This window comes from Lithobates pipiens, unplaced genomic scaffold (genome assembly GCF_037356315.1).
Source record: "Lithobates pipiens isolate NorthernLeopardFrog02 unplaced genomic scaffold, aLitPip1_a1.2 Scaffold_18, whole genome shotgun sequence".
Lineage (NCBI taxonomy): Eukaryota > Metazoa > Chordata > Amphibia > Anura > Ranidae > Lithobates > Lithobates pipiens.
Genome location: NW_027507758.1, coordinates 656,962,016 through 657,034,104, shown reverse-complemented (window position 1 = coordinate 657,034,104; position 72,089 = coordinate 656,962,016). Strand labels below are relative to the sequence as shown.

At 50.2% G+C, this 72,089-nt stretch overlaps 1 protein-coding gene across 1 annotated transcript; it reads right to left on the bottom strand.

Annotated features, from left to right (window-relative positions):
• Positions 1-22,619: 22,619 nt before the first annotated feature.
• Positions 22,620-59,810, bottom strand: LOC143989351 (photoreceptor cilium actin regulator-like). Its single transcript, XM_077489449.1, has 2 exons — positions 55,742-59,810; positions 22,620-26,921 (listed from the first exon to the last, which is right to left on the bottom strand). The coding sequence occupies exons 1-2, from the start codon at positions 59,614-59,616 to the stop codon at positions 26,798-26,800; spliced, it is 3,999 nt and encodes a 1,332-aa protein (XP_077345575.1). The 5' UTR covers positions 59,617-59,810; the 3' UTR covers positions 22,620-26,797.
• Positions 59,811-72,089: the final 12,279 nt, after the last annotated feature.

Below are 72,089 nucleotides of genomic sequence, written 5' to 3'. Positions count from 1 at the left end.
GCGGTGGCCCCCGAAGTCGGAAGAAGAGGGCGGCGGTGAGGAAGAAAGCAGGACTCCTCCGCTAGTAAAAGAGCTAGAAGAAGATAGCGGAGGAGTCTGTCGAGAAGACCCCCGAAGACAGAAGACCCCCGGAGCTGTGCAATAAAGTATTTTATCTCGTGTGTTGTGTTTTTTTGTACTTTTATTTTACAGGTGAATGGGTAGGGGTACATTGTACCCCATACTAATTCACATAGGGTGGGGGGCCAGTATCCGGGGCCCCCTTATTAAAGGGGGCTCCCAGATTCCGATAAGCCCCCCCGCCCGCAGACCCCGACAACCAACGGCCAGGGTTGTCAGGAAGAGGCCCTTGTCCTCATCAACATGGGGACAAGGTGCTTTGGGGTGGGGGGGCCGAGCGGCCCCCTCTTCCCCAAGGCACCCCCCATGTTGAGGGCATGCGGCCTGGGGCGGCTCAGGAGGGGGGGGCGCTCGCTCGTCCCCCCCTTTCCTGGCCGGCCGGGTAGCGTGCTCGGACAAGGGTCTGATGTGGACCTGGGGGGACCCCCACGCCGATTTTTTTCGACGTTGGGGTTCCCCTTTAAGTTCATACCAGGCGGCGGGGCCAGCGACGTCTCCTTCGCGGGCCCCGCCTACCTGGAGACGCGCTCGAAATGAGCGGACTTTCCTCCGCGTGTGTGGGCGAGTCCGTTCATTTCAAAAGTAGGGCGGATAGTACGGCGGACTTAGTACACCGTATTAGTCCGCTGAAAAAGTGCCGTGTGTGGGCAAGTAGCCCGTTCGAAAAGTCCGGCGGACAGTCTGGTGGGAAGTCCGCCAGACTAAGTACGTTGGACAGACGGCTACGTGTGTACACAGCTTTAGACTCTTCACCACACACAGCCACAAAGGCAAAAGAATTATTGTTGGGTCGTGTATTGGCGCTCGGACAAACACACTTTTTATCAATGGTTCAAAGAATGTCAGGCAGAACGGTCGGCCCTCACATGTTCACTTAGTCAAATCTGGCCCTCTTAGAAAAAAAGTTTGGACACCCCTGTAGTAGTAGACCTACACAGGGCTACAAGACCATCGCCAAGCAGCTTGGTGAGAGGTGACAACAGTTGGTGGGATTATTATTCACAAATGGAAGAGACACAAAATAACGATGGATCTCCTCGGTCTGGGGCTCCATGGAAGATCTCACCTCGTGGAGGATCAATGATCAGGAGAACGCTGAGGAATCCGCCCAGAACTACACCGGAGAATCTTCTCCATGATCTCAGCTGGGACCATAGTCACCAAGAGAACAATTGGTGACACACTACACCGTGAGGGACTGAAATCCTGCAGCCCCCACAAGGTCCCCCCGCTCAGGAAATCACATGTACAGGTCCCCCCGCTCAGGAAATCACATGTACAGGTCCCCCCGCTCAGGAAATCACATGTACAGGTCCCCCCGCTCGGGAAATCACATGTACCGGTCCGTCTGAAGATCACTAATGAACATCGAATGATTCCGAGGAGAACCGGGGGAAGGGTTGTGGTCCGAACACCATCCCCCACCATCATACATGGAGGACATATGACCCCAAGAACACCATCCCCCACGGTCATACATGGAGGACCTATGACCCCAAGAACACCATCCCCCACCGTCATACATGGAGGACATATGACCCCAAGAACACCATCCCCCACCGTCATACATGGAGGACCTATGACCCCAAAGAACACCATCCCTCACCGTCATACATGGAGGTCCTATGACCCCAAGAACACCATCCCCCACCGTCATACATGGAGGACCTATGACCCCAAGAACACCATCACCCACCGTCATACATGGAGGACCTATGACCCCAAGAACACCATCCCCCCACCGTCATACATGGAGGACCTATGACCCCAAGAACACCATCCCTCACCGTCATACATAGAGGACCTATGACCCCAAGAACACCATCACCCACCGTCATACATGGAGGACCTATGACCCCAAGAACACCATCCCCCACCGTCATACATGGAGGTCCTATGACCCCCAAGAACACCATCCCCCACCATCATACATGGAGGTCCTATGACCCCAAGAACATCATCCCCCACCGTCATACATGGAGGACCTATGACCCCAAGAACACCATCCCCCACCGTCATACATGTAGGACCTATGACCCCAAAAACACCATCCCCCCACCATTATACATGGAATTTCTGCCAGTGATCCCAATGTTGGGGGTTATAATTGCTGACATTGACCCCAATGTTGGAGTTATAATTGCTGCCAGTGACCCCAAAGTTGGGTATTATAGTTGCTGCCAGTCACCCCAATGGGGCAGTTATAATAGCTGCCAGGGAACCCAATCTTGGGGGTTATAATTTCTACCAGTGACCCCAATTTTGGGGGTGTAATTGCTGTCAGTGACCCCGATGTTGAGGAATATAATTGCTGCCAGTGACCTCATTGTTGGGGGTTATAAATGCTACCAGTGACCCCAATGTTGGAGTTATAATTGCTACCAGTGACTCCAATGTTGGGGGTTATAATTGCTATCGGTGATCCCAATGTTGGGGGTTATAATTTCTGCCAGTGACCCTATTTTTTGGGGTTATTATTGCTACCAATTCCCCTAATGTTGGGGGATGTAATTGCTACTGGTGACCCGAAAGTTGGAGTTATAGTTGCTGCCAGTGACACCAATGTTGGGGGTTATAATTGCTGCCAGTGACCCCAATGTTGGGGGTTATAATTGCTACCAGTGTACCCAATGTTGGGGGTTATAATTGCTACCGGTGACCCCAATGTTGGAGTTATAATTGCTACCAGTGACCCCAATGGGGGTTATATTTTCTACCAGTAACTCCAATGTTGGAGTTATAATTGCTACCAGTGACTCCAATGTTGGGGGTTATAATCGCTACCAGTGACCCCAATGTTGGGGGTTATAATCGCTACCAGTGACCCCAATATATGGGGTTATAATCGCTACCAGTGACCCTAATGTTGGGGGATATAATTGCTACCAGTGACCCCAATGTCGGGGGTTATAATTGCTGCCAGTGACCCTATTTTAGGGGGTTATAATTGCTGCCAGTGACCCTATTTTAGGGGGTTATTATTACTACCAATTTCCCTAATGTTGGGGGTTATAATTGCTACCAGTGTCCCCAATGTTGGGGGTTATAATTGCTACTGGGGACCCCAATGTTGGAGTTATAATTGCTACCAGTGTCCCCAATGTTGGGGGTTATAATTGCTACCGATGACCCCAATGTTGGGGGTTATAATTGCTACCAGTGACTCCAATGTTGGGGGTTATAATTGCTACCAGTGACCCCAATGTTGGGGGTTATATTTTCTACCAGTGACCCCAATGTTAGGGGTTATAATTGCTACGGGTGACCCCAATGTTGGAGTTATAACTGCTACCAGTGACTCCAATGTTGGGGGTTATAATTGCTACCAGTGACTCCAATGTTGGGGGTTATAATTGCTACCAGTGACCCCAATGTTGGGGGTTATATTTTCTACCAGTGACCCCAATGTTAGGGGTTATAATTGCTACGGGTGACCCCAATGTTGGAGTTATAACTGCTACCAGTGACTCCAATGTTGGGGGTTATAATTGCTACCGGTGATCCCAATGTCGGGGGTTATAATTGCTGCCAGTGACCCTATTTTTGGGGGTTATTATTGCTACCAATTCCCCTAATGTTGGGGGTTGTAATTGCAACCGGTGATCCCAATGTTGGGGGTTATAATTGCTGCCAGGGACCCCAATGTTGGGGGTTATAATTGCTGCCAGTGACCCCAATGTTGGGTATTATAGTTGCTGCCAGTCAACCCAATGGGGCAGTTATAATTGCACTGATGACCCCAATATTTTGGGTTGTAATTGCAACCAGTGACCCCAATGTGGGGTGTTATAATATCTGCCAGTGACCACAATGTTGGCGGTTATAATATCTACCAGTGACCCCAATGTTGTGGATTATAAGTGGTACCAGTGATCCCAATGTTGGGAGTTAAAATTGATTCCAGTGACAAATATGTTGGGGGTTAAATTGCTACCCGTGACCCCAATGTTGATAGTTATAATTACTTCTAGAGATCTCAATGTTGGAGATATAATTGCTTACCCTGATGCCACTGTTGGGGGTTATCTTTGCTGACAGTGTCCCCAATGTTGGGGGTTATAATTGCTGCGTGTTACCCCAATGTTAGGGGTTATAATTGGTGCCAGTGACCCCTATTTTGGGGTTATAATTGCTACCAGTGTCCCCTATGTTGGGGGTTATAGTAGCTGCCAGTTACCCCAATGTTGAGGGTTATAATTGCTACCAATGACTCCAATGTTCGGTGTTATAATGGCTGTTAGTGAGCCCAATATTGGGGGTTATAATTGCTTCCAGTGACCCCAATGTTGGGGTTTATCATTTCTACCGGTGACCCCAATGATGGGGGTTATAATTGCTACCAATGATCCCAATGTTGGGAGTTATAATTGCTATCGGTGACCCCAATGTTGGGGGTTTAATTTGCTGCCAGTGACCCCAAAGATTTTGGATATAATTGCTTCCGCTGACCCCAATGTGGGGCTTATAATATCTGCCAGTGACCCCAATGTTGGGGGTTATTATTGCTACCAGTGACCCCAATGACGGGGTTAAAATGCTGCCAGTGACCCCAAATATTTGGATTTTTAATTTGTTCCAGTGACCCCAATGTTGGGGGTTATAATATCTGCCAGTGACCCCAATGTTGGGGGTTATCATTTCTACCAGTGATCCCAAACTTGGGGGTTATAATTTCTGCCAGTGACCCCACTCTTTAGGGGTATAATTGCTGCCAGTGATTAAAATATTGGGGGTTATGATTGCTGCCAGTGACCCCAATATTTGGGGGTATAATTGCTGCCAGTGACCCCAATGATGGGGGTTATAATTGCTGTCAGTGACCCCAATGTTGGGGGTTATAGTTGCTACCAGTGACTCCAATGTTGTGGGTTCTAATTGGTAGCAGTGACCCCAATGTTGGGGGTTATAATTGCTGACTGTGACCCCAATGTTGGGGGTTATAATTACTACCCGTGACCCCAATGGTGGAGTTATATTTGGTGTCACTGACCCGAATGTTGGATGTTATAATTGCCACCAGTGACCCCAATGTTGGGGGTTATAATTGCTACCAGTGACCCCAATGTTGGGGGTTATAATTGCTACCAGTGACCGCAATGTTGGGTTTTTATATTGCTAACAGTGACCCCAAAGTTGGTTGTAATTTCTGCCAGTGACCCCAATGTTGGGGGTTATAATTGCTACCAGTGACCTCAATGTTGGAGTTATAATCGCTATCAGTGACCCCAATGTTGGGGTTTTATAATTGCTCCCAGTGACGCCAATGTTGGGGGTTATAGTTGCTACCAGTGACCCCAATGTTGGGGGTTATAATTGCTACCAGTGACCCTAATTATGGGAGTTATAATTGGCGCTAGTGACCTCAATGTTGGAGTTATAATTGCTTCCAGTGACCCCAATGGTGGGAGTTATAATTGATGCCAGTGACCCCAATGGAGGGGGTTATAATCACTACCAGTGACCCCAATGTTGGGGTTATAATTGCTATCAGTGACCCCAATGTTGGGGGTTATAATCGCTACCAATGACCCCAATGTTGAGGGTTATAATTAGTGCCAGTGACCCCAATGTTTGGGGTTATAATTGCTGTCAGTTACCAGTTGCTGTCAGTTGCTGTCAGTTGTCAGTTATTGCTACAAGTGACCCCAATGTTGGGGGTTATAGTTGCTACTGGTGACCCCAATGTTGGGGGTTATAATTGCTTCCAGGAACCCCTATGTTTAGGGTTAAAATTGCCACCAGTGACCCCCAATGTTGGAGTTATAATTGCTTCCTGTGACCCCAATGTTGGTTGTTATAATCGCTCCCAGTGACCACATTGTTGGGGGTTTTAATTGCTACCAGTGCCCCCTATGTTTGGGGTTATATTTTCTACCAGTTACCCCAATGTTGGGGGTTATAATTGCTCCCAGTGTCCCCAATCTTGGGGGTTATAATTGCTCCCAATGACCCCAGTGTTGGGTTATAATTGCTTCCAGTGACCCCAATGTTCGGGGTTATAATTGTGGCTAGTGACCCCAAAGATTTTAGTTATATTTGCTTCCAGAGACTTATATGTTGAGGGTTATAATTGCTACCCGTGACCCCCAATGTTGTAGTTATAATTGCTGCCAGTAATCCCAATGTTGGGGGTAATTATTACTGCCAGTATACCCAACGTTGGGGGTAATAATTGTTTCCAGTGACCCCAATGTAGGGATGTATAATTGCTGCCTTTGACCCCAATTTTGGGGGTTATAATTGGTGGCAGTGACCCCAATGTTGGGGTTTTAACTGGTACCAATGACCCCAATTTTGGGGGTTATAATTGCTTCCAGTGACCCCAATGTTGGAGTTATAATTGGCGCCAGTGACCCCAATGTTGGGGGTTATAGTTACTTCTAGTGACCCCAATGATGGGGGTTATAATTGCTGCCAGTAACCCCAATGTTGGGGGTAATAATTGCTACCACTGACCCCAGCGTTGGGGGTAATAATTGCTACCAGTGACCCCATGTTTGGTGTTATAATTGCTACAAGTTACCCCAATGTTGGGGGTTATAATTGCTTCTAGTAATACCAATGTTGCGGGTTATAATGGCTACCAGTTACCCCAATGTTTGTGTTTATTCTTGTGGGCAGTGACCCCAAAGATTTGAGTTATAATTGCTTCCAGTGACCCCTATGTTGGGGTTTAAAATAGCTTCCAGTGACCCCAATGTTGGGGGTAATAATTGCTACCACTGACCCCAACGTTGGGGGTAATAATTGCTACCACTGACCCCAACATTGGGTGTATAATTGCTGCCTTTGACTCCTATGTTGGGGGTTCTAATTGTTGCCAATAATCCCAGTGTTGGGGGTTAAAATTGCTGCCCGTGATCCTAATGTTGCGCCTATAACCCGTTGCAGGGCGGCCTTGACTTTACCTGCACTTGAGAAAGGAGCGCGCATGCCCGAACGAGGCTTGCGCAAGCTCAGAAACGCGTTGTGCTTTGGGGTACCCCCCCAGCTGATGTCACACGCTGTCCGCAAGCCAGTCTGGTTCTCTGTGCACCACAGAACACAGCAGAGCTTCCCCTAGTGCGCTGTGGAGGAGGATTCATCCAGTAACAGCACCAGCGAAAGGGAACAGTGGTTTGACTATCAAACGGAGGACAATAATAATTATGGATGTAAGTGAGACTTTTATTAATTGTATAAAATAAATGCACTTTTTACTGATTTGGCGCTCTTCTATATATTCCTTTATTGACTTTATGGGCTTACCGGTTACCCTCTCTCGGCCTGCACCTCCACATCTAGGGGTTCCCAGGGTGGACACCCAACGACTTGTACACTGACACAGATAAAGTCCCTTCAAAAGGTTTTATTTTGCAGTAGAACTTTCACAAAACACAGTCTCCTAGGGAACAGAGGGCACGGGGTGAAGAACTCAGGTACCTTGATCTGCTGGTTGTAACAAAGTCTCTACTTCCACCCAGAGAGTAGCCACTCGCAGCTGGGCACTTCAAGGCTGAACAGACCTCTAGCCAGACATCATGGCTGTCGGCACGTTGACTCAAAACTTGAACAATCAACTGAAAATAAACAGGAACCTTTTTCCTCCGTACCTGGAACGTTTCCAGCTTCCTTTGAGGTACTGGAAAAGTGCGGACTCGTCAATGTCCTTCCCAACTCAGTAACCCGGCACTTGTCAGGATGCCACTTGCCGGCCCTCCTCCGAAGAGTCCTCCCCCGATCACTTCCGTGAGCTGTGGTGCCCCTCCAAGCCGAGAGCACACCCGGACACCCGGACACTTTGAATCCTCCCTCAGTTACAGCTCCTCGGACCAGCAGGTTGTGAGACTTGGGAACAGATGAATCCTCACCCCAGACCAGCAGGTTCCGAGACTCAGGAATGGACAGATCCTCACCCCAGACCAGTCTATCAGGGGCCACTGACAGGAACATGCTGCGGGATGTCAGACACCCTGTGACCGGAACCCCTCACGGGGATACCCCGGTCCTGGAACCGGAATAGACCACACGGGTCTCATGAACAACTCCGGAACCCTGAACATGTGACCCACACCTGCTTAAGTACCCCCTCCCAGACTCCTCAGCAGGCTCTGCACTCCCGCTGATTGGCTCAGAGAGGTCCGATACCCAAACATCCAACCAGACCTGGTTCAAGCCTGTCATGTGCACCTCACCGCTCACATGACCAGGCAGAATATCAATCATGGCCTGGCCAGACTGGTTTTAGGCTTACCTACACGATTACCCCTCAGTACTGTAAGGTCCTGAGACAAAAACTAAATTTACAATGCGTGTGGCATTTGATCCCAAATGTCATCCACTACAAAAGCAAAGCGCCGTATCTGGCCACCGGGCCACAGTTTGGAGACCACTGCTTTACACCATTGTTACATAGAGATTCAGCTGCTCAATATCTATGGATCTAGCCAATGTTTTGGCCATCACTGAAGGTAACCTCTCTACTTATATATCTTTCTCGTCACTCGCTCAGTTTGAATTGCTCAGGTTTCTGTACGGTTTACAAGTGTATGTAAAACCGATTTCTTTTTCCTGGTGCCAACATTGTAGCATATGTATGGTAGAAGCCTTGTCTACTTCTGCCCACAGGACCAATGCAAACCAATGTAGCACACTCTAGTGTGCTAGGGAATTAGTACAGGTTTTTTTTCCCCCTAGAGTAGGTACAATTTCAAGCTTGGCTGGTAGCAAAGCCTGGGTGTGTTTGATATGGGCTGGGAGTGGCTCAGGGTAGTGCTGTATGACTCACGGGTGGCATCTCTAGAACATCTCATTTCTTTCTGGAATCTTCTGGTACTTTCAGAAAGAGAGGCGTGAAGGAGAGGTGGAGCCACCTGGGGTATTCTAAGGAGCCCTGACCAATCCCCAGTTTGAATTGGCAAGGGGCCACCTTAAACACCCATGGTCAGTCCAGCTGGGGAGAAGTTGCATTGGGTGGAAGAATGGAGATGGAGTGTTAGGCTGTCAGGGTCTTTGAGGAAGTCCTCTAATCCGGGGGGGTAACCTTGGGCCTGGACTCAGGTGAGGACTGGACCCTCTTACAACCCACAGAGGTATCCTGGCCAGGAGGCACAGAAGGAGAGGACGGTGGGAGAACACTGCCGGGCTAGTCTACAGGAGTTCCACAGAGGCAGCCAGGAGGGCTTGTGAGTGAGCACACCATCGGGAGGACTGAGAGGCACGCCTGAGAGGACTGATGTGGAGCAGTCTGGGATGGGTGCAGAGCCCGTTTGGAGGATGGTGGTGGCATGGGCAATGGAGCAAGGCAGCTGCAGCCAGGAGGGCTGCCAGTGCCTGAAGAGGTGGTATTGGGAGCAGTAGCCACAGGCACAGCTAGCTCTGGGACTTTTCTATTTGCTACACCATAGGGGCCTGTGGTGCCTGCCTGTAAAGGGCACTTGCTTTAGGCCTGGCTGACCCAGTGTCAGGCCTAGCAAATCTGTGCTAGCTGGCCTGGAGAAGGAAAAACAGGAAGCGATGTGCAGGAGGAGAAAAGGAGTGATGTATATACAGGATTAGGGATGAGCTGAACATCCCCCCGGTTCAGTTCGCACCAGAACCTGCGAACTTTGCGCAAACTTTAAAACTCCATTAAAGTCTATGGGACTTGAACATTCAAAATCAAAAGTGCTAATTTTAGATGCTAATATGCAAGTTACTGTCCTAAAAAGGGTTTGGGGACCTGGGTCCTGCCCCAGGGGACATCAATGCAAAACATCCTCTGCTCCCTCTGTGACGGCAAGATAAGGTCGGCAAGCTTACCCTTGTACCGTGGATCAAGGAGAGTTGCCAGCCAGTAATGGTCCCTCTCCTTGATCCTTCTGCAGGCTTTGCAGGATCAGGGAGGCCATGCAGCGTAGGTTAGCTGAGGCATTCAGTACAGAGTCCTCTGGGTCACTAAGGACGACATGATCTGCAGCCACCTCTTCCTAGCCACGTACAAGTCCACGGGTTTCTTGGGACTGTAAATCATCCCTAAAAGACTGCTGATGCTGAGTGCCAGGCTCCACCTCCATGCTGACACAATCATCCTCCTCCTCCTCCTCCTCTGCCTGTGTGATGGGTGGCACAGCAGGAACACTGTCTGGATAAAGGGGGGCCTTGACAGGCAAGGAAGTCCCCCTCTTCCTGCCTCTGTTCTGCCTCAAGTGCCCTGTCCATTATTCCACGCAGCGTATGCTCCAAGAGGTGTACAAGAAGTACAGTGTCACTGATGCATGCACTGTCACTGCTCACCATCCTTGTGGCCTCCTCAAACGGTGACAGGACAGTGCATGCATCCCTGATTATGCCCCACTGGTGTGGTGAGAAAAAAACGAGCCCCCCCTGACCCTGTCCTGGTGCCGTAGTCGCACAGGTACTCATTGATGGCCCTCTGCTGCGTGTGCAGCCGCTGCAGCATGGCCAACGTTGAGTTCCACCTGGTGGGCATGTCACATATAAGGCGGTTCTTGGGCAGGTTCAACTCCTTTTGGAGCTCAGCCAGCCGAGCAGAGGCATTAAAGCGGAGGTCCACCCTAAAGTGGACATTCTGCTCATTGGAACCCCCCTCCGGCGCCACAATTGGCACCTTTCAGGGGGGAGGGGGGTGCAGGTACCTGTACAGTACAGGTATCTGCACCCACTTCCGGCGTAGATTCTGCAGAAGGTACGCCCCTTTCCCCAGAATCTACGCCCCTTTCCGAAGGTCCCCTGCTGCCTGCTGGGAAACACACGGATCCCAGAGACAGCGGGGACCATCCTTATTGCGCAGGGCGACTCGCGCATGCGCAGTAGGGAACCGGGAAATGAAGCCGAAAGGCTCCACTTCCTAATTCCCATACCAGAGATGGTGGCGGCAGCACCCGAGAGACGATCAAGAGATCGGCTTCGGGTGCCGACATCGCGGGCTCGCTGGGCGGGTAAGTGTCATTATTTTAAAAGTCAGCAGCTGCAGTATTTGTAGCTGCTGGCTTTTAAAAAATCAAAAACTGCGGACTCCCGCTTTAAATGATTGGCGGAAATGCACACAGACTTTCCTGGCCTGCTTCAGGACATCCTGTAAGCCGGGGTACCTGCCCAAGAACCACTGCACCACCAGGTTAAGGACGTGAGCCACACAGGGCACATGGGTCAGTTGTCCCTGTTGGAGGGTGGAGAGGAGGTTGGTGCCATTGTCACAAACCACCATTCCTGGCTTAAGCTGGCGTGGCGTCAACCACCTCTCGGCCTGCCCCTGCAGAGCTGACAGAATATTTTCCCCAGTGTGGCTCCTGTCCCCCAAACAAACCAGCTAAGCACGGCATGGCATCGTTTTGCCTGCATACTTGCGTAGCCCCTGGAACGCCTACGGAGCACCGCTGGTTCTGAGGACAGAGCACTGGTAGATTCCACGGAGGAAGAAGAGGGGGTGGAGGAGAGAGGTGTGTCACAACCAGGGGCAGATCCAGAACCTAGTCTCGGGCGGGGCACTGCCAGAAAATTTTGCGGCAATTTGTTGGGGCAATGGCTGGTGTTAGTGCTTTAATTAATACAGCGCCATGATTAATATAGTGTCAGGATGATTGAAGCACATTAATTTTATATTACAATGTAATAATAGAAATTAATAGTTCAGCTCACCATAATATAGAATCAATGGGAGCCCTGAGCGTGTCATTTTTCACGTTGCCTGACACCAGATGCAGCGTGTCACTTGCCACGTCGCCTGCCACCAGATGCAGCGTGTCACTTGCCACGTCGCCTGCCACCAGATGCAGCATGTCACTTGCCACGTCGCCTGCCACCAGATGCAGCATGTCACTTGCCACGTCGCCTGCCACCAGATGCAGCATGTCACTTGCCACGTCGCCTGCCACCAGATGCAGCGTGTCACTTGCCACGTCGCCTGCCACCAGATGCAGCATGTCACTTGCCACGTCGCCTGCCACCAGATGCAGCATGTCACTTGCCACGTCGCCTGCCACCAGATGCAGCATGTCACTTGCTACGTCGCCTGCCACCAGATGCAGCATGTCAATTGCTACGTTGCCTGCCACCAGATGCAGCATGTCACTTGCCACGTCGCCTGCCACCAGATGCAGCATGTCACTTGCTACGTCGCCTGCCACCAGATGCAGCATGTCAATTGCTACGTTGCCTGCCACCAGATGCAGCATGTCACTTGCCACGTCGCCTGCCACCAGATGCAGCATGTCACTTGCCATGTCTCCTGCCACCAGATGAAGCGTGTCACTTGCCATGTCTCCTGCCACCAGATGAAGCGTGTCACTTGCCACCATTGGCTGCCACCAAATGCAGAATGTCACTTGCCAACGTCACCTGCCACCAGATGTGAATTGTCACTTGCCAACGCCACCTGCCACAATATGCAGATTGTCACAAAGTGATGTTGCATTGTGGCCATCTTGGTACACCCCCACTTGTCTGCAGTAAGCCTAGAGTTAGAAGTCAGCAAGCGGACATCTTTATACACCCACCGGAGTCTTGCTTTTCACAGTTATTTTTAACAGTAAACTCAGTTTATTTAGTGAAATATAAGTTGAGTTTACTTTAAAAAATACCTGGGAAAAGCAATACTCCGGTGGGTGTTTAAAGATGTCCGTTTGCCCGGTTGCCTCCTTTGATATTGAGAAGGCATTCGATTCGATTGAGTGGCCTTATCTCTGGGAGGTTCTGCGGAGGATGGGGTTTCCGTTGGTTTTTATTGGGTGGCTGCAGACTATGTACAGATCCCCAAAGGCAGCCATTAGGCTGGCGGGGGATGTTTCTGCTCCCTTCCCGTTGTCCAGGGGTACCAGGCAGGGCTGCCCTCTCTCTCCAGCACTTTTCGCCATTGCTATGGAACCGGTGGCGGAAGCATTGCGGGTCTCGCCCCATATAAAGGGACTGAAAATGGCCTGGCTGGAGGAGAGGGTGGCACTGTATGCTGACGACCTCCTGCTTTTTCTGAATGACGCAGGCCCTTCTCTTAGGGGAGCGCTGCGAGTACTGACTGACTTTTCTAGGATAACTGGACTGCGGGTGAACTGGACGAAGTCCCAGTTACTGGCTATTGACCCTGAGGCAAAACGACTAGCCCCGCCAAATATCCAACTGCAATGGGTAGATGACATGGTGTATCTGGGAGTGAGGGTTTCGAGAGACGTATCCAGCTTTATCCCCCTCAATCTAGATCCGGTGGTTCAAAATGTCAAGGCTAGGTTGAAAGCCTGGGAAAACCTTCCCCTATCCCTCTTAGGCCGCGTTAACCTCATCAAAATGAAGATAATCCCTAAATTTACCTATCTATTCCGTAACTCCCCACAATGGATTCCTTCCTCATTTTTTATGAAATTGAATCGTTTGTTCTCTTCCTTCCTCTGGGGCTCCGGCCCCCATAGGTTTAAACTATCCACGCTGATGCGTCCGGTGCTGCGGGGGGGGTTGGCGTTTCCTGACTGCCAGAAATATTTTCTGGCAGCACAGTTGGTCACGGTAGTCTGGTGGATGACACCAGACCTGTCCAACACTGCGGTGGTTCTGGAGGCTGCGGTGGTCCGATCCGTGGAGGCCCTGACACACTTACTCCTTCGGGGTCCCAGGGCCCCCTATGACCTGACACCCTCTATGCACACAACTCTAAGGGCCTGGCGGGCGGGACTGGGACTGGAGGTGTTTCCGGGGACTGCAATCTCCCCGCACACCCCCCTATGGAATAATCCTACCTTACCCCACCTCTATTCACTACCAGACCCCAAAATTTGGGCCAGATGTGGCATAAAACTCTTATCTGACCTCACGACCGGTACGACTATACACCCCTTTAATCACCTGGTATCTCACAATAATGTACCCCCCTCGTATCTATTCCGCTATATGCAGCTATCCCATGCTTTCAAGGCTCAAGTGGTACCCAATACCACGCAAATTGTGCAATCCGCCCTGGAAAAGATTACAAGATCTGAATGTATTAGGAAACCGACTTCGGTCCTGTATGCGCACCTTATTAGGGTCTCTTTTCCAGATCTGTCAAAGCTCCGGCAGAGATGGACTCAAGACATATCGGATCTGGATTCCGAGGACTGGGAGGACATGTGGGACTTTCCCTTCACCATCCTGGTATCCCTTCGTGACCGCCTCATACAATACAAAATTCTACACCGGGCATATATTACCCCGTATAGATTACATAAAATGAGAACCTCCCTGTCCTCGGAATGCTGGAGGTGTACTGGGGATCCGGGTGACTTTATACACATCTTCTGGTCCTGCCCGGTAATTCAGCGTTACTGGTCACAGGTACTATCCATAATTCATGAAGTGGTGGGAATAGATGTAGCCCAGACCCCGCGGATATGCCTTCTGGGATTGGTGGAAGGGGTGGCCCCCAGGATAGCAGACAGAACCCTGATAGGACTTCTACTCTTTTATGCCAGGAAAATGATCACCTTATGCTGGAAAAAGCAGGCCCCGCCGTCATTACAACTGTGGAAATCCCATGTCAATAAAGTCTTACCACATTACAAAGAAACGTATCATAACAGGGGTTGCCCCAAAAAATACATGAAAGTGTGGTCTAAGTGGCTGGCTGATGCCTCCACAGTGACTACAGATTAACATGTCCGGGATGTCATCCTGAGGGAAGATGGGAGTGTGGATGGGGAGGGCCCCCTGGCATTGCTCCACTTCAATGTCTTGTTTTTTTTAGTGTTACCAATCCTATATGCCTAGTTCAATTATTCTGGTGCCCCTTGCGGCCCGACTACAGAAATTGGTCCTAAGTTGTTATATGGAGCGGGAGCCAACCTAGCACTAAGTTAGTGATTGTTGTTGTGGATGTGCTACAGGTGTCGATTATTCTGTTAGAATCACTTGACGACCCCTGCGTGGGTCTAACCATAACAATGTGGCATGTCACTGTTTTTGTTTTTTGTTGAATGTTCGTTTGTCTGTCTAAAACTCAATAAAAAACATTTTCAAAAAAAAAAGATGTCCGTTTGCCGACTTATAACACTAGGCTTACTGTCGATGAGTGCGGGAGTACCAAGATGGCCACGACGCAACGTCCCTTCAGTCACATATTCAGATGAGCAGCGGCTTCCTGACAACACCTGTCTGCTTGCTCAGTCACACGCCAGCCCGCCGGCATGATTGCCCATCCGCTTGCTCATTATTTTCTCAGAGGGTGCAATTGTCCCATTGCCCCCCCCCCGGATCCACCCCTGCACTGAGCAGATGACACAGTACACCAACTGTAATTACTGCAGCTGCCTGCTTGTTGTATAGGATCTAAAGAACACCAGCAATTGGGGGTAGCTTCAGGTGTACACTGTGCAGGTGGCACAATACACCGATTGTAACTGCTGCAGCTGCCTGTGGCATAGGCCCAGAACAACACCAGCAATTGGGATAGCTTCAGGTGTACACTGTGCAGGGGGCACAATACACCGACTGTAATTGTGGCCTTATATAGTGTGGGGTGTGTACTAAACCCCCTGAGCCCTAATTGACCACAGGCATCCTTCCTGTGGGCAATTATAGCTCTCTTTGCTGACTGCGCTGTGATTGGCCAAGCATGCGGGTCATAGTGCATGCTTGGCCAATCACTAGCCAGCAATGCACTGTGATGCCGCAGTGCATTATGGGCTGTGAGCACCACTCGAATGTGGTAAGAACGGCCCATAAATTCTGGTTTCACCAACCGGGCGAAAAGCCGGTGTTCGAGTGGAACGCCCAGCTCATCCCTATACAGGATGTATATAAAGTCCCAATCGTTGATGTTTTGTTTCCATGGGCATCTCAGAAGCCCCCATCCCTATCCAAGTTCAATCTCCCTCAATAAAACATAAAAACAAAGCACAAGGACTGCCTTCATGTGTCTGGATGAATGACAAGTGTGTGCCTGGCTGGGGCAAGGGTGACAGATGGACCACAATACTCAGCAGCTCCAACGGGGTACCGCTAAACCTCTAAACTTGTGCAGCACACACAACAGTTCATTACCCTCTTTTTTGTCTTCCTAGAACTCACAACCAATGTTAGATACCTCTAGATCAAGACTTGCTGGAGCCACAACAAAGCCATGCTGGAGCCACTAGGGAGCCATGCTGGAGCCACTAGGGAGCCAGGCTGGAGCCACAAGGGAGCCAGGCTGGAGCCACTAAGGAGCCAGGCAGGAGCCACTAAGGGGCCAGGCAGGAGCCACTAAGGGGCCAGGCAGGAGCCACTAAGGGGCCATGCTGGAGCCACTAAGGAGCCAGGCAGGAGCCACTAAGGGGCCATGCTGGAGCCACTAAGGAGCCAGGCTGAAGCCACTAAGGAGCCAGGCTGAAACCACTAAGGAGCCAGGCTGAAGCCACTAAGGGGCCAGGGTGGAGCCACTAAGGAGCCAGGCTGGAGCCACTGCAAGCAATTGCTCCACATGCAACCAGAAGCATTTCAACATCATGTAGGCAAGCGGAGGCTGCAGTTTATCCTGCAACCTGTAGGTGGCACTTGCCGTTTCTTTGGGCTGCCAGGAACCCATTGACGACTAGGAGGACCACAATGGGCATTACTGATTTGCATGCATTAGGGCCGGTTCACACTGCGACGCGAGGCGAGGCGACACGGCTCGCCTCGCCTCGCTCCCGCAAGTCGCCCCCATTCAGTGCTATGGAACCGTTCTGAGAGGAGCGACTCGAGTCGCTCCGACTCAGAAAAAAGGTTCCTGTACTACTTCGGGGCGACTTCGGGGGCGACTTGCATTGACTTCTATGCAGAAGTCCTCTGCAAGTCGCCGCTGAGGTCCGTGCAGGTCGCGGCGAGGCAAGTCGGAGACGCCTCGCCGCGCATCGCTGTGTGAACCGGCCCTTATTGTTTGGCACTGATTGGCATCCATCAGTACAGTATAATACAATGCCGCCTATCAGTGCCCATCCATGCCCATCTGTTTCTGTGTCGCCCATCAGTGCCACCTATCAGTGGCACCTATCAGTGCCACATATCAGTGTCTATCAATGCCACCTCATCAGTGCCACTTCATTGGTGCCACCTCATCGGTGCCCATCAGTGTAGCCCCATCAGTGCCCATCAGTGAAGGAGAAAACTTACTTATTTACAAAGTTTTGAAACTGAAACAAAAAAAACCCTTTTTTTCAAAATTTTCGGTCTTTTTTTATTTGTTTAGCAAAAAATAAAAACCGTAGAGGAGATCAAATACCACCAAAAGAAAGCTCTATTTGTGGAAAAAAAATGATAAAAATTTCATTTGGGTACAGTGTAGCACGACCGCGCAATTGTCATTCAAAGTGCGACAGCGCTGAAAGCTCAAAATTGGTCAGGGCAGAAGGGTGTTTAAGTGCCCCCCCCGGTATTGAGGTGGTTAAACTATGTATTCAATTTGCGTTTGTTTTTTTTGTTGTTTTTTACATGTATTTACTTTGTATAATTGTTTGTTTTGATATACATCTTTTTTTTATTGTAGTGATCAGTCCACACCTACAGTGTTCATAAGAATCTCCTGAGGAAGCCTCAACAGTCGAAACATGTAGAGATAACCATTTATACGTACAGTGGTATCTATTACTGATCAATTTATCCTTGTTTATGGATTTTTTAATTGAATAAAATTTATATTTTTCTATATATATTTCTCCTTTTGCATATGTATGCGCTTAAAAAGTCCCGCCCCCCCAAAAAAAAGTTATTTTCTGTGTTTTTCTACTTTAAGAGGGATGTGGCTCTTTCAAATTGAGTTTTTTCCTTTAGACTTGCTCTATAACTACAGTCAATTTCTACTATGTGCACTAAGTTGAAGTATCTACACGTGTTTCCTCGGGTACACGGGTCGGGTGCCACCTACAGTCCTGGGCACCTTTCCCGGGGAGGACAACTGAGATGATAGGCAGGACAGCTGTATCTTTATATATGTGTGTCCAACCAGCCAGGACCTGGGAATAAAGATGCACAGGCATGGAATAAAGACGCACAGCCAAGGGATAAAGACGCACAGCCAGGGAATAAAGACGCACAGCCAAGGAATAAAGACGCACAGCTAGGGAATAAAGATGCGCAGGCATGGATAAAGACGCACAGCTAGGGAATAAAGATGCACAGGCATGGAATAAAGACGCACAGCCAAGGGATAAAGACGGACAGCCAAGGGATAAAGACGGACAGCCAAGGGATAAAGACGCACAGCCAGGGAATAAAGACACACAGCCAAGGAATAAAGACGCACAGCTAGGGAATAAAGATGCACAGGCATGGATAAAGACGCACAGCTAGGGAATAAAGATGCACAGGCATGGAATAAAGACGCACAGCCAAGGGATAAAGACGGACAGCCAAGGGATAAAGACGCACAGCTAGGGACTAAAGACGCATAGCCAAGGAATAAAGACGCACAGCCAAGGAATAAAGATGCACAGCCAGGGAATAAAGACGCATAGCCAAGGAATAAAGACGCACAGCCAAGGGATAAAGACGCATAGCCAAGGAATAAAGACGCACAGCCAAGGGATAAAGACGCACAGCCAGGGAATAAAGACGCATAGCCAAGGAATAAAGACGCACAGCCAAGGGATAAAGACGCACAGCTAGGGAATAAAGATGCACAGGCATGGAATTAAGACGCACAGCCAAGGGATAAAGACGCACAGCCAGGGAATAAAGACGCACAGCCAAGGGATAAAAACGCACAGCCAGGGACTAAAGACGCACAGCTAGGGAATAAAGACACACAGCCAAGGAATAAAGACGCACAGCCAGGGATAAAGACGCACAGGCATGGAATAAAGACGCACAGGCATGGAATAAAGATGCACAGCCAAGGGATAAAGACGCACAGCCAAGGGAATAAAGACGTACAGCCAAGGGAATAAAGACGTACAGCCAAGGGATAAAGACACACAGCCAGGGAATAAAGACGCACAGCCAGGGAATAAAGACGCACAGCCAAGGAATAAAGACGCACAGCCAGGGAATAAAGACGCACAGCCAAGGGATAAAGACGCACAGCCAAGGAATAAAGACGCACAGCCAAGGAATAAAGACGCACAGCCAAGGAATAAAGACGCACAGCCAAGTATAAGGTTTTAAGTTTTATTTTTAGAGAAGAATGACAGCGATGTTCATGAAAGGCACCCCGGGGTGATCAATTCTGTCTCCAGAGTAAAACCTTTAATACCAGAGACAGGCAACGTTGGTTTTACAACAGTGTTCTGCCAAAACCGGAGACAAGGAGAGGCGGAGGTGCCGCCCATTGAAATTTATTTCCCTCCTTATGGGAAAAGGTTGATGATATTCATTGGGTTTGACCATTAGTGTGACTCCCAGGCCACATACTAGTTCCAGGGACAGAAATCACACTCAGTGAGGCAGGAGAGGTACCCCGCTCCCCCTCCCCCTCCCCCTCCCCCCGGGACCAGTATGTAGTCTGATTCACGCACCATGGTGTGCAGTTCTTTAACTGCTCCCAATTTTGCACCCAGGGCCCGGTGTAGTTTGGGTATCAAAGTCTGGATAATTATTCTTCCCATGATTCCATTGGTTTCTAGAATTTTTGGAGATTAGGGAAGTGCTAGAACCTCTGGAAGATTTGTATCATTACCTGTGTCCCATCCATTAGGGGTTTCCAAGTGCCGCCCCCTCTATCCACGGCCGCCACCTCCTAATTAATGCTCTATGATCCACATGCTACTACCCCCTAGTCATGCGTCTAGCCCCTTTCAGGATGCCGGGCACATGAATTACGTTTTTTTTAAAAGCACCTGATTAGAGCCAGAGGCTCTAATAGGCTTAAAAATAACGGGGAGGGGCAGGGGGCTCAGGTCACAAAGCATTGTACCATGAGCCCATCCAGGTGTTACAACAGCAAATGGATATTCGCTGTTGCAACACTGATCCTCCTACCAGCCAATCAGGAAGCAGGTCTGATACCCCTCCCCCAAATGGCTGAAAGGACAGGTGATCCTATTGGATGCCTAGGAGGAGGGGAGGAGACACACGGCGTAAGAAGGAGGAGGAGAAGACACAGGATCCGCTGTCCAATGCCCGCCTCAGCCTGATGTCCGCCGATGCCCTGATCAGCCGCCATTGCCCGATGTGCCCGAACCCCGCCATTACCTGATGTGCCTGATCCCCACCACTGCCCGATGTGCCTGATCCCCACCATTGCCCGATCCCTGCCATTACCCAATGTGCCCGATCCCTGCCATTACCCGATGTGCCCGATCCTCAACCATTACCCAATGTGCCCGATCCCCGCCATTACCCGATGTGCCCGATCTCCGCCATTACCCGATGTGTCCGATCCTCGCCATTGCCCGATCCCTGCCATTACCCGATGTGCCCGATCTCTGCCATTACCCGATGTGCCCGATCCCTGCCATTGCCCGATGTGCCCGATCCCCGCCATTGACCGATGTGCCCGATCCCCAGCCATTACCCGATGTGCCCGATCCCCAGCCATTACCCGATGTGCCCGAACCACGTCATTACCCAATGTGCCCGATCCCCGCCTTTACCCGATGTGCCCAATCCCCACCACTGCCTGATGTGCCCAATCCCTGCCATTGCCCGATTCCCGCCATTACCCGATGTGCCCGATCACTGCCATTACCCGATGTGCCCGATCCCTGCCATTACCTGATGTGCCCGATCTTCGCCATTACCCGATGTGCCCGATCCTTGCCATTACCCGATGTGCCCGATCCCCACCATTACCCGATGTGCTCGATCCCCACCATTGCCCAGTGTGCCCACCACCTAGATGGACCAGTGGACCAGCAGACAGCGATGGGGGGGTTGTTTGCCGCCCCTCCCCAAACAAAAAAACACCCTCCGCCACTGAAAGTTAGTGGAGATCACTGTGGTACTGTGGCAGCCGGTGGTAATTTTCTTTGGGGGGGGCAGAAAATAGTACCCCCCAAGTTGGTCGGCTGGCGGGCAGGTCTGGTGCACTTACCCCATCAGTGCTTCTCTCGGGCTATCGTCGGCAGCGAGGTTCTCCCTTCTCCTGCTCTGCAGTCTCCACAAGCAACGGCTCAGGCTTCCGTTTCCCCCTTCTCAGCGGCCAATCAGGAGTCTTCTCTTTCTAGGCCAATCAGAAAACGGGTCTCAGCCCTGCTTCTAATTGGCTGGATTGAGCATCAGTGTTACGACAGCAAATATTCATTGACTGTTGTAACACCTGGTTGGGCTCGGAGCGCAATGCTCTGCTCCACATATTCTGAAGTCTTCTGATCCTCTGGCTCTAATCAGGTGATTCAAAAATACACCCCCCCTCCCCCGCCGCTGTAATTCAGGCGCCCGGAGTCCAAAAAGGGTCCGGACACCTGAATAGGGGGTGGCAGCAGTGACCGTTACTTAGTCATTTAGGGGGTGGCATGCAGAGAGTGGGGCGGTGCCCGGGTGCCCCTAATGGAAGGGCCGCCACTGCTGTAGTAGTGGTGTAGTAGTGATGTAGTAGCAATGTCTACTTCAATGATTTCCAGCTTCCATGGGGATCCCATAGATATGGTACACAGTAACTATCTATTGTTACATTGTTCTAAGCTGTAAAAATTATCCTATCTGGAATTCATCCTGAGGCTCGGTTCACATACAGAGGGGGAATAACAATCGTCTCCCCCGAGGATTGTGCGAGTTTTGCCCCCTTACATAGAAATGAAGGGTCTATAATTGTATTTTATATGATGGAGACAGAAGATCAACCAAAACTCCAGAAAAATCACACAATACAAATGTTATAAATGGAGTTCAGTGAGTAAAATAAGTATTTGATCCCCTTAGTAGTTGGTGGAGAAACCCTTGTTGGTGATCACAGAGGTCAGACGTTTCTTGTAGGTGGTGATGAGGTTTCCACACATCTCAGGAGGGATTTGCTCCTCTCTTCTCTACAGATCTTCTCTAAATCCTGAAGGTTTCTTGGCAACTCGAAGTTTCAGCTCCTCCATACATTTTCTATAGGATTAAGGTCTGGAGACTGGCCGGGCCAGTCCATGATTTTCATGTACTTCTTCTTGATCAACTACTTTGTTGCCTTGGCGGTATGTTTTTGGGTCATTATCATGCTGGAAGACCCATCCATGGCCCATCTTCAGTGTTCTGGATGAGGGAAGAAGGTTCTCATCCAAGATCTTACAATACACATTGGCCTGAGGAGGGGGACCTGTACATGTGTCTTCCTGAGGAGGGGGACCTGTACATGTGTCTTCCCGAGGAGGAGGACCTGTACATGTGTCTTCCTGAGGAGGGGGACCTGTACATGTGTCTTCCTGAGGAGGAGGACCTGTACATGTGTCTTCCTGTTCCTGAGGAGGGGGACCTGTACATGTGTCTTCCTGAGGAGGGGGACCTGTACATGTGTCTTCCTGTTCCTGAGGAGGGGGACCTGTACATGTGTCTTCCTGAGGAGGGGGACCTGTACATGTGTCTTCCTGAGGAGGGGGACCTGTACATGTGTCTTCCCGAGGAGGAGGACCTGTACATGTGTCTTCCTGAGGAGGGGGACCTGTACATGTGTCTTCCTGAGGAGGAGGACCTGTACATGTGTCTTCCTGAGGAGGGGGACCTGTCCATGTGTCTTCCTGAGAAGGGGGACCTGTACATGTGTCTTCCTGAGGAGGAGGACCTGTACATGTGTCTTCCTGAGGAGGAGGACCTGTACATGTTTCTTCCTGTTCCTGAGGAGGGGGACCTGTACATGTGTCTTCCTGAGGAGGGGGACCTGTACATGTGTCTTCCTGAGGAGGGGGATCTGCACATGTGTCTTCCTGAGGAGGACCTGTACATGTGTCTTCCTGAGGAGGGGGACCTGTACACGTGTCTTCCTGAGGAGAGGGACCTGTACATGTGTCTTCCTGAGGAGGGGGATCTGTACACGTGTCTTCCTGTTCCTGAGGAGGGGGACCTGCACATGTGTCTTCCTGAGGAGGTGGACCTGTACACGTGTCTTCCTGAGGAGGGGGACCTGTACATGTGTCTTCCTGAGGTGGGGGACCTGTACACGTGTCTTCCTGAGGAGGGGGGCCTATACACGTGTCTTCCTAAGGAGGGGGACTCGCCGTGTTTGGAGGAAAAAAAATGGCTCAAAAAGAAGCACATGAAGGTCATGGAGGACTAGCCAGTCTCCAGACCTTAATCCTATAGAGAATTTATGGAGGAGCGGAAACTTCCAGTTGCCAAGAGACCTTCAGGATTTAGAGAAGATCTGTAGAGAAGAGAGGAGAAAATCCCTCCTGAGATGAGTGCGAACCTCATCACCACCTACAAGAAACGTCTGACCTCTGTGATCACCAACAAGGGTTTCTCCACCAACTACTAAGGGGATCAAATACTTATTTTACTCACTGAACTCCATTTATAACATTTGTATTGTGTGATTTCTCTGGAGTTTTGGTTGATCTTCTGTCTCCATCATATAAAATACAATTATAGACCCTTCATTTCTATGTAAGGGGGCAAAACTCGCACAATCCTCGGGGGAGGCGATCGTTATTCCCCCCCAGTGTAGATGCGATGTCTGTGCAGTGCGATTTGAGACATTGATCTGTATGGCTCGCATCACACCGCATCGCGCACAAAATAGGTGCAGGAACTTTTTTTTTCCCCCGCGCTGGAATTGGATCACACGTGTGCGACCATTAATGCGACCCAATTCCAGTGCGGTGATAAAAATAAGGGTCCTGCACCCTTTTTGCGCGGATGCGATGCGATTCAATCCATATATATATATCTGATTCTGAGAATCGCATTTCATTTTGCGGACCATTTCGGGGGGAATTGATAACTAAACATTTACACCCGCCGTGGTCCACAAGAACGCAGTGCGAATACAATGGAAGTCGCGCGGGATTCGCTGCGTTTCCCGCACCTCATATATGTGAACCAAGCCTTAAAGAAGCCGATTTGCGTCCTCTGACCTTTTGTATCTGAAGCTAAAATATATATATATTTTTTTGTAGACCGGGGAAGGTTTAGCTCCCCTGTCATGTTTTTATTGCTATAGATTCACTCTTTGTGTCTCGGTGACTATAAACAGGACAGGAAGTGATAGGAAATTCAACATTTTTATGGTTGTAACTAAAAAGAAAGTGAAGGGAAGTCTCCTAATGGGGACATCTTCTCCAGTGTCAGGTAAGAAGGAATTTCCGATCATTTGGAGAGATTTTCTCTCATTTCCTGTAGCTTCTCAGGGACAGGAAGTGAAAGGAATCCCCCCCCCCCCCCCAATGGAAGGGGTCCTCATCTTTCTCTGGTCTCCCCTAAACTGAAGACAACGAGAAGTTTTGGCCTTATATACACTGTAACTAAAGTTGGGAAGACGGTCGCAATTTTACGGTTCAGAAAATATCATCCCGCACCCTACGTACCAATTCCCCAACTTCTGTTTAAATATTAAAAAAAAAAAAATACAAAAAGAAAAAAAAGATCAATATTTGGAAAATCGATGTGTATATTTTGGCAAAAAAATAAATAAAAAAAATTCCCCCGACATCTTTATAACTCGATAGAACTGGAAACAATGACGCTGGACGCTACAAACATCAAGTCTATGAAGGGAAGGCTCCCTAATAAAGCACTTGAACAATGGAGACACCTCATTCTCAGGCTGCCCCAGAATTGGATTTGAAGGATTGGTCCACCCCAATGGGATAGGTCAGTTTTGGGCAGGCGTTAGCGGGGCGCAGTCCTGAGCTCCTCCCACCCGCTGGGGCTTCATTCCCAGTGTCTTCGGACACACTGATATCAGTATAAGAAGCCATTAGGGTCTCCCCATAAACAAAGTATCTGATGGGACCAGGGGCGGACTGACCATTGGGCCACTCGGGCACTGCCCGAGGGCCCCGTGCCACTAGGGGGCCCCATCAAGGTTGGCAGCCTCAGTAAAACCAGGGACAGTATGTAAAAATCTGTGTTTTTTTTTTTACATCTGTCTCTGAAGTGTCCCTCACCGACATCCTTTTGGTCTAAAAATCCTGAGATTATAGCTGCCCCGCCTCTCCAGTACCTTCTCAGCCAATAGAAACATGTCTGTGCATACTGTGTTTGTGTGTGTTTGTGTATACTGTGTGGCCCCATAATGTCTGATTGCCTGGGGGCCCCATGAGTTGTCAGTCCGCCCCTGGATGGGACACTCCATAAAAAAACTGATAAGGAAAGCTGAATTCCAGGTAACACACAGATGGGACGTGTTTTACCTACCAAAACGATTCAATACATTGTATGCAGCTTGTGATTCAGGCACCCCTGGCACACAGCTTAGCCAGGTGGTCTGAAATCTCCACTGCAGCAGCAAGCACTACAGCAGGGCCAGGACACACCCCCGTTTGGTAATTGGACAATGAAGGAGCAGAAGGAGACTGATGAGGTCACTCCTCTGGGCACTCTTCCTGTCTGCCTGTAGGTTCTGTAAGCAGCTGCAGAGACTGATGATTGGCTGATAGTACTGGTGCCCCCTCTCCAGATCACAGGAGGATGATACCAAAGTACTACCCCCAGCTGCATTTAAATGTTTCAATAAATAACCTCCTTGTATTGAATTGTTATGTAAGTGTCCTTTCTCCCTTTATATTGTAAAGAGCTACACAAGCTGTGGGTGTGATACAAATCCTGTATAATACATCATTGCACTGTTATTATATATGGAGAAGAGAATCAAGTGACCTGAAGGCACAGAACCACCCAGAAACCCCATTTGGTTGCTCCCATAAAACTCAGGCTTGGTATAGTGGGAACCAGAGGGGGTTTGTTGCCCGGATTCAGCAATCTAGCGTTTAGTGACAGTTTTATGGAGTAAACAATGACAGTGTCACCGAAGATCTTGTCCCACCACACACAGCTCCGAAGGGGCATCAATGAAGGTCTTGTCCCACCACACACAGCTCCGAAGGGGCATCACTGAAGGTCTTGTCCCACCACACACAGCTCCGAAGGGGCATCAATGAAGGTCTTGTCCCACCACACACAGCTCCGAAGGGGCATCACTGAAGGTCTTGTCCCCCCACACACAGCTCCGAAGGGGCATCACTGAAGGCCTTGTCCCACCACACACAGCTCCGAAGGGGCATCACTGAAGGCCTTGTCCCACCACACACAGCTCCGAAGGGGCATCAATGAAGGTCTTGTCCCACCACACACAGCTCCGAAGGGGCATCAATGAAGGCCTTGTCCCACCACACACAGCTTGGAAGGGGCATCACCGAAGGCCTTGTCCCACCACACACAGCTCCGAAGGGGCATCACTTAAGGTCTTGTCCCACCACACACAGCTCCGAAGGGGCATCACTGAAGGCCTTGTCCCACCACACACAGCTCCGAAGGGGCATCACTTAAGGTCTTGTCCCACCACACACAGCTCCGAAGGGGCATCACTTAAGGTCTTGTCCCACCACACACAGCTCCGAAGGGGCATCACTGAAGGCCTTGTCCCACCACACACAGCTCCGAAGGGGCATCACTGAAGGCCTTGTCCCACCACACACAGCTCCGAAGGGGCATCACTGAAGGCCTTGTCCCACCACACACAGCTCCGAAGGGGCATCACTGAAGGCCTTGTCCCACCACACACAGCTTGGAAGGGGCATCACTGAAGGCCTTGTCCCACCACACACAGCTCCGAAGGGGCATCACTTAAGGTCTTGTCCCACCACACACAGCTTGGAAGGGGCATCACTGAAGGCCTTGTCCCACCACACACAGCTCCGGAGGGGCATCACTGAAGGCCTTGTCCCACCACACACAGCTTGGAAGAGGTAGAATTCAGGCTGGAAGTTTTGGGATCCGTTAAGCCCGGACTGGTCGGTGATTGGCCGTCTTTCCACGCAGCTTCGTCGGGCCTGGAATGAGAAAAGAGGATTATGGAGACACTAATGAGAAACGACTTTATTGTGTTAAGCACTCAGCGCTAATCGCATTACTAGACATGTACTGGGACACGCTAATCTGCTGGAGGCTAAATTTACTGCAACAGCTTTTTTCTTCTCCGAGCAAAACATTCCTTTGTAAGCACCGCAACAACATCCATTCATTAAAACTATACATATAAGATAACTATATATACTGTATATATATATATATATATATATATATATGCCTGGCTGCTGAGTTCTGTAAATTGTTTCTTTAACTCAGAAGTCGGATCTGTGAATCTCACCTCGCCCTCACCCCTATCCATCACTTAGGCCTTATATCACAATAGGCCAATAGTACTGAAGTACGCATGCAAGAGTGGGCGGGTCCATTCTCTGACTGCAGATCCAAAGTCACTATTTGCATAACTGATCTCCTCAGATTTTTGAACCCTTAAAACATTTTAAAACATATCTCAAGGTATGTGAAGATTCCTCTTTAGTCATGCAAGCTGCTTTGTACTTGGAAGCTAGGAACATTATGTTATGAATCTGCAGATTCCTCCCTCCCTCCTTCCCTTCTTTCTTCCTTCCTTCCTTCCTTCCTTCCTTCCCTTCTTCCTTCCTTCTTCCCTCCTTCCCTTCTTCTTTCCTTCCTTCCCTTCTTCCTTCCTTCCTTCCTTCCTTCCTTCCCTTCTTCCTTCCTTCTTCCCTTCTTCCTTCCTTCTTCCCTCCTTCCCTTCTTCCTTCCTTCCTTCCTTCCTTCCTTCCCTTCTTCCTTCCCTTCTTCTTTCCTTCCTTCCCTTCTTCCTTCCTTCTTCCCTCCTTCCCTTCTTTCTTCCTTCCTTCCTTCCCTTCTTCCTTCCTTCTTCCCTACTTCCCTTCTTCTTTCCTTCCTTCCCTTCTTCCTTCCTTCTTCCCTTCTTTCTTCCTTCTTTCCTTCCTTCCCTTCTTCCTTCCTTCTTCCCTCCTTCCCTTCTTCTTTCCTTCCTTCCCTTCTTCCTTCCTTCTTCCCTCCTTCCCTTCTTCCTTCCTTCCTTCCTTCCTTCCTTCCTTCCTTCCCTCCTTCCTTCCTTCTTCCCTCCTTCCCTTCTTCCTTCCCTTCTTCCTTCCTTCCTTCCTTCCTTTCTTCCTTCCTTCCTTCCTTCCTTCCTTCCTTCCTTCCCTCCTTCCTTCCTTCTTCCCTCCTTCTTCCTTCCTCCCTTCCCTCCTTCCCTTCTTCTTTCCTCCCTTCCTTCCCTCCTTCTTGCTTCCTCTCTTCCTTCCTTCCCTTCTTTCTTCCTTCTTCCCTCCCTTCCTTCCTTCCTTTCCTCCTTCTTTTCTCCTTCCTTCCTTTCATCCTTCCTTCCTCTCTTCCCTCTCCTTCCTTTCCTCCTTCCTTCTTTCCTCATTCCTTCCTTTCCTCCTTCCTTCCTCCCTCCCCTTCTTCCTTCCTTCCTTCCCTTCTTTCATACCTTCCTTTATTCTTCCTTTCCACATTTGCCCCTATCCATAGTAGGGTCGTTATCCTGCTGACCTACCTTCTCTGGGGGTAAATAAGGAGAGCTCTGGATATTGCCCCAGAATGCCCTCCTCGTGGATTATATCTGGCTGTCTCTGGTTATCAGTGGCGTCTAACCAGCACCACCCCCTGGGGGAGAGGGACGGACAAAGGCCTCCTTACCTTAAGAGGCAGATATGAGCAAATATTTTGTAGGGCCCCCGGGGTTTAATCTGGGAGCCCCTCACCGAATTCCTTGTCAGGAGTGGCTACTGTGGATAGTTGTTAGAGATCCATTGATTTCTCCCTAAGTTTGGCCTTGTTGTACCTTTCACTTCTGCCGGGCACTTGGTGGCATTAGATGTGAGAAGGTCATTTCAGGGTCAAGTTATGGGTATATGGGATATCTCAACCAATGGGCCGCGGGGGTTTCCTTGAATCTCTTGGCCTGCTGGGAGAACCTATATATTTGGGTGGAGTCAGGTGATCTGTGTTCTGTGCCACCCAGACTGCTGCCTGGGTAGACATGTGTCGTGTTGCCCCGGGATGCTAGGCCGGAGTTTGGGCCTATCCTGGGGGCATCTGGCTGTCTGAGGGCCTATCCAGAATTAAGGGTTGGGATTGGGGCTTGCAGTCCAACAGGAAGTGACGGTTCTGCCGGCCGGAGAACCTGTTGTGGTTGGAGGTAGAGGGGAAGCTGTCACCACAACGGGACCAACCACCATATTACCGGGGACCACAATGAGTAACTGAAGCAAGTACCGGAGCCGTATTCTCACCGAACGGGCACGGTGGAGAATCGGGGGACTTCAGGCGGTGATCAAGTCAGGAACCCAACCAGCGGAGGTGAGGCTTGCAGAGCAGCCTTGTGTGTCCGGCCAGGGACCGAGCAGGCCAGTGGGGTGAAGCTTGAAAGGTATCTGGAGTGCCAAGCCAGGGACCCAACCAGGGAAGCGGGGGTGATGCTGGAGGGAGATACCAGCCTTGAGGGGCTCCCGGGATTCAGAGTCAGTGAATCAGAGAGTCCAATGAGAGACCGGGAGCTCAAGGGGCTGAAGAGCTGCAAGTGGACATTGTAGTGAAGCGCAGAGAACTGTTGAAGTTTGTGTTAGGAACTGTTGCCATAGGAGACGGCAAACCTGCATGTGCAGAAGTGGCACCTTACTGGGGCCTTTCCCTGTATGGATGTCCTCCTATTAAAGTGGTTGTAAACCCTTACAAACCACTTTGACCTACAGGTAAGCCTAGATAAAGGCTTACCTGTAGGTCCAAGCAATATCTCCTAAACCTATATGGTTTAGGAGATATTTGCCCGAAAACGGGCACCGCTGTCTACTGTCACTGAGCGCGGCATTTCCAAGAATGGAGCTGCCGCGCGTGTCGACTCCCGTGCGCATGCGCGGGAGTGACGTCATCACGGCTTCGCCGAATGACAGCGGCGGAGCTGCGAGACGCCACCAGCAAGATGGATGCGTCGGACTACAGGGGACAGCGGCGACTTCACTGGCTCCTGTGTCAGGTAAGTGACACATAATGGGCTACTATGTGATGCGATGCGATGCGATGCACAGTAGTCCATTATGCTTTACCTTTGCAGGGAATGAAAGAGGAAGTAACACTCATCAGGGTTTACTTCCTCTTTAAAGTCTCGGAGTCTGCCAATTGAAATTGTTTTGGGCCCTTTACACAGCTTTAGGCCTGCCCCTCCCCCCCAGCCTGGCCACCAACATTCCCCAGGGCCTGCCCACGGCCATGCCACCGAATATGCACTCCGTCCCCCTCACACCTGTATATATGTGAGCCCCCCTCTTCACACCTTTTACGCACCCAGCTCCCTTCCCCAATTCTGTATATATGTCAACCCCCTCACATCTGTATATATGTTGGCTTCCCACCCTCACTCCTGTATATATGTCAGCCCCCCCTCACACCCGTATACATGTCAGGCCCCCCTCACACCTGTATATATGTCAGCCCCCCCTCACACCCGTATACATGTCAGGCCCCCCTCACACCTGTATATATGTCAGCCCCCCCTCACATCCGTATACATGTCAGGCCCCCCTCACACCCGTATACATGTCAGGCCCCCCTCACACCTGTATATATGTCAGCCCCCCCTCACACCCGTATACATGTCAGGCCCCCCTCACACCCGTATACATGTCAGGCCCCCCTCACACCTGTATATATGTCAGCCCCCCCTCACACCCGTATACATGTCAGGCCCCCCTCACACCCGTATACATGTCAGGCCCCCCTCACACCTGTATATATGTCAGCCCCCCCTCACACCCGTATACATGTCAGCCCCCCCTCACACCTGTATATATGTCAGCCCCCCCTCACACCCGTATACATGTCAGGCCCCCCTCACACCTGTATATATGTCAGCCCCCCCTCACACCCGTATACATGTCAGGCCCCCCTCACACCCGTATACATGTCAGGCCCCCCTCACACCTGTATATATGTCAGCCCCCCCTCACACCCGTATACATGTCAGGCCCCCCTCACACCTGTATATATGTCAGCCCCCCCTCACACCCGTATACATGTCAGGCCCCCCTCACACCCGTATACATGTCAGGCCCCCCTCACACCTGTGTACATGTTGGGCCCCCTCACCTATATACATGCCAGCCCCTCCTGTATACATGTCAGGCCCCCTCCTCACCTGTATACATGTGAGCCCCCCAACTGGGTTCCCCTCCACCTGCTCCTGCCAGGGCCCCTCCAGATGATCGGGCCCCTTACAGTTGTATCGGCTGTACCCCCCTGATGGCTGCCCTGCTCACAACCCACCACATATTGAAGGATGTCGGCTGTCTTTGGCCATGAAGGTTCTCATTAGACCGGAAGAGGTCAGAGATTCTGCTGCAATGAATTCGCTATTGTCACACAAGAGGGTGGGCTCCGTGTTCTGCGCCCCCCGAAGCCAGTTACAGCCTCAGGCTCCAATCACTTGCTTAAAAAAAAAAACAAAAAAAAAAAAACATTGAAATTCATGCGTCCCGCACCCGGCATGGAGATTAGGGGCCGGGCACATGGATTAGGGGGGTGGCACCCCCGCACCCCGTATGGACGGGACGCCACTGCTGGTCATGTTGGGTGAAGCCAGCTATCACCTGCATCTGACCCTCAGGATGATTTTTAATTCCCCACTGTTACCTTAGTTCAGACGTTCCATCCCAAAAGTATTGGGACGCCTGCCTTTACACACACATGACCTTTAATGACCCCCCCCCCAGTCTTAGTCCGGAGGGTACAATATTGAGTTGGCCCTTTGCAGCTATAACAGCTTCACCTCATCTGGGAAGGCCATCCACAAGGTTTAGGAGGGTGTCTATGGGAATGTTTGACCATTCTTCCAGAAGAGCATTTGTAAGGTCAGACACTGATGTTGGAGGAGAAGGCCTGGCTCGCAGTCTCCACTCTAATTCATCGCAAAGGTGTTCTATCGGGTTGAGGTCAGGACTCTGTGCAGATCAGTCAAGTTCATACACCCCAAACTCGCTCATCCATGTCTTTATGGACCTTGCTCTGTGCACTGGCCAAAAATATCATCAATCGCAGCCAGTGTGCCCAAACACTGCCACTGTGCCAAACGCTGCCACTGTGCCCTCAAGCACTAACACTGTGCCCAAATGCTGCCACTGTACCGTCAAACGCTGACACTGTGCCCAAATACTGCCACTATGCCCATCAAATTCTGCCACTGTGCCCAAACGCTGCCACTGTGCCCATAAAACGCTGCCACTGTGTCCAAACACTGCCACTATGCCCATCAAATTCTGCCACTGTGCCCAAACGCTGCCACTGTGCCCATAAAATGCTGCCACTGTGCCCAAACACTGCCACTATGTCCATCAAATTCTGCCACTGTGCCCAAATGCTGCCACTGTGCCCTCAAACACTGTCACTGTACCCTCAAATTCTGTCACTGTGCCATCAGTTGGCGCCACTGTGCCAAATTAAAATTAAAATTAAATGCTGCCAATGTGCCATCAAATGCCAGTGTTCCCATCATATGCTGCCAGTGTGCCCATTAAATGCCCCCAGTGTGACCCGCCACCCGCTTGCCATCTGCCCAGCACTTACCCTGTCTTGGTGGGGCAGGCGGGTGATGGTGATGAGCTGGGCCCTTTGTGCGTCTCCTGCCGTCCTCATCTCCCAGCCTCTCCTCCTGATAGGCGCCTGTCATTTCAGCCAATCAGGTGACAGGTAACAGACCCGAGCACCTGATTGGTGGAGATGCAGTTTAATGTTAGGAAAGAGAATATTCATTCCATTTCCTTACACAGCTGAGTGACCTGCGACTGCCCAGCATGGAGCTCGCAGGTCACTTTTTTTGACGCCCATTAGAGTCTCTGGCTCCAATCAGGTGCTTCAAAAACACACCTCAATCCCCTCCCCCCCCACTGTAATTCAGGCTCCTGAATAGGGGGAGGCAGCCAAGAATCTATTAGTGATAGAGGGGTGAGCAGAAGAGAGGGGGTGGTGCCCGTGTGCCCTTAATAGACGCACCGCCACTGTTCTCCCTTCTTGTCAGCACACGGAACTGATTGGCTGCTTGTGCTGCTTCTTCCTCTCACCCTCCAGCTCTGCTGTACAGGGACTGCAGGTCACATTCAGGGACTTGCCCGGCTTGTATTTATGAATCTATGTAGCGATGTATTAATGATCGGAGAGCTGCAACAATTTGCTTCTTTTGTATGAGATTTCGTTTTCCTTGTCACCTGGGGAGCAGACCGATTAGAATTAGCGCCGTGCGTCTCTCCCCCAAACCCGGGAAATAAATCCTATGAAGGACGTCAGTGATTGGTGTGACTTCCACACATGACCGATGATGAGAAGTATTTCTTATGAAGAATGACGGGGGGTGAATCCCGGAGGAGAGAGGAGGAGCGGCCTGCTCTCCGGCAGAGAAGACGATCGATCTTCCATCACAAGTTTGAACAAGCGGCATTAGAGAGGGGCGCGGTGCGCGGCGCCAACCCTCATTTATATGCAGATACAACGCCAGCTTTCCTCCCCGAACATTCCGCGTTTTTCATCAAAAAAGAACAAATAAACATTTACCAGGAGGGGCGAGAAAACGCCCAACGCCAAAAACACGAATCTTCTGAAGAGAAGACAATAATCCTGATGGGAGCGCTACAATGTAACATTGTTATTCCTCCGAACCAGTACTGGGCAACTGGAAAATAATACAGACCCTGATTTGTGGCCCCTGACCCATCGGAGGGGGGGGGGGGCACAATAGCAAAATATTTTCATGCACTGAGGTGCCTCAGCACCCAACAAATGCCAGTCTTGCGGCATCCCTTGCAGATTACATTGCATATAACTTATGATGGGCTACAAGAAAATGGCCGCAGTTGTACTCTCATGCACATCTACTAAAAAAAATGGCCGCCATATTGTTTTAATTGTAGGACTTCAAGAAAATGCCCGCTCACCAGCACATAACATTAACGTCTTCAGGTCCGCGCTATATCCGAATGACGGCTACAGCGAGAATCTACTTTGCCGGGAGTACATCAATAGACGTCCTCCCGCGCCCGAGCGGCCTGTGCGCCCTCCGCAGGGGTCACTCGCTGCGCGCTCTATGATCAGCGGGTTTATGGCACGATCCCAACCCTTACCATGTGATCATCTGTCAGCCAATGACAGCTGATCATGTGATGTAAACAGAAGATCGGTAATCGGCTATTTTTTCTCCTCGCGCTGATAGAGAAAAAAAAAAAAAGCGATCGCCGTCGGCTCTCAGAGGGACATCTGTCCCGATCAAGGGGACCTGCCACCAGCTCATCTATGCCCACCTATGCCACCTGCCAGTGCCACCTACGAGTGTACATCAGTGCTACCTACCAGTGCCACTCATCAGTGCCCACAGTGCCACCAATCTGTGCCTAATCAACAGTGTTGCCCATCAGTGTCACCTACCAGTGCCCATCGGTCCCACCTACCAGTGCCCATCAGTGCCACCTATCAGTGCCCATCAGTGCTATCTATCAGTGGTACCTATCAGTAACACCTACCAGTGGCCATCAGTGTCACCTACCAGTGCCCATCGGTGCCACCTACCAGTGCCCATCAGTGCCACCCATCAGGGCCCATCAGTGCCATCTTATCAGTGGTCATCACCACTGCCTTATCTGTCCCCATCAGTGCAGCCTATCAGTGCCATCTATCAGTGGTACCTATCAGTAACACCTACCAGTGGCCATCAGTGTCACCTACCAGTGCCCATCAGTGCCACCCATCAGGGCCCATCAGTGCCATCTTATCAGTGGCCATCACTACCGCCTTATTTGTCCCCATCAGTGCAGCATATCAGTGTCCACCTGTGTCATCTATCAGTGGTACCTATTAGTAACACCTACCAGTGCCCATCATTACTGCCCTATCATTGCCCATCAGTGCCGCCTAATCAACACATATCAGTGAAGGAGAAAAATTACCCGTTTGCTAAATTTTACAACAGACTATGAAACATGATTTTTATTTTTTTCCAAATTTTCCATCTTTTTTCGTTTTTGTTTGGCAAAAAATAAAAATGCCAGCTTGTATGACCGCGTAATTGTCATTCAAAGTGTGACAGCGCTGAAAGCTGAGGATTGGTCTGGGCAGGAAGGGGGGTTTAAGGACACCTCCAGGGCTCATATGTGTTCCCTGATGAAGTCGCGTGATCGTGGCGATACGCGTCGGAATAGATGGGCACCGGAAGGGACGCCAGGCCGCGAGCTCGCTGCTCGTTCACGTTTTACCTTATTTTCTCTGTAAAAGAATAAATACTCGTCTTCTATACTTCACTGTTGGGGTCCCCCGTTCTCTTCTCCTCTTTCCTCCATCCCCTGCTGTGCTCACCTGAGAGGATCTCCAATACTTCCATATAAAGGTCTTCGGGGACCACATCGGAATATTTATACTTATGGGATATCCGTCACTTATTATTCATCACTGCAGATTTGTTATGCATTGTTTTTAGTGTATGAATTGAATTATTATTTCTGAATTACTTTTAGTGTTTGTGATCTTGTACAGCACTGTATATCAACTGCTAAAGTACTTCACCAGTGCCCAGCAATGCAGCCTCACCAGTGCCCATGTATTCAGCCTCACCAGTGTCCATGTATGCAACCTCACCTATGCAGCCTCACCAGTGCCCATCTATGCAGTCTGACCAGTGCCCAGCAATGCAGTCTGACCAGTGCCCACCTATACAGCCTCACCAGTGCCCACCTATACAGCCTCACCAGTGCCCATGTATGCAACCTCACCAATGCAGCCTCACCAGTGCCCATCTATGCAGTCTGACCAGTGCCCAGCAATGCAGTCTGACCAGTGCCCACCTATACAGCCTCATCAATGCCCATCTATGCAGCCTCACCAGTGCCCAGCAATGCAGTCTGACCAGTGCCCACCTATACAGCCTCATCAAGGCCCATCTATGCAGCCTCACCAGTGCAAAGCAATGCAGTCTGACCAGTGCCCATCTATGCAGCCTCACCAGTGCCTAGCAATGCAGCCTCACCAGTGCTCATTTATGCAGCCTCGGCAGTGCCCAGCAATGCAGCCTCACCAGTGTTTATCTATGCAGCCTCACCAGTGCTTATCTATGCAGCCTCACCAGTGCCCAATGTCCAGCAATGCAGCCTCACCAGTGCCCAGCAATGCAGTCTGACCCATGCCCACCTATACAGCCTCACCAGTGCCCATCTAAGCAGCCTCACCAGTGCCCATCAATGCAGCCTCACTAGTGCCCACCTATGCAGCTTCACCGGTGCTCATCAATGCAGCCTCACCAGTGCCCATCTATGCAGCCTCACCAGTGCCAAGCAATGCAGCCTCACCAGCGCCCATCAATGTAGCCTCATCAGTGCCCAGCAATGCAGCTTCGCCTGTGCCCAGCTATACAGCCTGACCAGTGCTCAGCAATACAGACTCACCAGTGCCCATCTACGCAATCTCACCAGTGCCCATAAATGCAGCCTGACTAGTGCCCATCCAAAGCATCCTGACCAGTGCCCAGCAATGCAACCTCACCAGTGTCCAGCAATGCAACCTCACCAGTGCCCAGCAATGCAGCCTCACCTGTACCCAGCAATGCAGCCTCACCAGTGCAGGAGACCAGGGAAAAAGAGGAAGAGGAGAGCCGGCTGGATCATCACACAGGCTGGCATCACTCACTGTGACAGGTTTATTTTGACTTTCCGGGCGCCTACCGGCAACTACCCATGATAGACAGCACATGTCCCGACGTTGGACAAGTGTGCGGTCTATCAAAGGAGCCAAACCGGGAGGCCAGACTTTGTGTGACGGCGGGCGCCCAGCGAGTCAAATTAAAACTGTCACAGCGGGCAACGCCGGCCTGACACCCCCCCCAGTGTGTTTGGAATCTTCAGTCTGCCTGAAACCCGGACACATTATTTAGACTGGGTTGTGGCTCCCCAAGTAACTGAGATAGTCACACAAAAATCTGTTGCCATTCGGGAGCTGCAGCCCCCTCTCTGAGGGCAGGTTTGGCCTCACTGGGGGTGGGGGGGGCAGGATGTTAGCAAGAACAGTTTGGCCACACCCACTTTGTCGCAGCACGCTGTGTAACCACTCTAATTGGGGGGCACCCAAAGGTGTCCCCGGTCTTTTATAATCCTATGTGCCCTGTGCTGCTAAAGTGTTCGGGTTTGGCTTGAAGAAAAGGTGGCAACCCTAGTGGCAAAGCGGCACCCACGGAAGGGGCCCTCAGTGATCTCTAGAGATGCCCGGGTCACTTTCCCCTGGAAGCCCTTCACCGCCTCTGACGATTCACACCAAGGCCGGAGCGCCAGCAGCTCTGCGACTCTTTTTTAACCTCTTGAATTCCAGGGTTGTTCGGAAATTTATAATTATAAACAAAAATGATGTGCAAATATCCAAATATGGAAAATTTCTCAAAGTATAAACATGTAGTGTATCTATTGGTGTATAACACTCACTTTTCACCATGAAAATCGGGTGCAAATAGCGTGTGCGTCAATAGGAGGGGACAGGGAGGGGGAGGGACGAGCGCCGTCAGATTACATACAGTGAGAATCTCCTGTTTACTTGGCGGCCTCTGTAATAGGAAGTCCCGTCTCCTGGGCCGCCATTGGACCACTGTTCTGTCTATCATAGGAGATTCTCACTGTATGTAATCTGTCTGTGCTCGTCCCGCCCCCCTCCCTGCCCCCTCTAAGCTGCAGATGGGCATCGATCAGGCTGCATTGATGGCAATGGTGAGGCTGCATCGATGGCAATGCTAAGGCTGCATCGATGGCAATGGCGAGGCTGCATCGATGGCAATGGTGAGGCTGCATCGATGGCAATGGCGAGGCTGCATCGATGGCAATGGCGAGGCTGCATCGATGGCAATGGTGAGGCTGCATCGATGGCAAATAGCGTGTGCGTGTTATACGCCAATACTTCAATTTTATCTGCCTCGGGGGGGGGGGGGGACAGGGAGGGGGAGGGACGGGCGCCGTCAGATTACATACAGTGAGAATCTCCTGTTTACTTGGTGGCCTCTGTAATAGGAAGTCCCGTCTCCTGGGCCGCCATTGGACCCCTGTTCTGTCTATCATAGGAGATTCTCACTGTATGTAATCTGTCTGTGCTCCTCCCACCCCCCTCCCTGCCCCCTCTAAGTTGCAGATGGGCATCAATCAGGCTGCATTGATGGCAATGGTGAGGCTGCATGGATGGCAATGGTGACGTTGCATCGATGGCAATGGCGAGGCTACATGGATGGCAATGGCGAGGCTGCATCGATGGCAATGGCGAGGCTGCATCGATGGCAATGGCGAGGCTGCATCGATGGCAATGGCGAGGCTGCATGGATGGCAATGGCGAGGCTACATGGATGGCAATGGCGAGGCTGCATCGATGGCAATGGCGAGGCTGCATCGATGGCAATGGCGAGGCTGCATTGATGGCAATGGCGAGGCTACATGGATGGCAATGGCGAGGCTGCATCGATGGCAATGGTGAGGCTGTATCGATGGCAATGGCGAGGCTGTATCGATGGCAATGGCGAGGCTGCATTGATGGCAATGGCGAGGCTGCATCGATGGCAATGGCGAGGCTGCATCGATGGCAATGGCGAGGCTGCATCGATGGCAATGGTGAGGCTGTATCGATGGCAATGGCGAGGCTGCATCGATGGCAATGGCGAGGCTGCAGATGGGCACTGACCCTTATTTTGCTTCAAAGTTCCTTATATAAAATGTACGTTTTTTTCCTGAAACTTCCCTCTTAAAATGAATGTGCGTGTTATACGTCCATAAATACGGTAATAATCAAAGTGCTCATTAATTGAATAACCAAATCCAAGTGAAATAAAATGAAAAGTGGCGTCCAAACATAAAGAATAGCGAGCATTAGATATAAACCACCATGCAGGTCTTCATGTAGTCATCAATGAAAACATCCTGATCATTTGTAAGGGGAAAACTCCTCATTCAGAAATCCGTCCCGTCACTGACACATTAAGGATAAAAGTGGAAACCCCTCCATAGTGTATAAAATAACCTCTTTAACCCCTTCAATACTGGGCACCAACCCCCCCCCCCCCCCCCCCAGCCCAATTTTCAGCTTTCAGCGTTCTCACTCTTTGAATGACGATTACACGGTCAGGCTACACTGTACCCAAATGACATTTGTATCATTTTATTCACACAAATAGAACTTTATTTTGTGGTATTTAATAACCTCTAGGGGTTTTTTTTTTTAATTTTTGCTAAATAAACAAAAAAAGTCAGAGAATTTCGAAAAAGTTTATCTTTGTTTCTGTTATAAAATTTAGCAAATACAGTAAATAATCTTTCTTCATAACTTTAGGTCAGAATATAATCTGCTCCATTTCTTTGGTGAAAATAACCCAAATCAGCATCTATTATCTAGTCTGTAGGACAGCTATAAAGTCCACAAACTATATCTATCTATCTATTTATATATATATATATGAAAATTGATCAATCCTGATGTACTGATGGCCGTTCTAATTTCTTGAGGCCCCGCCCCCGAGAATGCCAGGAAAGTACAAATACCCCCCAAATCGCCCCTTTTTGGAAAGTAGACAGTCCAAGGTATTTAGTAGGAGGCATGGTGAGCTTTTGGAAGTTGTAATTTTTTGTCATGATTTTTTTGGAAAATTAAAAAAATGAAAACTATTTAAAATGTTATTTTATTTTTTACATACTGTCACCAGTGCAGTACAGCATCATCATACGGTGTGGCGGTGATCAGGGACACTGGCTGGTGACAGAACAAACAAAAAAAATAATATTTTTTTCTTTTTTACATTTTATATATATATATATATATATATATATATATATATATATATATATATATATATATAATATTATTATTATATTATATTATATTATATTATTATATTATATTATATTATATTATATTATATTATTATATTATTATAAAATATATTATATATATATATATATATATATATATATATATATATATATATATATATATATCTGATCAAGCGACCACTGTGATTGGCTGTCACATTGGTCACATGAGTGGGAGCTAGTCCCGAAGGCTCCTGGCCATTTAGAGACCCTGGAGCTATCTTTGACTTTGTGCTGGGAGCGTGCAATGAGCGCACCCTCAGCAAAGAAACCCATTCACACATATATGCACCATGTGGCCGTTAAGGCCCACCTTCTTCCCCCTCGGCACACGTTGCCTGGATGGCAAGAGGTTAAAGAGGAAGTAAACCCTGATGAGTTTACTTCCTCTTTCATTCCCTGCAAAGGTAAAGCATAATGGACTACTGTGCATCGCATTGCATCGCATCGCATAGTAGTCCATTATGTGTCACTTACCTGACACAGTAGCCAGCGAAGTCACCGCTGTCCCCTGTAGTTCCGAGCGTCCATCTTCTTGGTGGGTCTCGCTGCTCCAGCGCTGTGATTCGCCGGAGAAGCGATGACGTCACTCCTGCGCATGCGCACGGGAGCCGACACTCGCCGCATATCGCTGCGATCTGCGGCTTACCCAGTGCGCCTGCGCACCGCTGTCTACGGCGCATGCGCCGTAGACATCGGTGGGTGTCTTCGGGTAAATATCTCCTAAGCCGTGTAGGTTTAGGAGATATTTCTTGGACCTACAGGTAGGCCTTAATCTAGACTTACCTGTAGGTCAAAGTGGTTTGTAAGGGTTTACAACCACTTTAATAAAAGAGTGCTAGTGGTCGGGTATCTTATTGTTCTGGATATTAGAACTTGGCCTTCAAAGTGATGAAGTCATCCTACCAAGGTGTCTCCTTCCACCTCCAATCTCCGGATCGACTTTCCGAGAAATTAGCATAACGATAAAATGGTCGCTCCTTTTTCACATCGCGGACGCCCCCCTCCCGGTAGCATAAAGCGCGCCCTGACCCCAACACTTTGATTCACCAACCTACTAAAACGGCATTGAGGAATGAAGGGCGCAGATGTTTTCACCGGAATATTTGCATAATAAAAAAAACAGCCATTTCCGCGGGTTATTTGTCAAAATTAGTGGCGGTGCTTAAAGTGAACTCCCCCCCCCCCCCGCCGTAAACAGTACAGTGACAGGATAAATCACAATTCATAAATAACTGGAAACAATAATTCACTTCTAGGGGGAGCCGGCACTTCCTCCAGAAGAAAAGATCTGCCGCGTTCTTTTATCGAGAACTTTTTCTCCGTCCTTTAATAGGACGGAAAAAAAAGTCATTTCCCGCGCCTGCCATTAATAACGCAAACGTCTTGTCATCCTCCCAATTTACTTAATTATATGGCTCTGCTGTGTAGCATTAAATGCATTGGAAAAAGTTGAAAGGATTAGCATGACAGCACTTGCAACGCCCCCTCCCCCCATCCATAACTGAGCCATCAATCTGAGTTGTTTATTGGCAAAACTCCTCGCAGTGCGCAATTGTTGGGTGTGGAGCGGAGGAAAGAAGAAGAACTTGTTACGTATCTGAGAGAATGATACAAAATAATCACAGGATTGATTTCCAGGAAAAATGTATCCCTTTTTTTTTTTAGCTGAAATGTCCTTATATACACCAGAACGCGGGGTGGGGGTCTCCAAACATTCTAAACAAAGGGCCAGTTTACTGTCCTTCATACTTTAGGAGGGGGTCAGACTGTGCCCAGTGGGAATAGAAAATGTCTCGGTATCCAATGGGAGTAAACAATTCCCTATCTTTGGTGTCATTTGGAAGGATAGTGCCCCATCTTTGGTGTCCAAGGATGCAATTCTTCCCCATTGTTGGTGTCAGTTGGAGGGATAGTGCCCCATCTTTGACTTCAATCGAAGGAATTCTGGCCTATCTTTGGTGTTAGTTGGAAGGATAGTGCCCCATCGTTGGTGTTAATGGAAGGAATTCTGGCCTATCTTTGGTGTTAGTTGGAAGGATAGTGCCCCATCGTTGCTGACAATGGAAGGAATTCTGCCCCATTGTTGGTGTAAGTTGTAGGGATTTTGCCCTTTCGTTGGTATCAGTGGGAGGAAAAGAGGCCCATTGTTGGTATCAATGGAAGGAATTGTGTCCCATCATTCATGTCAATGGGATGAATTGTGCCCTTTTGATAGTGGTAGTTGAAGGGACAGTGCCCCATCATTGATATTAGCTGTAGGAACAGTGTCCCAACCTTGCTGTCAATGTCAGGAATTCTACCCTATTGTTGGTGTCAGTTGGAGGGATTTTGCCCTTTTGTTGGTGTCAGTGGTAGGAAAAGTGGCCCCAGTGTTGTTATCAATGGAAGGAATTGTTCCCTATTGATAGTGTCAGTTGAAGGGATGGTGCCCCATAATTGATGTCAGTTGGAGGGATAGTTCCCTATTGTTGGTGTCAATGGGAGGAATTGTACCCTTTTGATGGTGTCAGTTGGAGAGATAGTGCCCCTTCGTTGATGTCAGCTGGAGGAATAGTGCTCCATCGATTGTGTCAACGGAAGGAATTCTGCCCCATTGTTGGTGTCAGTTGAAGGGACGGTGCCCAGGGGCGGGCTGGGCCGGGGGGCAGGGTGGAAATTTCCCCCCAGGCCGGTGCCTATATTATGTTTAAAACGGCCGCTGGCAGTTTGTTCATTTCTTTTTTTTCTTTTTTTTTCCACGCTGTGACGGGCAGCCGGAACCCGGTGCAATAATCCCCTTCCCCTTCTCCTTCTCTCTGTGGTCACGTCGCGCCGTTCTGATCAGTCTCGGGCAGCGGCTGTCACTCACAGCCGAGCAGAGTGAAGCCGCCTCCCCCTCCTCCATGCACAGCACTGTGTAGACAAGGAGGGGGAGGCGGCTTCACTCTGCTCGGCTGTGAGTGACAGCCGCTGCCCAAGACTGATCAGAACGGCGCGACGTGAGTCACGTGACCACAGAGAGAAGGGGATTATTGCGCCGGGTCCCGGATCACTGAGCCGACAGATGTCACTCCACTCGGGTGCTGCTCACACCTCCCCCCTGCAATGCCACTGCCTTGGGCTCAAGGTACATTATGGGTCCTTAGGTCCTTCCTTACTGTGGGGGGTCCTGCACTGTAGAGGGGGTTCTGCACTGTAGGGGGGGTCCTGCACTGTAGGGGGGTCTGCACTGTAGGGGGGGTCCAGCACTGTAGGGGGGGTCCTGCACTGTAGAGGGGGTCCGCACTGTAGAGAGGGTCCACACTGTAGGGGGGGTCCAGCACTGTAGGGGGGTCTAGCACTGTCGGGGGGGTCCTGCACTGTAGGGGGGGTCTGCACTGTAGAGGGGTCCTGCACTGTAGGGGGGTCCTGCACTGTAGGGGGGGTCCTGCACTGTAGAGGGGGTCCGCACTGTAGATGGGGTCCGCACTGTAGGGGGGGACTGCACTGTAGAGGGGGTCTGCACTGTAGGGGGGGTCTGCACTGTAGGGGGGGTCTTTCACTGTAGAGGGGGTCCTGCACTGTAGAGGGGGTCCTGCACTGTAGGGGGGGTCCTGCACTGTAGGGGGGTCTGCACTGTAGGGGGTCTGCACTGTAGGGGGAGGGGTCTGTACTGTAGGGGAAGATTCGGCACTGTAGGTGAGGATTCTGTACTGTAGGGGAGTCTGTACTGTAGGGGAGTCTGTGCTGTAGGGGAGTCTGCGCTGTAGGGGAGTCTGCGCTGTAGGGTGGAGGGGTCTGTACTGTAGGAGGGTATGCACTGTAGGGGAGGATTCTGTACTGTAGGGGAGGATTCTGTACTGTAGGGGAGGATTCTGTACTGTAGGGGGGGGGGTCTGCACTGTAGGGGGGGGTCTGCGCTGTAGGGTGGAGGGGTCTGTGCTGTAGGAGGGTCTGCACTGTAGGGGAGGATTCTGTACTGTAGATGGGGGTCTGTATGGTAGGGAGGGGGGTCTGCACTGTAGGGGGTCTGTGTAACATGCAGGGGGTCCAGAGCTGTGAGGGGCTGTGTAATGTAAAGGGGTGCAGAGGTGCAGGGTGCTGTGTAATGTAAAGGGGTCCAGAGGTACAAGGGCTGTGTAATGTAAAGGGGTCCAGAGGTTCAGGGTGCTGTGTAATGTAAAGGGGTCCAGAGGTACAAGGGCTGTGAAATATAAAGGGGTCAGGAGGTTCAGGGTGCTGTGTTATGTAAAGGGGTCCAGAGGTACAAGAGCTGTATAATGTAAAGGGGTCCAGAGGTGCAGGCTGCTGTGTAATGTAAAGGGGTCCAGAGGTGCAGGCTGCTGTGTAATGTAAAGGGGTCCAGAGGTGCAAGGTCCTGTGTAATGTAAAGGGGTCCAGAGGTGCAAGGTCCTGTGTAATGTAAAGGGGTCCAGAGGTGCAGGGTGCTGTGTAATGTAAAGGGGTTCAGAGGTGCAGGGTGCTGTGTAATGTAAAGGGGTCCAGAGATGCAGGGTGCTGTGTAATTTAAAGGGGTCCAGAGGTGCAGTTGTGGAGGGGGGGGGTACACAGTAGTGACAAAAAGATATTGAAGGATGCAGAGGTATGCAGGGGACACAGTAGGTGTTTTTACATTTTATGGTGGGGGTGCCAGATATAGGATCCGCCCCGGGTGTCAAATGCTCTAGGTACGCCCCTGGTGTGAGCACAGCAGACTACAACTCCTACCTCCCAGGAGTCTCAGAGGCAGGCCAGGTGTGTGGCACGTCAGGGGAGGGGACGCCCGGCGTCAAGAACGTCACGTCGCACGTGACCTGCTGGGCTTATGGGGAGCAGTGGCTAGCTTAATCCGCTTCAGTTGTAAATTTAATTAATAATGCATAGTCATCATGACAATTTTACATTTTTGCAGTGGCAGCGTGTGTTTTTTTTTTCTACGGACTTAACACCCTCCCCCCCACCAGCGGACTTGACACCCTCCCCCCACCAGCGGACTTGACACCCTCCCCCCCACCAGCGGACTTGACACCCTCCCCCCCACCAGCGGACTTGACATCCTCCCCCCCACCAGCAGCCTTGACACCCTCCCCCCCACCAGCAGACTTGACACCCTCCCCCCCACCAGCGGACTTGACACCCTCCCCCCCACCAGCGGACTTGACACCCTCCCCCCCACCAGCAGACTTGACACCCTCCCCCCACCAGCAGACTTGACACCCTCCCCCCCACCAGCAGACTTGACACCCTCCCCCCCATCAGCAGACTTGACACCCTCCCCCCCACCAGCAGACTTGACACTCTCCCCCCCCACCAGCAGACTTATCTAACTCCCTCCCCCCCAACCAGCGGACTTATCTAACACCCCCCCACCAGCGGACTTATCTAAACCCCCCCCCAACCAGTGGACTCACCTAGCTGATTAAGTGGTTCAATGGGCCACTTGACTGGACTTGCCCCCCAGGCCTAAGGCTGCCAGCCCTCCCCTGACAGTGCCCCGTAATTGATGTCAGTTGAAGGGATAGTGGCCCTATCGTTGGTGTCAATGGAAGGAGTTGTACCCTTTTGATGGTGTCATTTGGAGAGATAGCGCCCCTTTGTTGATGTCAGTTGGAGGGATAGTGCCCCATCACTGGTGTTAGTGAAAGGAATTCTGCCCCATTGTTGGTGTCAGTTGGAGGAAAAGTGGCTCATTGTTCGTGTCAGCTACAGGAATTATGCCCCATCTTTGGTGTAATCGGATGGAGTAGTGTCCCAAGGGCCCAATAAAGGCAAGCAAAGGGCCGCATCTGCAGTTTGGAGACCGCTGCTGCACTAGATCCTCAGTTATCTGGACCGGCCTTTTTCAACCAGGGTGCCTTCAGGATTCTTCAGGGGTGCCTTGGCAAAATGCCTAAAAATTGCCCCAAAATGTATTTAAAAATAAATAATAAATTGTATACTAGCCAGCAGGTGGATGAAGCCTTTTAGCTGCACAAAGTCACAGGTTTTCATTGTGCACCATTACAACCTTCCACCCACTGGGGTCCTAGCAACCCCTGGGGTCCTAGCAACCCCTGGGGTCCTAGCAACCAATGTCTAGAAAGAGTGTAACACTACCCAGACCGTGACAACACAAAGCAACACCAATCTGAACTACGATATCTGAATAGCAGAAAACTGATAACTTCGGCACGCCCAAAATCCAGGTGCCCCGAGGCCCAGGATGTCCTTCTTACATCCAAACAGGCAAACTGGAAGATAACTGAAGAAAAGCTGGAGCTGTAAACAAGGCTTGTGCCGAAACGCGTCTGCTTGTCCTATTCATTAATTGTCATGATACAATAAAGACCACAGATGATATATTCAGAGTGCCGGCTTTTCTTCCGTTATCTTCAAGTTTACCACTCAGACTGCGGATAAAGTGTTCCTCGTGGGCGCTTCCCCCCAGCTCACCACCGTCAATAGTAATTGAAGAAAAAGGAAAATTGGTCGCACAACATGGAAGGACACGGGACTTCTGTACAATGTCAAAGTGCCAAAAGACGTAAACAGGACATTACAGGAACATAGGTAGACCAGTTGCACGCGGATAACTCGTGCTCGTTGTCTACCAATGTTCTTGTAATGTCCTGTTTATGGCCTTTGGCACTTTGACAATAAAGTAACTATCCTCCAGAAGTTCTTCCTTCCATGGCGTACGACCAATTTTCCTTTATGTAAAAGATTTGGCTGGTATAAAAATGCCAGAGCAGCCGCTCACGCTAGCCCTCAGGCAATTCTAACCAACAGTGCCATAAATTGGACTATACCGGTACTCAGGGGCGGACTGACAACTCATGGGGCCCCCGGGGCAATAGGAGATTATGGGGATCCCCCAGGCAATCAGAGATTATGGGGTCACACAGTATACACACACACACAGTATACAATCACACAGTATACACACACACACACAATCACACAGCATACACACACACACACAATCACACAGTATACAATCACACCTTATACAATCACACAGTATACAATCACACAGTATACATATACATGTACACTAGGGTTGCCACCTGTTCGGGATTCACCCGGACAGTTCGGGTTTGGAATCATGCGTCCGGGTTTCAGGTGTCTGAGACCCGGACACATTATTCATACCGGACTAAGTCTCCCTCCTCCCCCCTTCTCTCTCCTGCTTCTAAGTTAGTACGCCAAGGTAAATCAGGGTTCTCAGAGCACTCATTACATCAGAACTCCCCTTTACACCAGAAGCCACAGTGCTCCCCTTTACATCAGAGTCCTCTTCGTATGTAAAAGGGGAGCTCTGCAGATTCAGATGTAAAAGGGGAGCGCTGCAGATTCAGATGTAAAAGGGGAGTTCTGTAGATTCGGATGTAAAAGGGGAGCTCTGCAGATTCAGATGTAAAAGGGGAGTTCTGTAGATTCGGATGTAAAAGGGGAGCTCTGCAGATTCAGATGTAAAAGGGGAGTTCTGCAGATTCAGATGAAATAGGGGAGCTCTGCAGATTCAGATGTAAAAGGGGAGCGCTGCAGATTCGGATGTAAAAGGGGAGCGCTGCAGATTCAGATGTAAAAGGGGAGCGCTGCGGATTCAGATGTAAAAGGGGAGCGCTGCAGATTCAGATGTAAAAGGGGAGCTCTGCAGATTCAGATGTAAAAGGGGAGTTCTGTAGATTCAGATGTAAAAGGGGAGCTCTGCAGATTCAGATGTAAAAGGGGAGCTCTGCAGATTCAGATGTAAAAGGGGAGCTCTGCAGATTCAGATGTAAAAGGGGAGTTCTGTAGATTCAGATGAAATAGGGGAGCTCTGCAGATTCAGATGTAAAAGGGGAGTTCTGTAGATTCAGATGAAATAGGGGAGCTCTGCAGATTCAGATGTAAAAGGGGAGCGCTGCAGATTCAGATGTAAAAGGGGAGCACTGCCGATTCAGATGTAAAAGGGAGCGCTGCGGATTCAGATGTAAAAGGGGAGCACTGCCGATTCAGATGTAAAAGGGAGCGCTGCAGATTCAGATGTAAAAGGGAGCGCTGCGGATTCAGATGTAAAAAGGAGCGCTGCGGATTCAGATGTAAAAGGGGAGCTCTGCAGATTCAGATGTAAAAGGGGAGCGCTGCAGATTCAGATGTAAAAGGGGAGTTCTGTAGATTCAGATGTAAAAGGGGAGCGCTGCAGATTCAGATGTAAAAGGGGAGTTCTGTAGATTCAGATGAAATAGGGGAGCTCTGCAGATTCGGATGTAAAAGGGGAGCTCTGCAGATTCAGATGTAAAAGGGGAGCTCTGCAGATTCAGATGTAAAAGGGGAGCGCTGCAGATTCAGATGTAAAAGGGGAGCACTGCCGATTCAGATGTAAAAGGGAGCGCTGCGGATTCAGATGTAAAAGGGGAGCACTGCCGATTCAGATGTAAAAGGGAGCGCTGCAGATTCAGATGTAAAAGGGAGCGCTGCGGATTCAGATGTAAAAAGGAGCGCTGCGGATTCAGATGTAAAAGGGGAGCTCTGCAGATTCAGATGTAAAAGGGGAGCGCTGCAGATTCAGATGTAAAAGGGGAGTTCTGTAGATTCAGATGTAAAAAGGAGCGCTGCGGATTCAGATGTAAAAGGGGAGCTCTGCAGATTCAGATGTAAAAGGGGAGTTCTGTAGATTCAGATGTAAAAAGGAGCGCTGCAGATTCAGATGTAAAAGGGGAGCTTTGCAGATTCAGATGTAAAAGGGGATTTCTGTAGATTCAGATGAAATAGGGGAGCTCTGCAGATTTGGATGTAAAAGGGGAGCGCTGCAGATTCAGATGTAAAAGGGGAGCACTGCGGATTCAGATGTAAAAGGGGAGCTCTGCAGATTCAGATGTAAAAGTGGATTTCTGTAGATTCAGATGAAATAGGGGAGCTCTGCAGATTCGGATGTAAAAGGGGAGCTCTGCAGATTCAGATGTAAAAGGGGAGTGCTGCAGATTCAGATGTAAAAGGGGAGCTCTGCAGATTCAGATGTAAAAGGGGAGCGCTGCGGATTCAGATGTAAAAGGGGAGCTCTGCAGATTCAGATGTAAAAAGGAGCGCTGCAGATTCAGATGTAAAAGGGGAGCTCTGCAGATTCAGATGTAAAAGGGGAGCGCTGCAGATTCAGATGTAAAAGGGGAGCGCTGCGGATTCAGATGTAAAAGGGGAGCTCTGCAGATTCAGATGTAAAAGGGGAGCGCTGCGGATTCAGATGTAAAAGGGGAGCTCTGCAGATTCAGATGTAAAAAGGAGCGCTGCAGATTCAGATGTAAAAGGGGAGCGCTGCAGATTCAGATGTAAAAGGGGAGTTCTGTAGATTCAGATGTAAAAGGGGAGTTCTGTAGATTCAGATGTAAAAAGGAGCGCTGCAGATTCAGATGTAAAAGGGGAGCGCTGCAGATTCAGATGTAAAAGGGGAGTTCTGTAGATTCAGATGTAAAAGGGGAGCTCTGCAGATTCAGATGTAAAAGGGGAGCGCTGCGGATTCAGATGTAAAAGGGGAGTTCTGCAGATTCAGATGAAAAAGAGGAACTCTGTAAAGGGGGACTCTTGTGATTAACTTCATAGGATTAGAAATGTTCTTTCAATAGCAACATCTATACATTGTTTATCTATGCATACTATGAAAAAAAAATTGCTGTGCGACACCGAAGTGTTCGGGTTTGACTTGAAGAAAAGGTGGCAACCCTAATGTACACACAGTATACACAGACATGTTTCTATTGGCTGAGAAGGTACTGGAGAGGTGGGGCAGCTATAATCTCAGGATTTGTAGACCAAAAGGATGTCGGTGAGGGACATTTCAGAGACAGATGTAAAAAAAAACAAAGATTTTTACATACTGTCCCTGGTTTTATTGAGGCTGGCAACCCTGATGGGGCCCCCTAGTGGCCCGGGGCCCTCGGGCAGTGCCCAAGTAGCCAAATGGTCAGTCCGCCCCTGCCGGTACGTGATAATCAACAAAAGACAAACTGATAAAAATGTATATCATTTAATAAAGACACAAAGAAAAAGAACAATTACAGACAGAAATACATTACAATACAATGGTATGTACACCATAGTTGATGAGTTCCTAGTGGGTTCCCCCCCCCCAGGAAGGGTTAAAAAAAGGGGTGCTCAAGGTTTCCTCTACTAGTTTCGCGGAAGAACCGCTTCATTGGGAGGACGATCTATAAAGTAAATGCTGCATTTAAATGGATCATACAGAAAAAGAGCGCAATATCATCAAATTACAATATACAAAGACTATTTTATTTTTAATGCTGATGGGACACTCTGATGTAAGGGGGATGGTGATGGGACACTCTGATGTAAGGGGTGGTGATGGGACACTCTGATGTAAGGGGGCTGGTGATGGGACACTCTGATGTAAGGGGGTGCTGATGGGACACTCTGATGTAAGGGGGCTGGTGATGGGACACTCTGATGTAAGGGGGGTGCTGATGGGACACTCTGATGTAAGGGGGCTGGTGATGGGTCACTCTGATATAAGGGGGTGCTGATGGGACACTCTGATGTAAGGGGGTGCTGATGGGACACTCTGATGTAAGGGGGCTGGTGATGGGACACTCTGATGTAAGGGGGTGCTGATGGGACACTCTGATGTAAGGGGCTGGTGATGGGACACTGATGTAAGGGGGCTGGTGATGGGACACTCTGATGTAAGGGGGTGCTGATGGGACACTCTGATGTAAGGGGGTTGGTGATGGGACACTCTGATGTAAGGGGGTTGGTGATGGGGCACTCTGATGTAAGGGGGGTGCTGATGGGACACTCTGATGTAAGGGGGCTGGTGATGGGACACTTTGTTGTAAGGGGGCTGGTGATGGGACACTGATGTAAGGGGGCTGGTGATGGGACACTCTGATGCAAGGGGGCTGATGATGGGACACTCTGATGTAAGGGGGCTGGTGATGGGACACTCTGATGTAAGGGGGCTGGTGATGGGACACTCTGATGTAAGGGGGCTGGTGATGGGACACTCTGATGTAAGGGGGCTGGTGATGGGACACTCTGATGTAAGGGGGCTGGTGATGGGATACTCTGATGTAAGGGGGCTGGTGATGGGACACTCTGATGTAAGGGGGCTGGTGATGGGACACTTTGTTGTAAGGGGGCTGGTGATGGGACACTCTGATGTAAGGGGGCTGGTGATGGAACACTCTGATGCAAGGGGGCTGATGATGGGACACTCTGATGCAAGGGGGCTGGTGATGGGACACTCTGATGTAATGGGGCTGGTGATGGAACACTCTGATGCAAGGGGGCTGATGATGGGACACTCTGATGCAAGGGGGCTGGTGATGGGACACTCTGATGTAATGGGGCTGGTGATGGGACACTCTGATGTAAGGGGGCTGGTGATGGGACACTCTGATGCAAGGGGGCTGGTGATGGGACACTCTGATGTAATGGGGCTGGTGATGGGACACTCTGATGTAAGGGGGCTGGTGATGGGACACTCTGATGTAAGGGGGCTGGTGATGGGACACTTTGTTGTAAGGGGGCTGGTGATGGGACACTCTGATGTAAGGGGGCTGGTGATGGGACACTCTGATGTAAGGGGGCTGGTGATGGGACACTCTGATGTAAGGGGGGTGCTGATGGGACACTCTGATGTAAGGGGGCTGGTGATGGGACACTCTGATGTAAGGGGGCTGGTGATGGGACACTCTGATGCAAGGGGGCTGATGATGGGACACTCTGATGTAAGGGGGCTGGTGATGGGACACTCTGATGTAAGGGGGCTGGTGATGGGACACTTTGTTGTAAGGGGGCTGGTGATGGGATACTCTGATGTAAGGGGGCTGGTGATGGAACACTCTGATGCAAGGGGGCTGATGATGGGACACTCTGATGCAAGGGGGCTGGTGATGGGACACTCTGATGCAAGGGGGCTGGTGATGGGACACTCTGATGTAATGGGGCTGGTGATGGGACACTCTGATGTAAGGGGGCTGGTGATGGGACACTCTGATGTAAGGGGGCTGGTGATGGGACACTCTGATGTAAGGGGGCTGGTGATGGGACACTCTGATGTAAGGGGGCTGGTGATGGGACACTCTGATGTAAGGGGGCTGATGATGGGACACTCTGATGTAAGGGGGCTGGTGATGGGACACTCTGATGTAAGGGGGCTGGTGATGGGACACTCTGATGTAAGGGGGCTGGTGATGGGACACTCTGATGTAAGGGGGCTGGTGATGGGACACTCTGATGTAAGGGGGTTGGTGATGGGACACTCTGATGTAAGGGGGTTGGTGATGGGACACTCTGATGTAAGGGGGTTGGTGATGGGACACTCTGATGTAAGGAGGTGCTGATGGGACACTCTGTTGTAAGGGGGCTGGTGATGGGACACTCTGATGTAAGGGGGCTGGTGATGGGACACTCTGATGTAAGGGGGTTGGTGATGGGACACTCTGATGTAAGGAGGTGCTGATGGGACACTCTGTTGTAAGGGGGCTGGTGATGGGACACTCTGATGTAAGGGGGCTGGTGATGGGACACTCTGATGTAAGGGGGCTGGTGATGGGACACTCTGATGTAAGGGGGCTGGTGATGGGACACTCTGATGTAAGGGGGCTGGTGATGGGACACTCAAAATGAAAGTGGGCCGGTCTGGATGAAGTCCAGGGCCAAATTTCTGTCCCAGTCCAGCCCTGCCAACTATACAATTGTCTATCGGACGTGGCACCTTTATACCCTATTTGTATCCACAGTACCACTCTGTGCTATGATACAACAAATCTGTTCATTAAATCGCCTCTAAGGATGCATTCACTGATGTGCATTTTAGAAACGGGCGACAAAACACAGAAAAAGTCGCATTTTGCTGCTCATTTTAGAAATGCGCTGCAATCGCGGGTCGCACTTAATTGTTGATGGTGCCCCAAGCATGGGAAGCAGACATGCATTTTGCACACTGAAAAAAAAAAAAACGCCCAATGCTCTGCGGCCGAAAAGGTTTTGGAGCTACGATTGTTCAAGTGAATGGGCTGCTACACATTAACATTAAAAATGCGCAAAAAACACGAGTAGGAATGCAGATTTTCGCTATGCTCAGGGGGATTGGGGCCTAACATTGGGGGTCCCATGTGTGTGGATGTTGCTGCATTATGTAAAACTATTATTCAATTCTTTATACTTTAGAATGGGAGGCCGCGGGTGCAGAATGGGCTTGTGGTGTGAATCCAGTAGTGTCAAAGCCTCCATACAGCATACAGGGGCGATCAACCATGGGTTCAGAGTACAAATAGAAGTACGAATTCCCTTTCTGACATCCTTCTATTTCTGTGATTTCCTCAGGAATGTTACAGAAACTAAAAATGAGCCAAGGTTCCATCTCGGTGAGTCCGGCACCCACCCCGGGTCCAACTTTTCCCAGGACAATCATGATTGTCATGTTTCACATCCTTTGTAATATACCTTTAAATGTTATTTATAGTCTTCTTTCCCTGGCTCCTCCTGATAGCTAAGTTTCACCATTTATAGATAGCTCCACCCTTCATTTTTCCCAGTAATGCATCTCAGCCACATGTCTCATGGAGTGGATCACATTATGATCTTTTGACCTATCCCGACTTTCATTGCTGTAAAGATCCTCAGAGTTTACGGTCCGATTAAACTTCACAAGATCTGCAAACTGTCATCTGGATTGAGTCACTGTCTGCTAATTCAGCTAAGATTGTGGATTATCGATATCTCATCACAACTGTAAGTTACAGAGATCACACTTTCAAAGCTTAGATTGGAGAGGCAGAACAATGGTGACAATAAATCCAGAGACTGCAGGGTTCCTGCATATGTGAAAATGGCAAAAAGACTAAACATGCCACTCAGTCCTGATACCGGCCCTGAGAAGGGTGACTGGGGCGAAGAGATAGAAAATCCCAATCGCCAGCATCAAATCCATCAGAAAACACATCCTCTCAAGAAATTCATTAGGTTCTGGAATGATCACCTGCAAAGGACTCAAAGCGGTTGTAACTATAAAAAAAATTAAAAATGCTCCTGTTCCTTTAAAGCATGATAAACAGCGTAGTGCTTCTGCAGTGTCATTTGTCCCCATCGATGTGGTAATATACCCGTTTGATCCTACCTGTTCCTGTGTCCCACTAGGGGCGCTGACCACGGTAATCATGGCTGCTGATCCATTATACTGTGGTCAGTTTATGTGCCTCTAGGGATGAGCTTCGACTCGAATATCGACTGTTCGCCTGTTCGGCGAATACCGAACATTATGGGCCAAATTTATGTGGCTCTCACGGCCCACAATGCACTGCGCCATCAATGCCTTGTGTAGTGTGTTGGCATCTGTAGGAGTTAGTGGGTGTTCTGTGTGCCTTCAACACAGTATACACCGTTCGTTATCGGCCGATTTTGACGGTGAGGTGCGGATTATTAAATGATGGGCAGTGCTGCTAAACACATCTTAAAGCGGAGTTCCACACAAAGATGGAACTCCCGCTTTTCGGAATCCCCCCCCTCTGGTGTCACATTTGGCACCTTGCAGGGGGGAGGGGCGAGCAGATACTAATCAGTCTAGTCTAATACAGTCTAGTCTAATACAGGTATTTCGCTCCCACTTCTGGGCATAGATACAGGAGCCACCCACAGGTATCTATGCCACTTCCCACCCCCCCCCCACCCCCCCGCAGTCTTTTGGGAGACACGCGGGTCCCCAGAAGACACCAGGGACCAGTGAGGGCACGCAGCACGATTCGCACATGTGCAGTAGGGAACCAGGAAGTGAAACCGAGTACCAAGGGACAGATCGGCTTCGGGTGCCGACATCGCAGGCTCCCTGGACAGGTAAGTGTTTTTATTTTAAGAGTCAGCAGCTGCAGTATTTGTAGCTGCTGACTTTTCAAGGACCGTAAACTGGCCCTTTGTTTATAAAGTTTGGAGACCCCCCTGCACTAAACGTAGACCTCAAAAATGTTATCAGTTTTCCCAGCTATCTTCTAAAAATGACAAAACAACTCCCCTGTATGGAAAATATTGAGGGGGTGGTGGGTGGTACGGGTTTATAGTCCAAATCAGGAGATCAGTCTTAGGTGAATAATAGTTGCCATCCTGGGATAAAGAAGATTGTTACTGGCAGGATCGCCAGGTGACAATTAAGGGGAAAAAAAGCCTGGAACAAATAAATGCCACCATCACATAGAAGGACTGGTATGTCTGGCAGCTCACCGTTTAAATGCCTTAATTCCAGTTTATGAAGCTCCCCTCCCAGACTTTTCCACCTGGTGTATGCAAGCTCCAATACATTTCATTCTTTCACGCATTTCACTCAATGTGGACCTTACCCCCTACAAGTAGCATCAGTGCTTACATATACAAGATGAAACAATTTGTATGGAGGAGTGGTGCCTGCAGCAGATGTAGGAGTAGTGCCTGCAGAAGATGGAGGAGTGGGGACTGCAGCAGATGGATGAGTAGTGCCTGCAGCAGATGGAGGAGTAGTGCCTGCAGGAGATGGAGGAGTGGGGCCTGCAGGATATGGAGGAGTGGGGCCTGCAGGAGATGGAGGAGTAGTGCCTGCAGGAGATGGAGGAGTGGTGCCTGCAGCAGATGGAGGAGTGGGGCCTGCAGGAGATGGAGGAGTGGGGCCTGCAGCAGATGGAGGAGTAGTGCCTGCAGGAGATGGAGGAGTGGGGCCTGCAGGAGATGGAGGAGTGATGCCTGCAGCAGATGGAGGAGTAGTGCCTGGAGGAGATGGAGGAGTGGGGCCTGCAGCAGATGGAGGAGTGGGGCCTGCAGCAGATAGAGGAGTGGGGCCTGCAGGAGATGGAGGAGTGGGGCCTGCAGCAGATGGAGAAGTAGTGCCTGCAGGAGATGGAGGAGTAGTGCCTGCAGGAGATGGAGGAGTGGGGCCTGCAGGAGATGGAGGAGTGGTGCCTGCAATAGAACTTTGTAGCTTGCCTCTTAACACAATTGAACTACTAACAGTAATAAATGTAAATATTTCTTACCCTGTTTGGTGGAGAGCAGGTTCACGAAGTGCAGAAGTAGAGGTCGACGTTGGGAGACGTAGCTGGACTCTCGGTCTACGGTCTGAGTAACATCTTCGAACGAAAGGTTGGGGATTTGCTGCACTTGTTGCAAGACTTCTGCGCCGGTCATCATACTGGCGTCCCGATAAATTGTGTTTCAGTACAGAAACTGAAGCTTGGTTGGGTGCAGTTTCTGAACTATTTGTGCACGGTGGAGAAGCAGGTTTTGTTTCAAATAAGGATGAAGACGATGGACAAAATATTGATTGTGCATTGCCGAACATTTTTGGGGAAGCCTGTGACTCCTCCGAACTACGTCTTAGCCCCCCATGCGTAAAGGATGGAGAAAGTGGAGGAGAAGGTGTGAAATGTGAAGGAGGACTAGGTTCGCGTCGACTGTTTGGTGGGCTTGATGCTCTAGGTTGGCTTGGTGGACTTTGTTGCTTTCGTATTTGAGGAGGGCTTGGCATTGTTTGATGAGTTGGTGGACTTTGTTGTCTCTGTATATGAGGAGGGCTTGGCAGCCTACGCTGACTTGGTGGACTTTGTTGTCTCTGTGTATGAGGAGGGCTTGGCAGCCTACGCTGACTTGGTGGACTTTGTTGTCGTCGTATCTGAGGGGGGCTTGGTGTTCTTTGATGACTTGGTGGGCTTTGTTGTCTCTGTATCTGAGGAGGGCTTGTCAACTTGCGCAGGGTTGTAGGACTAGACAGCTTGGATTGATTTGGAGGGCTTGGTACTCTGGAAGGATATGAAGAACTGGTGCTTTTCTGAACTGGCGGAGGACTAGGGTGTACCTGGGAGCGAGTTTTAATCATAGCTCTGCCAGTTGGAGGGCTTACTGCTTTTCTCTCTATTGGTGGGGGAGAGGCTTTTGCTTTTGTTGGGGAGGATGCTGTTGCTCTTGTTGGAGAGGAGGCTGTTGCTCTTGTTGGGGAGGATGCTGTTGCTCTTGTTGGGGAGGAGGCTTTTGCTCTTGTTGGGGAAGAAGCTGTTGCTCTTGTCGGTGAAGTTCTTCTCTGTGTTACTGCACTCTTTTCACTCCGTTGTAACATAGGAGAAAATAGCTTTTGCTTAAGTAAAGTACTCTGCTCCACAGAATCAATATGAGGAATTGACTTCAGTGTTTCACCATCACCTGGGTTCTGCAAAGGAATTATTTTATGTGACTGCCTGTATAAATGTGCAACGTCCTCAAATTCATTTCTCCTCATAGGGTCCAGTCCTAGGTCTTTTACTCTGTTGTTTTGATCAGACTGCACCGAGAATTTTGTAAGTCCAGTGACTGGCTCTTTTTTACCAGAAGTCTTAAAGGTGGGCATAAACGATTCAGTACTATTTTTATTTGGTAACAAGTCTTTTATGTTCATAGATGTTTTAATTTTTGAAGCCGTGGAAGCGTTCCTCATTAGACAAGGTAAGTTGTTACGGTAAGGGCCATCACACTGAAGTGAACTGAAGGAATCGTCCATCAGTATTTCGAGGGGAGGAGGAGGCAGGTTCTCCAGGTCTTCAATCCCAGATTCATTAGTGTAAGGCCTGTTAGAATCCTGAGCTGCTGAAGATCCCAAAGAAGTGATAAATAAACCTTCTATGATGTTTGGACTTGAATTTGAAGGATTCTCATCAACGGTTGACAAATTATCACTGATGGTATCTAAATCCAGTAATCCTTTACAGGCAGGAATTGTGGGTGGTAGGACAGGTACTCCAACTTTTCGAACACATCTAAGTGGTCCCAATGTTTTCCGATTTAGGCTTTTCAATGAATTGTCTTCTGGGCTAAAAGCTTGAATCAGTTTGCGCACAGATTGCCTCGGAGAAATAATACCCTCCAGCCTTTGCTCCACTGTGGTAGGATTGTCTGTAATCTTTGTGTCCTGTTTAGGTAATTGTGTACTTTCCATATGACTGTCTTGGTTAGTATTTGGGTACTTCGTTACATCGATATTAGGTTTCCTTAAAGGAATTAATTCCTGACTAGGCAATATATGAAACCTCTTATCAAGGCAGGCCTTTAATTTGTTGGTTGAAGCAGCACTGATGCATCCTGTATGCCCAAAGGATTTACTACTGCGGTTCTGCGGTGCTTCTTTGTTTCTAGCTCCATTTGGTAAATACAGCTGTTCCAACTTTTTGGTGAGTTCTTTTTGAGTCCTCTGAAGTTCCAAAAGAGTAGGATCTTCGCCCTGGCTTTTCAGTGACTCTGCAGACCTGGACCTTCTGTGCCGAGCCGTCCTCCTGTTGCTTCCATCTGCTGAACTAGGCCGCACCGGCTCTGGGCTTATCTCCTCTCTAGTCCACACGTCCCTATTGGACTTGCCAGGGACAAACTTGATTTTTTCACTGATAGCTTCTTTCATTTTAAGCGTCATTTCCTCATTTTCTGGGTTTTCTATCCATTTAGGAGAGTGCCTATAAGCGCATGTTCCTGCTGGAGAGGTGAGAGGCCTTTGCGGTAAGGTAATCAGACTCGATAAACTTTTGTTATCATCGCTTTCTTCATAGCTGTCGTCGCTGCTACTTGAATCTTCTGGGTCTTGGCTATGGACGCTCTCTTGTTCTAGAGTTGCACAGGTCCCAAGAGAGCTCGCTGAATTATTACTGGTTATGCTGATTTGCTTGGAAACTCTCGGATTGTCCATTTGTTTTGGAGAATCGTCCATGTTGGTTGCACAGGCTGACCCTCCTTTTGATATGGTTCCTACACTTTTTGCCAAACTTATACATCCAGATGTGGCAATGCTTGCTTGGCTTTCTGTTTTTCCAGATCTGTATCCTCTGATGGATTCCCCGTCACCCCCAAATCCGCTGTCCTCGGAATAAAGGGTCATATCATTTGGACGGGGCTGCGTAGAACCAGCTGTGGAGTCCTCCAGTGCCTTGATCATCTTTAGAAGGCGTTCGTCATGGTGTTTCTTTTCCTTTAGCTTTTCCTGAAAACTGTCCACGGTGGACTGTAAAAAATGACAGGTCTCCTGCAAGGCATTGGTGGTTAACGATGACACGGTGCCATTCACAGTCTGCATTCTGTTTACCGTATACTGGAGCAGCTGTTGCAGTAGGTCCGGATGTTCTGTGAGGTTGTCTTTTGCGCTTGGCCAGATAAGGTTGCCTCCCACATCTTTCAAGAGTTTTTCCCCATCTTCCACAATTTCTCCCAAACACTGGTTGATCTCTTCAAATCTCAGGGCCATGAAACTAACCATCTGCTGCATGATAAGCTGGGTCTGGGTTGCCTGGTTGGCCATGGAAATGATACCTTCATATTTCGACAGATTGGGATTCAAGAAAGCGTAGGCATCCTGGTGAGCCTTGACGAGTAGTTCTGGAAAGTCAACTTTCTTTTCTGTTTCAGGAAAAACGATGTGACCCTGCTTGGCATGGCGGCCGTGCTTCCCAGACTTACGGCTTTTGGATTTCCTGCCTCTCTTGGGGTTGCCCTCTCGTTGGGCGTCTTGTGGCAGCTCTTGCTCTGAGCAGGTGGAACTGTATTTCCTCGCACTTCTTCTCCTTTGGTACGTCAGATTGACCATCCCTTCATCAGCCGTACCGTGCGCTTCGTACTTCCTTTGGTCTTCTGACAACGACCCGCTCCTAGACGGCCCACCGCTGCCAACAGAAAACCCCCGTTCCAGGGGGCTGATTTCGCGATCGGAATCTTTCGGTCCGGTTTTCTGTTTATTCTCATCGCCGAGGTCGTGGCAGCTTGGAAATTTATCGCTGGCCAAAGGAATTGTAATTCCATTGATGTGCTCCTCAGGTGGAAGTATGGCTTTGTTTTTCTTCAAAGGTTTGGCTGCATTCTTTGCGAGAATTTGAACGATCCCATTGTGAGAAGGTGAGCAGCCCATAGTGTGACTCTAAAAGTAGCAGCTCAGCAAGCCGGTCAACGGTCGGAACATTCGGTGGTCTCTTGGAGCTCCACCATCCTCCTCATCCTCCCGAGTCCCCCGCTTGAAATATTCCGTCTTCTTTAGAGTAGTTCTTAGATTCCAATGTAAGATTTGTTTTTTTTTCAGCAGTTACCAGTCAGCTCAGCAGCTCCATAGAAGACGGACTGAAGGCTCTCTCTTTGTTTTTCCCATCCAATGACAGATGCCAAGTGCAAATAGGATTTAGAGCTTACTAGATTACCGATCCTTCATCCGAAGAAACGAAGCGACACGTAAGACATTCCAGCACTTCTCACACGTTTGTCAGGGGAAGTATTTCCCTAATAGAAGTCAAAGTCTGTCACTGAGAGACGTGAAACATCCGTCTAATAAAACCGACATTTTCATCTGTTGAATCACAAAAATGCACAACGCAAACAACGCAGACAACGCAGACAACGCAGACAACGCAAACAACGCAAACAACGCATACAACGCAAACAACGCATACAACGCAAACAACGCAAACAACGCAGACAACGCAGACAACGCATACAACGCAAACAACGGATCCCATAAAACCAACGCGAGTATTAGAAGCAAAGAATTCAACAATAAGACCAACAAAATTACAACCAGTAAAAATGTGTCATTTAGATTTTGAGCTGCATCAAAAAATGTATTCAATCTCCGGCCCCTTTATTAGGGCCTCCTTGCTAGCAGTGGGTTGGACCCCCTTTCTTACATCCACCTTGCTACCGGTAGTAGTGGGTTGGACCCCCTTTATTAGATCCTCCTTGCTAGTAGCGGGTTGGACCCCCTTTATTACGTCCTCCTTGCTAGTAGCGGGTTGGACCCCCTTTATTACGTCCTCCTTGCTAGTAGCGGGTTGGACCCCTTTATTAGATCCTCCTTGCTAGTAGTGGGTTGGACCCCCTTTATTAGATCCTCCTTGCTAGTAGCGGGTTGGACCCCCTTTATTACATCCTCCTTGCTAGTAGCGGGTTGAACCCCCTTTATTAGATCCTCCTTGTTAGTAGCGGGTTGGACCCCCTTTATTAGATCCTCCTTGCTAGTAGCGGGTTGGACCCCCTTTATTAGGTCCTCCTTGCTAGTAGCGGGTTGGACCCCCTTTATTAGGTCCTCCTTGCTAGTAGCGGGTTGGACCCCCTTTATTACGTCCTCCTTGCTAGTAGCGGGTTGAACCCCCTTTATTAGATTCTCCTTGTTAGTAGCGGGTTGGACCCCCTTTATTAGATCCACCTTGCTAGTAGTGGGTTGGACCCCCTTTATAAGGGCCTCCTTGCTAGTAGTGAGTTGGACCTGTTTATTAGGCCCCCCTTGCTAGTAGCGGTTTGGACCCCCTTTATTAGGTCCTCCTTGCTAGTAGCGGGTTGGACCCCCTTTATTAGGTTCCCCTTGCTAGTAGTGGATTAGACTCCCTTTATTAGATCCACCTTGCTAGTAGAGGGTTGGACCCCCTTTATTAGGCCCCCCTTGTTAGTAGCGGGTTGGACCCCCTTTATTAGATCCTCCTTGCTAGTAGAGGGTTGGACCCCCTTTATTAAGTCCTCCTTGCTAGTAGCGGGTTAGACCCCCTTTATTAGGTCCCCCTTGCTAGTAGCGGGTTGGACCCCCTTTATTAGGTCCCCATTGCTAGTAGCGGGTTGGACCCCCTTTATTAGGGCCTCCTTGCTAGTAGTGGGTTGGACCCCCTTTATTAGGTCCTCCTTGCTAGTAGCGGGTTGGACCCCCTTTATTAGGTCCCCCTTGCTAGTAGCGGGTTGGACCCCCTTTATTAGGGCCTCCTTGCTAGTAGTGGGTTGGACCCCCTTTATTAGGTCCTCCTTGCTAGTAGCGGGTTGGACCCCCTTTATTAGGTCTTGCTTGCTAGTAGCGGGTTGGACCCCTTTATTAGATCCTCCTTGCTAGTAGTGGGTTGGACCCCCTTTATTAGATCCTCCTTGCTAGTAGCGGGTTGGACCCCCTTTATTAGATCCTCCTTGCTAGTAGCGGGTTGGACTCCCTTTATTAGGTCCTCCTTGCTAGTAGCGGGTTGGACCCCCTTTATTAGGTCCTCCTTGCTAGTAGCGGGTTGGACCCCCTTTATTACGTCCTCCTTGCTAGTAGCGGGTTGAACCCCCTTTATTAGATTCTCCTTGTTAGTAGCGGGTTGGACCCCCTTTATTAGATCCACCTTGCTAGTAGCGGGTTGGACCCCCTTTATTAGGGCCTCCTTGCTAGTAGTGGATTAGACTCCCTTTATTAGATCCACCTTGCTAGTAGAGGGTTGGACCCCCTTTATTAGGCCCCCCTTGTTAGTAGCGGGTTGGACCCCCTTTATTAGATCCTCCTTGCTAGTAGAGGGTTGGACCCCCTTTATTAAGTCCTCCTTGCTAGTAGCGGGTTAGACCCCCTTTATTAGGTCCCCCTTGGTAGTAGCGGGTTGGACCCCCTTTATTAGGTCCCCATTGCTAGTAGCGGGTTGGACCCCCTTTATTAGGGCCTCCTTGCTAGTAGTGGGTTGGACCCCCTTTATTAGGTCCCCCTTGCTAGTAGCGGGTTGGACCCCCTTTATTAGGGCCTCCTTGCTAGTAGTGGGTTGGACCCCCTTTATTAGGTCCTCCTTGCTAGTAGCGGGTTGGACCCCCTTTATTAGGTCTTCCTTGCTAGTAGTGGGTTGGACCCCCTTTATTAGGTCCTCCTTGCTAGTAGCGGATTGGACCCCCTTTATTAGATCCTCCTTGCTAGTAGCGGGTTGGACCCCCTTTATTAGGTCCCCATTGCTAGTAGCAGGTTGGACCCCCTTTATTAGGGCCTCCTTGCTAGTAGTGGGTTGGACCCCCTTTATTAGGTCTTCCTTGCTAGTAGCGGGTTGGACCCCCTTTATTAGGTCCTCCTTGCTAGTAGCGGGTTGGACCCCCTTTATTAGGTCTCCCTTGCTAGTAGCGGGTTGGACCCCCTTTATTAGGTCCTCCTTGCTAGTAGCGGATTGGACCCCCTTTATTAGATCCTGCTTGCTAATAGCGGGTTGGACCCCCTTTATTAGATCCACCTTGCTAGTAGCGGGTTGGACCCCCTTTATTAGGGCCTCCTTGCTAGTAGTGGATTAGACTCCCTTTATTAGATCCACCTTGCTAGTAGAGGGTTGGACCCCCTTTATTAGGCCCCCCTTGTTAGTAGCGGGTTGGACCCCCTTTATTAGATCCTCCTTGCTAGTAGAGGGTTGGACCCCCTTTATTAGGTCCTCCTTGCTAGTAGCGGGTTGGACCCCCTTTATTAGGTCCTCCTTGCTAGTAGCGGGTTGGACCCCCTTTATTACGTCCTCCTTGCTAGTAGCGGGTTGAACCCCCTTTATTAGATTCTCCTTGTTAGTAGCGGGTTGGACCCCCTTTATTAGATCCACCTTGCTAGTAGTGGGTTGGACCCCCTTTATAAGGGCCTCCTTGCTAGTAGTGAGTTGGACCCGTTTATTAGGCCCCCCTTGCTAGTAGCGGTTTGGACCCCCTTTATTAGGTCCTCCTTGCTAGTAGCGGGTTGGACCCCCTTTATTAGGTTCCCCTTGCTAGTAGTGGATTAGACTCCCTTTATTAGATCCACCTTGCTAGTAGAGGGTTGGACCCCCTTTATTAGGCCCCCCTTGTTAGTAGCGGGTTGGACCCCCTTTATTAGATCCTCCTTGCTAGTAGAGGGTTGGACCCCCTTTATTAAGTCCTCCTTGCTAGTAGCGGGTTAGACCCCCTTTATTAGGTCCCCCTTGGTAGTAGCGGGTTGGACCCCCTTTATTAGGTCCCCATTGCTAGTAGCGGGTTGGACCCCCTTTATTAGGGCCTCCTTGCTAGTAGTGGGTTGGACCCCCTTTATTAGGTCCCCCTTGCTAGTAGCGGGTTGGACCCCCTTTATTAGGGCCTCCTTGCTAGTAGTGGGTTGGACCCCCTTTATTAGGGCCTCCTTGCTAGTAGTGGGTTGGACCCCCTTTATTAGGTCCTCCTTGCTAGTAGCGGGTTGGACCCCCTTTATTAGGTCCTCCTTGCTAGTAGCGGGTTGAACCCCCTTTATTAGATTCTCCTTGCTAGTAGCGGGTTGGACCCCCTTTATTAGGGCCTCCTTGCTAGTAGTGGATTAGACTCCCTTTATTAGATCCACCTTGCTAGTAGAGGGTTGGACCCCCTTTATTAGGCCCCCCTTGTTAGTAGCAGGTTGGACCCCCTTTATTAGATCCTCCTTGCTAGTAGCGGGTTAGACCCCCTTTATTAGGTCCCCCTTGGTAGTAGCGGGTTGGACCCCCTTTATTAGGTCCCCATTGCTAGTAGCGGGTTGGACCCCCTTTATTAGGGCCTCCTTGCTAGTAGTGGGTTGGACCCCCTTTATTAGGTCCCCCTTGCTAGTAGCGGGTTGGACCCCCTTTATTAGGGCCTCCTTGCTAGTAGTGGGTTGGACCCCCTTTATTAGGTCCTCCTTGCTAGTAGCGGGTTGGACCCCCTTTATTAGGTCTTCCTTGCTAGTAGTGGGTTGGACCCCCTTTATTAGGTCCTCCTTGCTAGTAGCGGATTGGACCCCCTTTATTAGATCCTCCTTGCTAGTAGCGGGTTGGACCCCCTTTATTAGGTCCCCCTTGCTAGTAGTGGGTTGGACCCCGTTTATTAGGTCCCCCTTGCTAGTAGTGGGTTGGACCCCCTTTATTAGGTCCCCATTGCTAGTAGCAGGTTGGACCCCCTTTATTAGGGCCTCCTTGCTAGTAGTGGGTTGGACCCCCTTTATTAGGTCCTCCTTGCTAGTAGCGGGTTGGACCCCCTTTATTAGGTCCTCCTTGCTAGTAGCGGGTTGGACCCCCTTTATTAGGTCTCCCTTGCTAGTAGCGGGTTGGACCCCCTTTATTAGGTCCTCCTTGCTAGTAGCGGATTGGACCCCCTTTATTAGATCCTGCTTCCTAATAGCGGGTTGGACCCCCTTTATTAGATCCACCTTGCTAGTAGTGGGTTGGACCCCCTTTATTAGGGCCTCCTTGCTAGTAGTGGGTTGGACCCCCTTTATTAGGTCCTCCTTGCTAGTAGCGGATTGGACCCCCTTTATTAGATCCTGCTTCCTAATAGCGGGTTGGACCCCCTTTATTAGGTCCTCCTTGCTAGTAGCGGATTGGACCCCCTTTATTAGATCCTGCTTCCTAATAGCGGGTTGGACCCCCTTTATTAGGTCCTCCTTGCTAGTAGCGGATTGGACCCCCTTTATTAGATCCTGCTTCCTAATAGCGGGTTGGACCCCCTTTATTAGATCCACCTTGCTAGTAGTGGGTTGGACCCCCTTTATTAGGGCCTCCTTGCTAGTAGTGGGTTGGACCCCCTTTATTAGGTCCTCCTTGCTAGTAGCGGATTGGACCCCCTTTATTAGATCCTCCTTGTTAGTAGCGGGTTGGACCCCCTTTATTAGATCCTCCTTGCTAGTAGCGGGTTGGACCCCCTTTATTACGTCCTCCTTGCTAGTAGCGGGTTGAACCCCCTTTATTAGATTCTCCTTGTTAGTAGCGGGTTGGACCCCCTTTATTAGATCCACCTGGCTAGTAGCGGGTTGGACCCCCTTTATTAGGGCCTCCTTGCTAGTAGTGGATTAGACTCCCTTTATTAGGCCCCCCTTGTTAGTAGCGGGTTGGACCCCCTTTATTAGATCCTCCTTGCTAGTAGAGGGTTGGACCCCCTTTATTAAGTCCTCCTTGCTAGTAGCGGGTTAGACCCCCTTTATTAGGTCCCCCTTGGTAGTAGCGGGTTGGACCCCCTTTATTAGGTCCCCCTTGCTAGTAGCGGGTTGGACCCCCTTTATTAGGTCCTCCTTGCTAGTAGCGGGTTGGACCCCCTTTATTAGGTCCTCCTTGCTAGTAGCGGATTGGACCCCCTTTATTAGATCCTCCTTGCTAGTAGCGGGTTGGACCCCCTTTATTAGGTCCTCCTTGCTAGTAGCGGGTTGGACCCCCTTTATTAGGTCTCCCTTGCTAGTAGCGGGTTGGACCCCCTTTATTAGGTCCTCCTTGCTAGTAGCGGATTGGACCCCCTTTATTAGATCCTGCTTGCTAGTAGCGGGTTGGACCCCCTTTATTAGGGCCTCCTTGTTAGTAGAGGGTTGGACCCCCTTTATTAGATCCACCTTGCTAGTAGAGGGTTGGACCCCCTTTATTAGGCCCCCCTTGTTAGTAGCGGGTTGGACCCCCTTTATTAGGTCCTCCTTGCTAGTAGCGGGTTGGACCCCCTTTATTAGGTCCCCATTGCTAGTAGCGGGTTGGACCCCCTTTATTAGGGCCTCCTTGCTAGTAGTGGGTTGGACCCCCTTTATTAGGTCCTCCTTGCTAGTAGCGGGTTGGACCCCCTTTATTAGGTCCTCCTTGCTAGTAGCGGGTTGGACCCCCTTTATTAGGTCCTCCTTGCTAGTAGTGGGTTGGACCCCCTTTATTAGGTCCTCCTTGCTAGTAGCGGGTTAGACCCCCTTTATTAGGTCCCCCTTGCTAGTAGCGGGTTGGACCCCCTTTATTAGGTCCCCATTGCTAGTAGCAGGTTGGACCCCCTTTATTATGGCCTCCTTGCTAGTAGTGGGTTGGACCCCCTTTATTAGGTCCCCCTTGCTAGTAGCGGGTTGGACCCCCTTTATTAGGTCCCCATTGCTAGTAGCAGGTTGGACCCCCTTTATTAGGGCCTCCTTGCTAGTAGTGGGTTGGACCCCCTTTATTAGGTCCTCCTTGCTAGTAGTGGGTTGGACCCCCTTTATTAGGTCCTCCTTGCTAGTAGTGGGTTGGACCCCCTTTATTAGGTCCTCCTTGCTAGTAGTGGGTTGGACCCCCTTTATTAGGTCCTCCTTGCTAGTAGCGGGTTGGACCCCCTTTATTAGGGCCTCCTTGCTAGTAGTGGGTTGGACCCCCTTTATTAGGTCCCCCTTGCTAGTAGCGGGTTGGACCCCCTTTATTAGGTCCCCATTGCTAGTAGCAGGTTGGACCCCCTTTATTAGGTCCTCCTTGCTAGTAGTGGGTTGGACCCCCTTTATTAGGTCCTCCTTGCTAGTAGTGGGTTGGACCCCCTTTATTAGGTCCTCCTTGCTAGTAGTGGGTTGGACCCCCTTTATTAGGTCCCCATTGCTAGTAGCAGGTTGGACCCCCTTTATTAGGTCCTCCTTGCTAGTAGTGGGTTGGACCCCCTTTATTAGGTCCTCCTTGCTAGTAGCGGGTTAGACCCCCTTTATTAGGTCCCCCTTGCTAGTAGCGGGTTGGACCCCCTTTATTAGGTCCCCATTGCTAGTAGCAGGTTGGACCCCCTTTATTAGGGCCTCCTTGCTAGTAGTGGGTTGGACCCCCTTTATTAGGTCCCCCTTGCTAGTAGCGGGTTGGACCCCCTTTATTAGGTCCCCATTGCTAGTAGCAGGTTGGACCCCCTTTATTAGGTCTTCCTTGCTAGTAGTGGGTTGGACCCCCTTTATTAGGTCCTCCTTGCTAGTAGTGGGTTGGACCCCCTTTATTAGGTCCTCCTTGCTAGTAGTGGGTTGGACCCCCTTTATTAGGTCCTCCTTGCTAGTAGCGGGTTGGACCCCCTTTATTAGGGCCTCCTTGCTAGTAGTGGGTTGGACCCCCTTTATTAGGTCCCCCTTGCTAGTAGCGGGTTGGACCCCCTTTATTAGGTCCCCATTGCTAGTAGCAGGTTGGACCCCCTTTATTAGGTCCTCCTTGCTAGTAGTGGGTTGGACCCCCTTTATTAGGTCCTCCTTGCTAGTAGTGGGTTGGACCCCCTTTATTAGGTCCTCCTTGCTAGTAGTGGGTTGGACCCCCTTTATTAGGTCCTCCTTGCTAGTAGTGGGTTGGACCCCCTTTATTAGGTCCTCCTTGCTAGTAGTGGGTTGGACCCTCTTTGGCCTTCATTCTTGGTGGCAGAGATACAACAAGGTGTTAAAAACGTTCCTCAGAGATTTTCCTCCATAGTGACCTGATGACATCACACAGTTGCTGCAGATTTGTCGGCTGCACATCCCTGATGCCAATCTCCCGTTCCACCACATGCCAAAGGGGCTCTATTGGATGAGATGTGGTGAGTGTGGAGGCCATTGGAGGACAGGAACCTCATTGTCCAGTGGTGAGATGATTGGAGCTTTGTGACATGGGGCATTATCCTGCTGGGAGGAGCCATCAGAAGATGGGAAAACCCCATCCCCCACACCATTACACTCCCACCACCAGCCTGAACCGGTGATACCCCATCCCCCACACCATTACACCCCCACCACCAGCCTGAATCGGTGATACCCCATCCCCCACACCATTACACCCCCACCACCAGCCTGAATCGGTGATACCCCATCCCCCGCACCATTACACCCCCACCACCAGCCTGAATCGGTGATACCCCATCCCCCGCACCATTACACCCCCACCACCAGCCTAAACCGGTGATACCCCATCCCCCACACCATTACACCCCCACCACCAGCCTGAACCGGTGATATCCCATCCCCCGCACCATTACACCCCCACCACCAGCCTGAACCGGTGATACCCCATCCCCCGCACCATTACACCCCCACCACCAGCCTGAACCAGTGATACCCCATCCCCCGCGCCATTACAGTCCCACCACCAGCCTGAACCAGTGATACCCCATCCCCCACACCATTACACCCCCACCACCAGCCTGAACCGGTGATACCCCACCCCCACACCATTACACCCCCACCACCAGCCTGAACCGGTGATACCCCATCCCCCGCACCATTACACCCCCACCACCAGCCTGAACCGGTGATACCCCACCCCCACACCATTACACCCCCCACCACCAGCCTGAACCGGTGATACCCCACCCCCACACCATTACACCCCCACCACCAGCCTGAACCGGTGATACCCCATCCCCCGCACCATTACACCCCCACCACCAGCCTGAACCGGTGATACCCCATCCCCCACACCATTACACCCCCCACCACCAGCCTGAACCGGTGATACCCCACCCCCACACCATTACACCCCCACCACCAGCCTGAACCGGTGATACCCCATCCCCCGCACCATTACACCCCCACCACCAGCCTGAACCGGTGATACCCCACCCCCCACACCATTACACCCCCACCACCAGCCTGAACCGGTGATACCCCATCCCCCGCACCATTACACCCCCACCACCAGCCTGAACCGGTGATACCCCATCCCCCGCACCATTACACCCCCACCACCAGCCTGAACCAGTGATACCCCATCCCCCACACCATTATACCCCCACCACCAGCCTGAACCGGTGATATCCCATCCCCCACACCATTACACCCCCACCACCAGCCTGAACCAGTGATACCCCATCCCCCACACCATTACACCCCCCACCACCAGCCTGAACCGGTGATACCCCACCCCCACACCATTACACCCCCACCACCAGCCTGAACCGGTGATACCCCATCCCCCACACCATTACACCCCCACCACCAGCCTGAACCAGTGATACCCCATCCCCCGCGCCATTACACTCCTACCACCAACCTGAACCAGTGATATCCCATCCCCCACACCATTACACCCCCACCACCAGCCTGAACCGGTGATACCCCATCCCCCACACCATTACACCCCCATCACCAGCCTGAACCGGTGATACCCCATCCCCCGCGCCATTACAGTCCCACCACCAGCCTGAACCAGTGATACCCCATCCCCCACACCATTACAGTCCCACCACCAGCCTGAACCGGTGATACCCCATCCCCCACACCATTACACCCCCACCACCAGCCTGAACCGGTGATACCCCATCCCCTGCACCATTACACCCCCACCACCAGCCTGAACCGGTGATACCCCATCCCCCGCACCATTACACCCCCACCACCAGCCTGAACCGGTGATACCCCATCCCCCACACCATTACACCCCCACCACTAGCCTGAACCGGTGATACCCCATCCCCCGCACCATTACACCCCCACCACCAGCCTGAACCGGTGATATCCCATCCCCCACACCATTACACTCCTACCACCAACCTGAACCGGTGATATCCCATCCCCCACACCATTACACCCCACCACCAGCCTCAACCGGTGATACCCCATCCCCCACACCATTACACCCCCACCACTAGCCTGAACCAGTGATACCCCATCCCCCGCGCCATTACAGTCCCACCACCAGCCTAAACGAGGTCAGCCTATTATGGCGAATACGGTAAAAACTGACAGCCAGCAGGAGCTGTTATTATGCCAACGAGGTCAGCCTATTGTGGCGAATACGGTAAAAACTGACAGCCAGCGGGAGCTGTTATAATGCCAACGAGGTCAGCCTATTATGGCGAATATGGTAAAAACTGACAGCCAGCGGGAGCTGTTATTATGCCAACGAGGTCAGCCTATTATGGCGAATACGGTAAAAACTGACAGCCAGCGGGAGCTGTTATTATGCCAACGAGGTCAGCCTATTATGGCGAATACGGTAAAAACTGACAGCCAGCGGGAGCTGTTATAATGCCAACGAGGTGAGCCTATTATGGCGAATACGGTAAAAACTGACAACCAGCGGGAGCTGTTATAATGCGAACGAGGTCAGCCTATTATGGCAAATACGGTAAAAACTGACAGCCAGCGGGAGCTGTTATAATGCCAACGAGGTGCGCCTATTATGGCGAATACGGTAAAAACTGACAGCCAGCGGGAGCTGTTATAATGCCAACGAGGTGAGCCTATTATGGCGAATACGATAAAAACTGACAGCCAGCGGGAGCTGTTATAATGCCAACGAAGTGAGCCTATTATGGCGAATACGGTAAAAACGGACAGCCAGCGGGAGCTGTTATAATGCCAACGAGGTCAGCCTATTATGGCGAATACGGTAAAAACGGACAGCCAGCGGGAGCTGTTATAATGCCAACGAGGTCAGCCTATTGTTGCGAATACGGTAAAAACTGACAGCCAGCGGGAGCTGTTATAATGCCAACGAGGTCAGCCTATTGTGGCGAATACGGTAAAAACTGACAGCCAGCGGGAGCTGTTATAATGCCAACGAGGTCAGCCTATTATGGTGAATACGGTAAAAACTGACAGCCAGCGGGAGCTGTTATAATGCCAACGAGGTCAGCATATTGTGGCGAATACGGTAAAAACTGACAGCCAGCGGGAGCTGTTATAATGCCAACGAGGTCAGCCTATTTTGGCGAATACGGTAAAAACTGACAGCCAGCGGGAGCTGTTATAATGCCAACGAGGTCAGCCTATTTTGGCGAATACGGTAAAAACTGACAGCCAGCGGGAGCTGTTATAATGCCAACGAGGTCAGCCTATTGTGGCGAATACGGTAAAAACTGACAGCCAGCGGGAGCTGTTATAATGCCAACGAGGTCAGCTTATTATGGCGAATACGGTAAAAACTGACAGCCAGCGGGAGCTGTTATAATGCCAATGAGGTCAGCCTACTGTGGCGAATACGGTAAAAACTGACAGCCAGCGGGAGCTGTTATAATGCCAACGAGGTCAGCCTATTATGGCGAATACGGTAAAAACTGACAGCCAGCGGGAGCTGTTATAATGCCAACGAGGTCAGCCTACTGTGGAGAATACGGTAAAAACTGACAGCCAGCGGGAGCTGTTATAATGCCAATGAGGTCAGCCTACTGTGGCGAATATGGTAAAAACTGACAGCCAGCGGGAGCTGTTATAATGCCAACGAGGTCAGCCTACTGTGGCGAATACGGTAAAAGCTGACAGCCAGCGGGAGCTGTTATAATGCCAATGAGGTCAGCCTACTGTGGCGAATATGGTAAAAACTGACAGCCAGCGGGAGCTGTTATAATGCCAACGAGGTCAGCCTATTGTGGCGAATACGGTAAAAACTGACAGCCAGCGGGAGCTGTTATAATGCCAACGAGGTCAGCCTATTGTGGCGAATACGGTAAAAACTGACAGCCAGCGGGAGCTGTTATAATGCCAACGAGGTCAGCCTATTATGGCGAATACGGTAAAAACTGACAGCCAGCGGGAGCTGTTATAATGCCAACGAGGTCAGCCTATGATGGCGAATACGGTAAAAACTGACAGCCAGCGGGAGCTGTTATAATGCCAACGAGGTGAGCCTATTATGGCGAATACGGTAAAATCTGACAGCCAGCGGGAGCTGTTATAATGCCAACGAGGTGAGCCTATTATGGCGAATACGGTAAAAACTGACAGCCAGCGGGAGCTGTTATAATGCCAACGAGGTCAGCCTATTATGGCGAATACGGTAAAAACGGACAGGAAGCGGGAGCTGTTATAATGCCAACGAGGTGAGCCTATTATGGCGAATACGGTAAAAACTGACAGCCAGCGGGAGCTGTTATAATGCCAACGAGGTCAGCTTATTGTGGCGAATACGGTAAAAACTGACAGCCAGCGGGAGCTGTTATTATGCCAACGAGGTCAGCCTATTGTGGCGAATACGGTAAAAACTGACAGCCAGCGGGAGC

Bases quoted from the DNA above. Each gene is read 5' to 3' on its own strand.
- LOC143989351 (XM_077489449.1), bottom strand. From the start codon at position 59,616: ATGGGCTGCTCACCTTCTCACAATGGGATCGTTCAAATTCTCGCAAAG. The intron at 26,922-55,741 runs GTAAGAAATATT...TTCTCATTCCAG, and splicing joins CCTGCTCTCCACCAAACAGG to GCCCGACGAAGCTGCGTGGA.